A 58,672-nucleotide genomic window follows, 5' to 3' on the forward strand; every position below is an offset into this window, starting at 1 on the left:
ATGGACTCTGTACTGTAAGAGCAGTGAGACTATGGACTCTTTACTGTAAGAGCAGTGAGACTATGGACTCTATACTGTAAGAGCAGTGAGACTATGGACTCTTTACTGTAAGAGCAGTGAGACTATGGACTCTTTACTGTAAGAGCAGTGAGACTATGGACTCTATACTGTAAGAGCAGTGAGACTATGGACTCTTTACTGTAAGAGCAGTGAGACTATGGACTCTATACTGTAAGAGCAGTGAGACTATGGACTCTATACTGTAAGAGCAGTGACACTATGGACTCTATACTGTAAGAGCAGTGAGACTATGGACTCTTTACTGTAAGAGCAGTGAGGCTATGGACTCTTTACTGTAAGAGCAGTGAGACTATGGACTCTTTACTGTAAGAGCAGTGAGACTATGGACTCTGTACTGTAAGAGCAGTGAGACTATGGACTCTTTACTGTAAGAGCAGTGAGACTATGGACTCTATACTGTAAGAGCAGTGAGACTATGGACTCTTTACTGTAAGAGCAGTGACACTATGGACTCTATACTGTAAGAGCAGTGAGACTACGGACTCTTTACTGTAAGGGCACTGAGACTATGGACTCTTTACTGTAAGAGCGGTGAGACTATGGACTCTATACTGTAAGAGCGGTGAGACGATGGGCTCTATACTGTAAGAGCGGTGAGACTATGGACTCTATACTGTAAGAGCAGTGAGACTATGGACTCTATACGGTAAGAGCAGTGAGACTATGGACTCTTTACGGTAAGAGCAGTGAGACTATGGACTCTATACTGTAAGAGCAGTGAGACTATGGACTCTATACTGTAAGAGCAGTGAGACTATGGACTCTACTGTAAGAGCAGTGAGACTTGATTTCTTCTTCATTAGGTTTTTTTTCCTTCCTCTGGATCAACTTTGCAGGTAACAGGTTGAGCTGGATCTATGACTGTCCTTTTTGGCCTATGTTAGGCTATGTTTAATATGTACTTGGGGAATAGCGAGCTACACTACGCTTTTCATCCTGCAGAGTCCAGCAGGAAAAACTATGGGGCACATTTATTAAGACTGGTGTTTTAGACGCTGGTCTGAATAAAGCCTCTGCGCTGGCGGTGGATCCGCCGCAGTTATGTACAGGCGCCGGCCTCTCCATAACTTCAGCGCATCCATCGCCAGTTCTAAATGTAAGAAGCTTTCGAGTTGTCTTAAATTTAGACCATTTTCTATGCCTAAAATGATGAATGAAGCCGGCCCCTTCCCCGCCCCCACCATTACGCCTATATGTTAAAAAGATACTTTATTTTTATTTTTATCAATGGATCCTTATAGTGACGGATGCTGTTGTATCTGTCGGAGGCATCCGTTTAATGTGTATGTCGCATGTGGGACAAGACAACCCGATGATAAAAGATGGAGATTTGCTGCAAACTCTTGAAATTCGTCTTTATTTTAAGCCGTGCAGTTGATGCCTGGGTGTTATTGTCTCTATGAAAGAAAAATTCAGTGAAAACATTTTTATCTAGAACATATCTGGAGGTTTGCGTGGAGAATGTTGGAAGACGATGATAATCAATGTCTGGACTGTGCACAAGGAATGAATCCTGAAAAATCCAGCAACTTAGAAAGTTCCTTCATGTGCAGCAGACCCTACGTCAGGGGCGGATTGGCCATAGACCTTACAGGGAAATTTCCCGGGGGGCCGCCTGGGCCCTCCTCACGGCCGGCCAGTGGAAGTTTTTGGGGCAGTATTTTGTGATGGACTGTGGTATTTGTCTCTATTGGGGTGGTATAATGTGCCACAAAATGGTATTGCTGGCCCTGCCTTCCATCAATTTGGACCGACTGCAAGACGGGGCCACTTTAAGTTCCCAGTCCGCCCCTAACCTTCGTACATGAGGATCAGCAGACGAAAGGCCAAGAAGTGTGCTCCTCATAGGCCACGGAGATGAACCACTGAGTTCACGCCAACCCCAAGGAGCTCAGACAACGGCGGAGATTTGTTCTGACAAATCCAAATGCAAGATCTTTGGTTCTATCTTCTGTATCTTTGCGGGATGAGGAGATGATGCCCAGGATGTGGGGGTGATGGTTGGTGACGCTGTAGGTGATTTAGTATAACCGGAGGCACTTGCCTGGCATGACTGCCAAACACTTCGCCAACCATCCCACGTGGTTTCAGCTCGGTCAGTCTGTTTTCCAAGAGGACAATAACTCAAAATTAATGGAGAGTAACAGGCGGAACCTAAACCCCACCAAAAAGCAGCCAGAAAGTTCTCCTTGAATACAGGTGGCTCCTCGCCACGTTGTGGTATAGAGATCTCCAGGAGTGTAAAGGCACAGAGACAGCTACTGAATGACGGTGATTCTGATCCTGGACCCTTTGTGTGGTCTCGCTCGGAGCAGTTGGGGGGGGGGGGGATGACATCGGAAGACTGAGGTGTCTACACTGTAGCAGCCCCTTATCTCCCGTTATCTATAAAAGCTGCAGTTTTCACATGGACAATGTGACAACTAAGGTATAAAACACATCTGTCGGACCATGGGATATAAATATTAAGGCATTTTTATACTATTTCCAGCCTGGATCAGCAACAGTCTTCTCAGGCCGACATTGTGTAAGGGCTCAAGACCCAATTAATATTGCGCAAACTATAGGGCAATTTTCATTTTGTCAGGCACGGAGATGTGAATTGTCGTCCTATTGCCACCACTTTGACCGTAAAGTGTAGTCCTGGGTTGCAACCGAATCTGACTAGTACCCCAGAAAAGTCTCCTACCATCATGAAATGACGGTCCGGAGCAGATTGCAGGTGCCGAGTCCTTCAACATCTCCAATCATCATAAAGCTACAGTGCGCAGCAGATTGCGGGGGCCCGAGTCCTTCAACGTCTCCAATCATCATAAAGCTACAGTGCGCAGCAGATTGCGGGGGGCCAAGTCCTTCAACGTCTCCAATCATCATAAAGCTACAGTGCGCAGCAGATTGCGGGGGCCCGAGTCCTTCAACGTCTCCAATCATCATAAAGCTACAGTGCGCAGCAGATTGCGGGGGGCCGAGTCCTTCAACATCTCCAATCATCATAAAGCTACAGTGCGCAGCAGATTGCGGGGGGCCGAGTCCTTCAACATCTCCAATCATCATAAAGCTACAGTGCGCAGCAGATTGCGGGGGGCCGAGTCCTTCAACATCTCCAATCATCATAAAGCTACAGTGCGCAGCAGATTGCGGGGGGCCGAGTCCTTCACACCGGTGCACTCGGATGTCTCAGAGGTGGATCCACAACATGACCAGTGGGACTGGCCGGGATGACCTTTGTGCCCATGACCACAACCCTGAAAACCACCTGTAGGGGATGAGAAAGATAAGTGTGTAACATACAGTTTATAATGGATAGCCGTATGTTTAGAGAAAGTGAGGGCGCTTACCTGGCATTGAACCACCACATCCACAGCGGGCATCCTTCTGGCCACCACTGGAGCAGAATGTGCAGCAGTGATAGATCCCACTATGCTGGCGCGATGTCCCCCTCACGTTCACGGTAAAAGGGGAGCCCTGTGGAAAATAAATTGTCGGTACTATAGACCCTAACATCTCCAGGAGAATAAGTGGCAGCACTGCTCCTGGGTGGTGGCCTCTCCACCACTTACCCTGATGTGGCGTCCTTTCATACACACACTTATGGAAACCTGACCCGCCTCAGTTGGGGTGTAGGATATGTGGTATGTGCCATCTTGGTTATCCTGGATGGAGACTGGCACAGATCTGTGTGACATATAAACTGGTAAATATGAACCAACAATGTGAATAGTATAATAAAAAGAAAATGATATACTGCCTACAACCAAGAGTGGCCACTATCGGTACTGCAGCCACAAAGCCACCCTACAGTATGTATCAGACATCTGAAAGAAAGGAAACACAACCCATCACCCCAGCATCTTCGTATTTTTCGCCCTATAAGACGCACTTTCCCCCCCCCAAAAGTGGGGCAAATGTTGGCATTTAACACTGATACATCGCCGGCCATGATGCTGCACAATGCGGCCGGCAATGTATCAGCGGGGGAAGGGCTGGGGGCCGTTGCAATCACTGTATTCTATTACACCGGGCCCCGCTCACTGTAGTATTTATATCTAACGTGTAGGCATGGGCGCTTTGTTAAACTAGAGAAATCCACATAGTACTCACTTGAAACTCCTGTAGCGGGCCGGCCGGACGGCAGCGTAACGTCACTCACTATGTCACGCACCTGCTCCGCCTGCTTCATTCATAAAGTGCGAGGAGCAGGTGCGTGACATAGTGAGTGACGTTACGCTGCCGTCCGGCCGGCCCGCTACAGGAGTTTCAAGTGAGTACTATGTGGATTTCTCTAGTTTAACAAAGCGCCCATGCCTACACGTTAGATATAAATACTACAGTGAGCGGGGCCCGGTGTAATAGAATACAGTGACCGCACCGGGCCCCACTGCCATTCCAACACCAGTTGCCGGCCCCCACCCCCTGTATTGGGGGTCATTCACTATTTACACAGGGACACTTATAGGGGGGGATCTGTGGATGACACATATATAGCATAAGATGCTATATATGGGTCATCCACAGACACCCCCCTTCCCATAGCGGGGTCATCCACATATCCCCCCCATAACAGTGTCATCCACAGACCCCCCTCATAACAGTGTCATCCACAGACCCCCATAGCAGTGTCATCCACAGACCCCCCCATAACAGTGTCATCCACAGATCCCCCATAACAGTGTCATCCACAGATCCCCCATAACAGTGTCATCCACAGATCCCCCCCATAACAGTGTCATCCACAGATCCCCCCCATAACAGTGTCATCCACAGATCCCCCCCATAACAGTGTCATCCACAGATCCCCCCCATAACAGTGTCATCCACAGATCCCCCCATAACAGTGTCATCCACAGATCCCCCCCATAAGTGTCATCCACAGATCCCTCATAACAGTGTGTCATCCATAGATGCCGCCATAAAAGTGTCATCCACAGATCCCACATAACAATGCATAATCCACTGATCCCCCATAACAGTGTCATCCACAGATCCCCCATAACAGTGTCATCCACAGATCCCTTATAACAGTGTGTCATCCACAGATGCCGCCATAACAGTGTCATCCACAGATCCCACATAACAATGCATTATCCACAGATCCCCCATAACAGTGTCATCCACAGATCCCCATAGCAGTGTCATCCACAGATCCCCATAACAGTGTCATCCACAGATCCCCATAGTAGTGTCATCCACAGATCCCCATACCAGTGTCATCCACAGATGCCCCATAACAGTGTCATCCACAGATCCCGCATAACAGTGCATCATCCACATATCCCCTCCATCATAGTGTCTTCCACAGACCACCATTAGTTCAAAACCCACAAAAAGCATTAGTTCAAAAAAAACTTTTTCCTATTTTCCTCCTCAAAAACGTAGGTGTGTCTTATAGGGCGTAAAATACATTATTTTGGAGAGAGCAGACCCAACTTACCACCAGGCATCTATTCTGGAGAACGGAGACCCGACCTACCACCACGCATCTATTCTGGAGAACGGAGACCCAAACTACCACCAGGCATCCATTCTGGAGAATGGAGACCCAACCTACCACCAGGCATCTATTCTGGAGAAAGGAAAACCAACCTAACACCAAGCATCTATTCTGAAGAGAGCAAACCCAACCTACTACCAGGCATCTATTCTGGAGAAAGGAGACCCAACCTACCACCAGGCATGTATTCTGAAGAAATTAGACCCAACCTACCACCAGGTATCTATTATGGAGAAAGGAGACTCAACCTACCACCATGCATCTATACTGGAGAAAGGAGATCCAACCTACCACCAAACATCTATTCTGGAGAAATGAGACCCAACTACCATCAGGCATCTATTCTGAAGAGGGCAGATGCAACATACCACCATGCATCTATTCTGGAGAAAGGAGACTCAACCTACCACCAGGCATCTATACTGGAGAAAGATGATTCAACCAACCACCAAACATCTATTCTGAAGAGAGCAGAGCCACCCTTTCACCAGGTATGTATTCTGGAGAAAGGAGACCAAACCTACCATCAGGCATCTATTCTGAAGAAATAAGGGCCCACCCTACCACCAGGCATGTATTCTGGAGAAAGGAGACCCACCCTACCACCAGGCATGTATTCTGGAGAAAGGAGACACACCCTAACACCCTGAAATTTATTCTGGAGAGAGCAGAGCCAACCTACCACCAGGCATCTATACTGGAGAAAGGAGACCCAACCTACCACCCTGACATTTATTCTGGAGAGAACAGACTCAACCTACTGCCCTGATATCCATTCTGTAGAAAGAACATTTGTCTAGTTTGCAAAGAAAGGAATGGGGGTAAGTCAGCACATTCCAGTGCAAAATTATTTGTGCCTGTCCGCCAACGACAAGATGATCTCTTTAAGACAGGAACCTACACTAAATATTACCTCCACTAAATTCAGGGAACGCAGGTTCTACATGATAGTAGCCCCAGCATCTATTCTGGAGAAAGGAAACCTAACAAACCAAACCTGCATCTACTCTGGAGAGGAAACCCAACCTATAACTCCAGCATCTATCTTGGAGAGAGGAGACCCAACTTGCAACCATGTCATCTATTCTGTAGAGAGGAGACCCGACCTACCACCATAACATCTATTGTGGAGACAGGAGACCAAACCTACCACCCCAGCATCTAATCTACAGCCCCAGCATCCATGCTGAAGCAATGCACAACCTACCATCCTGACATCTGTTCTGAAGGGAGGAGACACAACCTACCACACTGGCATCTACTCTGGAAATAGGAGATCCAAACTACCACCCTAGCATCTGTTCTATAGAGAGGAGGCCCAAAATACCACCCCAACATGAGGAGACTTAACCCACCACCCTCAGCATCTATTCTTGAGACAGGAGAAACAGCCTACAGCCCCAGAATCTATTCTGGAGAAAGGAGACCCAACCCACCATCCCAGCATCAATTCTACCAATCTACCACCTGGCATATATTCTTAAAAAAGAAGACCTAACCTACCACTCCGACTTCTATTCTGTAGAGAGCAGACCCAATTACCATCTCAATATGAGTGGACTCAACATATCCCCCGACATCTATTTTGGAGAAAGGAGACCCAACCTACCACCCTGCATTCATTCTGGAGAAAGGATACATAACTTACCACCTACTACCACATACCACCCCAGCATCTATTCTGGAGAGAGGAGACCCAAACTAACACCCCGGCATCTCTTCTGGGGAGACCAGACCTAACCTACCACCCCAGCAACTAATCTGTAGAGAGGAAACACAATCTACCACCCCAGCATGAGGAGACTCAGCCTACCCCCCTGGCATCTATTCTGAGGAAAGGTGACCTAATCTACCACCCTGGCATCTGTTCTGGAGAGAGAATACCCAACCTACAACCCTGGTATCTGCTCTGGAAAGAAGAGACCCAGCATCTATTCTGAAGAGAGGAGACTTAACCTACCAACCAAGCATGAGGAGACCCAACCCACCACCCCCATCTATTCTACAGAAAGGTGACCCAGCTTACAAACCAGCATCTATTCTGGAGAAAGGATACCATACCCACCACTCCCACATCTATTCTTCAGAGAGAAGACCCAACCTACCACCCTGACATCTATTCTGGAGAAGACCCAACTACCACCACAGCATGAGGGGACCTAATCTACCAACCAGCAGCGAATTTGGAGAAAGGAGACCAAACCTACCATCCCTGCATCTATTCTGATGAAAGGAGACCCAAACCAACACCCCAGCATTTATTCTGGAGAGTAGAGAACTAACCCACCTTCCTATCATGTATTCTGGAGAGAGGGGACCCATCCTTCGACCAAGGCACCAATTCTGAAGAGAGTAAACACAATCAAATGCCAGCTATGTAGTAAGAAGACCCAGCTTTCAACCAAGGCATCTATTATGGGAAAGGGAGACCCTATCAACCACACAGGCATCTATTCAGGAAAGAGAAGACCCAATCCACCACCGTGGCATTTATACTTTAAAGTGAATTGGAGACCCAAATGGAGTCTCAATCCACCACCAGATCATCTGTTCTGGAGAAAAGAGACCAAACGTACAACCTAGGAGACACAGCCCATGACTACATGATTTATTCTAGAGGGAGCAGCCCCAGCCCACCACCCAGGCATCTTTTTTGAAGAAAGGAGAACCAAAACACCTTCCACCAAACAGTCATCTGTGTCATTATGGGAGACAGTAACAGAATTCATGAACCAAGTTTGAGAAGATGTTATGCTCTGAATGTATAGACACTGAGGAGACTGACCTGCCCGATTCCGTATGCAGAATGATGACCCTAGGTGGTGCCCCTTTATGTTCCAGCTGATCTCCAGAGTTAGTGTTACAGGTGAGGGTAAAGCTGGAGAGATTTCCCTGCTGCACAGTCTGGAGACCTGAGTACATTTTTGGAGGACACAGGAGATCAGGAAACCTCATCTATGTCATTATATCCAATATCATAAAGGTAATAAGGAAGCTTATAAACAGATTACCTTGTCCTCTGACCTGGCACCTCTCGGGATCCACACCACCTCTTTGCACCATGCCATACATCTGATAGCCTTGGCATAGTGCTGCTTTCTCGGTGGCATTGAAGATAATCCTGTCGGCCTCTGTTTGTTCCATATGGCTATGGTCTCCTTGGTTTAGTTCATTCAAGCGACCAATTACCAAGGCCTTGGCTCGGACAATATGAAGGTCGGGTCCATGGTCTAGCAGGTCTCGAGTGAATGTGGTGGCAGTTCGAACGTCCGCCAGCTGCTGATGTATCCGAGCTCTTTGTAGGCTCAAGGCTTGGTCTTTCCGGCGTACTTCCTCCTCTATGTCTTGGAGGAGCCTCACTTTGTGATCCTGAATTGCGCGTATATAGCCCTCCGTGAAAGCCTCCACCTCCTTCCGCAGAAGGTTCGCACTACTCTTTAAATCTTCTCCTACTTCCTGCACGGTACGAAGTGCATTTTCCAGGGCCTCCAGCTGAGGTCCAGACTTTACTAAAGCACCATGCAACTGAGCTCGATGCCTCCCTGCAACGTCCACGACCGGACGGATCTCATGTCCCAAGTGCTTGACCAGAGCACAGTCCCGACAGGACGGAAGAGCACAGGACTCGCAGAACAGGCACAGCTCCTCTAGAGGATGGAGGGTGCAGACTGGAGCTGGAGACAGAGAGGAGCCTGGAGGAAGGTCCTGCAGGGGCAGCAGGGAGTGACCGGCCGTTCGCTTCTGTCGTCTGCACAGGATAATAAGATGAATATGTTAATTATCTGCTCATTTCACCTCCCAGGATCACAGCTCTACACTCCTGACATTATATCAGTGATGTCATCAGCAGGGGGCGGGGCTGTGACTACCTCTCAGACAGGATATACAGGCAGGTTGTCAGCAGTAATAGATGTTCCTGTAGTATAAGGTGTGTGGATCTCATGTCTGATCACATGACATTATATCAGTGATGTCATCAGCAGGGGGCGGGGTTGTGACAACCTCTCAGACAGGATATACAGGCAGGTTGTCAGCAGTAATAGATGTTCCTGTAGTATAAGGTGTGTGATCTCATGTCTGATCACATGTCATTATATCAGTGATGTCATCAGCAGGGGGCGGGGCTGTGACAACCTCTCAGACAGGATATACAGGCAGGATGTCAGCAGTAATAGATGTTCCTGTAGTATAAGGTGTGTGATCTCATGTCTGATCACATATCATTATATCAGTGATGTCATCAGCAGGGGGCGGGGCTGTGACTACCTCTCAGACAGGATATACAGGCAGGTTGTCAGCAGTAATAGATGTTCCTGTAGTATAAGGTGTGTGATCTCATGTCTGATCACATATCATTATATCAGTGATGTCATCAGCAGGGGGCGGGGCTGTGACAACCTCTCAGACAGGATATACAGGCAGGTTGTCAGCAGTAATAGATGTTCCTGTAGTATAAGGTGTGTGATCTCATGTCTGATCACATGTCATTATATCAGTGATGTCATCAGCAGGGGGCGGGGCTGTGACTACCTCCCAGACAGGATGTACAGGCAGGTTGTCAGCAGTAATAGATGTTCCTGTAGTATAAGGTGTGTGATCTCATGTCTGATCACATGTCATTATATCAGTGATGTCATCAGCAGGGGGCGGGGCTGTGACTACCTCTCAGACAGGATATACAGGCAGGTTGTCAGCAGTAATAGATGTTCCTGTAGTATAAGGTGTGGATCACATGTCTGATCACATGTCATTATATCAGTGATGTCATCAGCAGGGGGCGGGGCTGTGACTACCTCTCAGACAGGATATACAGGCAGGTTGTCAGCAGTAATAGATGTTCCTGTAGTATAAGGTGTGTGACCTCATGTCTGATCACATGTCATTATATCAGTGATGTCATCAGCAGGGGGCGGGGCTGTGACTACCTCTCAGACAGGATATACAGGCAGGTTGTCAGCAGTAATAGATGTTCCTGTAGTATAAGGTGTGTGATCTCATGTCTGATCACATGTCATTATATCAGTGATGTCATCAGCAGGGGGCGGGGCTGTGACAACCTCTCAGACAGGATACACAGGCAGGTTGTCAGCAGTAATAGATGTTCCTGTAGTATAAGGTGTGTGATCTCATGTCTGATCACAGGTCATTATATCAGTGATGTCATCAGCAGGGGGCGGGGCTCTGACAACCTCTCAGACAGGATATACAGGCAGGTTGTCAGCAGTAATAGATGTTCCTGTAGTATAAGGTGTGGATCTCATGTCTGATCACATGTCATTATATCAGTGATGTCATCAGCAGGGGGCGGGGCTGTGACAACCTCTCAGACAGGATATACAGGCAGGTTGTCAGCAGTAATAGATGTTCCTGTAGTATAAGGTGTGGATCTCATGTCTGATCACATGTCATTATATCAGTGATGTCATCAGCAGGGGGCGGGGCTGTGACTACCTCTCAGACAGGATATACAGGCAGGTTGTCAGCAGTAATAGATGTTCTTGTAGTATAAGGTGTGTGATCTCATGTCTGATCACATGTCATTATATCAGTGATGTCATCAGCAGGGGGCGGGGCTGTGACTACCCCTCAGACAGGATGTACAGGCAGGTTGTCAGCAGTAATAGATGTTCCTGTAGTATAAGGTGTGTGATCTCATGTCTGATCACATGTCATTATATCAGTGATGTCATCAGCAGGGGGCGGGGCTGTGACTACCTCTCAGACAGGATATACAGACAGGTTGTCAGCAGTAATAGATGTTCCTGTAGTATAAGGGGTGTGATCTCATGTCTGATCACATGTCATTATATCAGTGATGTCATCAGCAGGGGGCGGGGCTGTGACTACCTCTCAGACAGGATATACAGGCAGGTTGTCAGCAGTAATAGATGTTCCTGTAGTATAAGGTGTGTGATCTCATGTCTGATCACATGTCATTATATCAGTGATGTCATCAGCAGGGGGCGGGCTGGGACTACCTCTTAGACAGGATATACAGGCAGGTTGTCAGCAGTAATAGATGTTCCTGTAGTATAAGGTGTGTGATCTCATGTCTGATCACATGTCAGTATATCAGTGATGTCATCAGCAGGGGGCGGGGCTGTGACTACCTCTCAGACAGGATATACAGGCAGGTTGTCAGCAGTAATAGATGTTCCTGTAGTATAAGGTGTGTGATCTCATGTCTGATCACATGTCATTATATCAGTGATGTCATCAGCAGGGGGCGGGGCTGTGAATACCTCTCAGACAGGATATACAGGCAGGTTGTCAGCAGTAATAGATGTTCCTGTAGTATAAGGTGTGTGATCTCATGTCTGATCACATGTCATTATATCAGTGATGTCATCAGCAGGGGGCGGGGCTGTGACTACCTCTCAGACAGGATATACAGGCAGGTTGTCAGCAGTAATAGATGTTCCTGTAGTATAAGGTGTGTGATCTCATGTCTGATCACAGGTCATTATATCAGTGATGTCATCAGCAGGGGGCGGGGCTGTGACTACCTCTCAGACAGGATATACAGGCAGGTTGTCAGCAGTAATAGATGTTCCTGTAGTATAAGGTGTGTGATCTCATGTCTGATCACATGTCATTATATCAGTGATGTCATCAGCAGGGGGCGGGGCTGTGACTACCTCTTAGACAGGATATACAGGCAGGTTGTCAGCAGTAATAGATGTTCCTGTAGTATAAGGTGTGTGATCTCATGTCTGATCACATGTCATTATATCAGTGATGTCATCAGCAGGGGGCGGGGCTGTGAATACCTCTCAGACAGGATATACAGGCAGGTTGTCAGCAGTAATAGATGTTCCTGTAGTATAAGGTGTGTGATCTCATGTCTGATCACATGTCATTATATCAGTGATGTCATCAGCAGGGGGCGGGGCTGTGACAACCTCTCAGACAGGATATACAGGCAGGTTGTCAGCAGTAATAGATGTTCCTGTAGTATAAGGTGTGTGATCTCATGTCTGATCACATGTCATTATATCAGTGATGTCATCAGCAGGGGGCGGGGCTGTGACAACCTCTCACACATGATATACAGGCAGGATGTCAGCAGTAATAGATGTTCCTGTAGTATAAGGTGTGTGGATCTCATGTCTGATCACATGTCATTATATCAGTGATGTCATCAGCAGGGGGCGGGGCTGTGACTACCTCTCAGACAGGATATACAGGCCGGTTGTCAGCAGTAATAGATGTTCCTGTAGTATAAGGTGTGTGATTTCATGTCTGATCACATGTCATTATATCAGTGATGTCATCAGCAGGGGGCGGGGCTGTGACTACCTCTCAGACAGGATATACAGGCAGGTTGTCAGCAGTAATAGATGTTCCTGTAGTATAAGGTGTGTGATCTCATGTCTGATCACAGGTCATTATATCAGTGATGTCATCAGCAGGGGGCGGGGCTCTGACAACCTCTCAGACAGGATATACAGGCAGGTTGTCAGCAGTAATAGATGGTCCTGTAGTATAAGGTGTGTGATCTCATGTCTGATCACAGGTCATTATATCAGTGATGTCATCAGCAGGGGGCGGGGCTGTGACTACCTCTCAGACAGGATATACAGGCAGGTTGTCAGCAGTAATAGATGTTCCTGTAGTATAAGGTGTGTGATCTCATGTCTGATCACATGTCATTATATCAGTGATGTCATCAGCAGGAGGCGGGGCTGTGACTACCTCTCAGACAGGATATACAGGCAGGTTGTCAGCAGTAATAGATGTTCCTGTAGTCAGGGCCGGTACAAGGCAGGGGCCGAAGGAGCGGGTGCCCTGGGCGCTACCATTTGCGGACAGGAGGGGGGCGCAGCAGGGCCAGACTGGCCTGCCGGGATACCGGGAAATTTCCCGGTGGGCCGGCAAGCCTGAGTGCCGCAAGGCCGCGGCCCTGGTGACAAGTGGGGGCGGCCGCGGCCGGCGGCAGGGCAGAGCAGGAGATGAGCGCTTCCATTGCGGAAGCGCTCATCTCCATAGTCATCTGTATTGCCGTCCTCAGGACGGCAGAGGAGGGAGAGGTGTGTCCCCTCCTGTTCCTCTGATAGGCTGCCGGCCTAGTGCTGGCAGCCTATCAGAGGCCGGTGCAGGCGGCGCGATGACGTCATCGCGTCGCCTGACTGCCGTATAGCGAGGGACACAGACGGAAGAGGCGGCCTGCATCGCATCACATTGCTGGAGGTAAGTATAAGTTTTTTTTATTATTTTTTTTATTTATATAGGTACAATACTGGGCTGGGCTGGCACATAAGGGGGGACTACTGGGCTGGCACATGATAAGGGGGGACTACTGGGCTGGCACATGATAAGGGGGGACTACTGGGCTGGGCTGGCACATAAGGGGGGCTACTGGGCTGGCACATGATAAGGGGGGACTACTGGGCTGGCACATGATAAGGGGGGCTACTGGCACATGATAAGGGGGGCTACTGGCACATGATAAGGGGGGCTACTGGCACATGATAAGGGGGGCTACTGGCACATGATAAGGGGGGCTACTGGCCCATAAGGGGGCTACTGGCACATAAGGGGGGCTATTGGCACATAAGGGGGGCTACTGGCCCATAAGGGGGCTATTGGCAATAAGGGGGGCTACTGGCACATGATATGGGGGGCTACTGGCACATGATATGGGGGCACTCTGGCTACTGGCACATGATATGGGGGCACTCTGGCTACTGGCACATGATATGGGGGCACTCTGGCTACTGGCACATGATATGGGGGCACTCTGGCTACTGGCACATGATATGGGGGGGGGGGCTCTGGCTACTGGCACATGTTATGGGGGCACTCTGGCTACTGGCACATGATATGGGGGCACTCTGGCTACTGGCACATGATATGGGGGGGGCTCTGGCTACTGGCACATGATATGGGGGCATCTATGGGGGCACATCTTACTGCAGATTATTTAGGGGCATCTACTGAGGCTAAAAAGAAGATATTTTATATGGGGGGCTCTGTATAGGGGCATTTTATACTGGGACACATTATGGTGGGTACTATGGGGAAGGGGGGAGCACTATGGGGGTCATCTACGGGGGCACTGAGAAGGGGTATTTTATGTTGGCACATTATGGGAACATTAGCTCAACTGGGGGCATTACAAAGGGGTATGTTTTGCATATTATAAGGAGAATTATTACTACTGGGGGGGGCATTATGGTGGGCTTTATTACTCCCCCATGGTATGTCCCCCTAGTAGCAGCACCAGCCTCTCCCTGCTCTGCTATTCCTCTGCCCCTTCTCCAAATCCTTATTATGAAATCTTTCTCATTAGGATAAAGCACAACATCAGCTCCGCCGAGCCCCCGGCCAAGTGTTGAAGTGGCGTCCGAGATCCCCAAGGGCCAAGTAACTGTAAGTTTTTATGGGGGTTCTACAAAAGAGCTATCGTGGGGCAAAGTTCATATTCGTGTTTACACACGTGTTTTAAAATGAATACTTTCAAAGTCCCACAGTCCTTTGTTCTATTGCTTTAAGTATATTCTTGTTTTGAAACAACATTGATTCTTTCTTAAAAACGGGGGGGGGGGGGGGGGGGGGGCGCAGTTTGCCATCTTCGCCCTGGGCACCAAATGGCCTTGTCCCAGCCCTGCCTGTAGTATAAGGTGTAAGGATCTCATGTCTGATCACATGTCATTATATCAGTGATGTCATCAGCAGGGGGCGGGGCTGTGACTACCTCTCAGACAGGATATACAGACAGGTTGTCAGCAGTAATAGATGTTCCTGTAGTATAAGGTGTGTGATCTCATGTCTGATCACATGTCATTATATCAGTGATGTCATCAGCAGGGGGCGGGGCTGTGACTACCTCTCAGACAGGATATACAGGCAGGTTGTCAGCAGTAATAGATGTTCCTGTAGTATAAGGTGTGTGATCTCATGTCTGATCACATGTCATTATATCAGTGATGTCATCAGCAGGGGGCGGGGCTGTGACTACCTCTCAGACAGGATATACAGGCAGGTTGTCAGCAGTAATAGATGTTCCTGTAGTATAAGGTGTGCGATCTCATGTCTGATCACATGTCAGTATATCAGTGATGTCATCAGCAGGGGGCGGGGCTGTGACTACCTCTCAGACAGGATATACAGGCAGGTTGTCAGCAGTAATAGATGTTCCTGTAGTATAAGGTGTGTGATCTCATGTCTGATCACATGTCATTATATCAGTGATGTCATCAGCAGGGGGTGGGGCTGTGACAACCTCTCAGACAGGATATACAGGCAGGTTGTCAGCAGTAATAGATGTTCCTGTAGTATAAGGTGTGTGATCTCATGTCTGATCACATGTCATTATATCAGTGATGTCATCAGCAGGGGGCGGGGCTGTGACTACCTCTCAGACAGGATATACAGGCAGGTTGTCAGCAGTAATAGATGTTCCTGTAGTATAAGGTGTGTGATCTCATGTCTGATCACATGTCATTATATCAGTGATGTCATCAGCAGGGGGCGGGGCTGTGACTACCTCTCAGACAGGATATACAGGCAGGTTGTCAGCAGTAATAGATGTTCCTGTAGTATAAGGTGTGTGATCTCATGTCTGATCACATGTCATTATATCAGTGATGTCATCAGCAGGGGGCGGGGCTGTGACAACCTCTCAGACAGGATATACAGGCAGGTTGTCAGCAGTAATAGATGTTCCTGTAGTATAAGGTGTGTGATCTCATGTCTGATCACATGTCATTATATCAGTGATGTCATCAGCAGGGGGCGGGGCTCTGACAACCTCTCAGACAGGATATACAGGCAGGTTGTCAGCAGTAATAGATGTTCCTGTAGTATAAGGTGTGTGATCTCATGTCTGATCACATGTCATTATATCAGTGATGTCATCAGCAGGGGGCGGGGCTGTGACTACCTCTCAGACAGGATATACAGGCAGGTTGTCAGCAGTAATAGATGTTCCTGTAGTATAAGGGGTGTGATCTCATGTCTGATCACATGTCATTATATCAGTGATGTCATCAGCAGGGGGCGGGGCTGTGACTACCTCTCAGACAGGATATACAGGCAGGTTGTCAGCAGTAATAGATGTTCCTGTAGTATAAGGTGTGTGATCTCATGTCTGATCACATGTCATTATATCAGTGATGTCATCAGCAGGGGGCGGGGCTGTGACTACCTCTCAGACAGGATATACAGGCAGGTTGTCAGCAGTAATAGATGTTCCTGTAGTATAAGGTGTGTGATCTCATGTCTGATCACATGTCATTATATCAGTGATGTCATCAGCAGGGGGCGGGGCTGTGACTACCTCTCAGACAGGATATACAGGCAGGTTGTCAGCAGTAATAGATGTTCCTGTAGTATAAGGTGTGTGATCTCATGTCTGATCACATGTCATTATATCAGTGATGTCATCAGCAGGGGGCGGGGCTGTGACTACCTCTCAGACAGGATATACAGGCAGGTTGTCAGCAGTAATAGATGTTCCTGTAGTATAAGGTGTGTGATCTCATGTCTGATCACATGTCATTATATCAGTGATGTCATCAGCAGGGGGCGGGGCTGTGACAACCCCTCAGACAGGATATACAGGCAGGTTGTCAGCAGTAATAGATGTTCCTGTAGTATAAGGTGTGTGATCTCATGTCTGATCACATGTCATTATATCAGTGATGTCATCAGCAGGGGGCGGGGCTGTGACTACCTCTCAGACAGGATATACAGGCAGGTTGTCAGCAGTAATAGATGTTCCTGTAGTATAAGGTGTGTGATCTCATGTCTGATCACATGTCAGTATATCAGTGATGTCATCAGCAGGGGGCGGGGCTGTGACTACCTCTCACACAGGATATACAGGCAGGTTGTCAGCAGTAATAGATGTTCCTGTAGTATAAGGTGTGTGATCTCATGTCTGATCACATGTCATTATATCAGTGATGTCATCAGCAGGGGGCGGGGCTGTGACAACCTCTCACACATGATATACAGGCAGGATGTCAGCAGTAATAGATGTTCCTGTAGTATAAGGTGTGTGATCTCATGTCTGATCACATGTCATTATATCAGTGATGTCATCAGCAGGGGGCGGGGCTGTGACTACCTCTCAGACAGGATATACAGGCAGGTTGTCAGCAGTAATAGATGTTCCTGTAGTATAAGGTGTGTGATCTCATGTCTGATCACATGTCATTATATCAGTGATGTCATCAGCAGGGGGCGGGGCTGTGACTACCTCTCAGACAGGATATACAGGCAGGTTGTCAGCAGTAATAGATGTTCCTGTAGTATAAGGTGTGTGATTTCATGTCTGATCACATGTCATTATATCAGTGATGTCATCAGCAGGGGGCGGGGCTGTGACTATCTCTCAGACAGGATATACAGGCAGGTTGTCAGCAGTAATAGATGTTCCTGTAGTATAAGGTGTGTGATCTCATGTCTGATCACATGTCAGTATATCAGTGATGTCATCAGCAGGGGGCGGGGCTGTGACAACCTCTCAGACAGGATATACAGGCAGGTTGTCAGCAGTAATAGATGTTCCTGTAGTATAAGGTGTGAGGATCTCATGTCTGATCACATGTCAGTATATCAGTGATGTCATCAGCAGGGGGCGGGGCTGTGACTACCTCTCAGACAGGATATACAGGCAGGTTGTCAGCAGTAATAGATGTTCCTGTAGTATAAGGTGTGTGATCTCATGTCTGATCACATGTCATTATATCAGTGATGTCATCAGCAGGGGGCGTGGCTGTGACTACCTCTCAGACAGGATATACAGGCAGGTTGTCAGCAGTAATAGATGTTCCTGTAGTATAAGGTGTGTGATCTCATGTCTGATCACATGTCATTATATCAGTGATGTCATCAGCAGGGGGCGGGGCTGTGACTACCTCTCAGACAGGATATACAGGCAGGTTGTCAGCAGTAATAGATGTTCCTGTAGTATAAGGTGTGTGATCTCATGTCTGATCACATGTCATTATATCAGTGATGTCATCAGCAGGGGGCGGGGCTGTGACTACCTCTCAGACAGGATATACAGGCAGGTTGTCAGCAGTAATAGATGTTCCTGTAGTATAAGGTGTGTGATCTCATGTCTGATCACATGTCATTATATCAGTGATGTCATCAGCAGGGGGCGGGGCTGTGACTACCTCTCAGACAGGATATACAGGCAGGTTGTCAGCAGTAATAGATGTTCCTGTAGTATAAGGTGTGTGATCTCATGTCTGATCACATGTCATTATATCAGTGATGTCATCAGCAGGAGGCGGGGCTGTGACTACCCCTCAGACAGGATATACAGGCAGGTTGTCAGCAGTAATAGATGTTCCTGTAGTATAAGGTGTGTGATCTCATGTCTGATCACATGTCATTATATCAGTGATGTCATCAGCAGGGGGCGGGGCTGTGACTACCTCTCAGACAGGATATACAGACAGGTTGTCAGCAGTAATAGATGTTCCTGTAGTATAAGGTGTGTGATCTCATGTCTGATTACATGTCATTATATCAGTGATGTCATCAGCAGGGGGCGGGGCTGTGACTACCTCTCAGACAGGATATACAGACAGGTTGTCAGCAGTAATAGATGTTCCTGTAGTATAAGGTGTGTGGAATCTCATGTCTGATTACATGTCATTATATCAGTGATGTCATCAGCAGGGGGCGGGGCTGTGACTACCTCTCAGACAGGATATACAGGCAGGTTGTCAGCAGTAATAGATGTTCCTGTAGTATCAGGTGTGTGGCATTATATTACAGGGGGCTCTGGTTTCAGGGGGACATCTATCTCTATTTTGGGGGGTAATCTCATGATTGAGCTTTATAGGGTCGTCTGCTGACATAACACTTCTATTTCCCTGCTGTCCGTGTCCCTTCCCCTATAGATGGGGTCTTTTATGGCGTCCCTATACTCTATTCTTGAATCTGATGGGGGTAGTAGTTGTCTTCTGCAGATACTGGGGGTGATCCTGGTAAGTGCTGAGACTTTCCAATGATCTCCTGGTGATGCCTCCTGCATGTACTGATAACGTTCCCCACAGGCCGCCGCCGCCGGCTGTGACAGATAAGGAGACACCCGGCTCCAGCAGCGCAGCCCGCTTCAGGGTAAGGCCACGTTCACACAGTCCCTATTTGTCAGCCAGAACCAGGAGGACAACCTGTGCTTTGGACCCACTCTGAAGCAGCGCTGGGATCCGAGCTCACAGACCCCACTCATGAAACGGGCCAGAGAAAAAAGCAGAAATGAAACCAGTGAAGGAAAGTATCGGGAAGTTTGAGCAATGTGGTGTATAATGAGGAGGGGAAACGTGTTGCTTCATGGGTGTTGTTGTACCATTATATCCTATAATAATAGAAATACTAATAATAAGGGCAGAAATCCCCGAGTCCAGAACCTCCCACAGAGATCCCTGCTGGACACCACCCAGACCCATAGAGAAGACAGAGGAGCCCCACCACTAATACAGCTCACTGCCAACCAGTGGTCACATGACAGATCACATGATCTCTGGGATTATGGAGAGCGGCTGCTTTACCCCCTGCTGTGACAGTTAATATGTCCTCATCTCCTACTCCTCTAAACCTCGCCCCTCTCCACACCCTGCGCTCCTCTTCCATCCTCTGTTCTTTCCTCTCTTCACCCTCTGCTTCTGAATCTCTACAGTCTATGCTTCTCTCATTATATGCTCCTCCCTCTAACATTGGCTCCTCCCTTAACTCTGTACTCTGCTCCTCATCCTGTGCTCCTCCCATCACTCAGAACTCTGCTCCTCATCCTGTGCTCCTCCCATCACTGTACTCTGCTCCTCATCCTGTGCTCCTCCCATCACTCTGTACTCTGCTCCTCATCCTGTGCTCCTCCCATCACTCTGTACTCTGCTCCTCATCCTGTGCTCCTCCCATCACTCTGTACTCTGCTCCTCATCCTGTGCTCCTCCCATCACTCTGTACTCTGCTCCTCATCCTGTGCTCCTCCCATCACTGTACTCTGCTCCTCATCCTGTGCTCCTCCCATCACTCTGTACTCTGCTCCTCATCCTGTGCTCCTCCCATCACTCTGTACTCTGCTCCTCATCATGTGCTCCTCCCTTCACTCTGTACTCTGCTCCTCATCCTGTGCTCCTCCCTTCACTCTGTACTCTGCTCCTCATCCTGTGCTCCTCCCATCACTCTGTACTCTGCTCCTCATCCTGTGCTCCTCCCATCACTCTGTACTCTGCTCCTCATCATGTGCTCCTCCCTTCACTCTGTACTCTGCTCCTCATCCTGTGCTCCTCCCTTCACTCTGTACTCTGCTCCTCTTCCTGTGCTCCTCCCATCACTCAGTACTCTGCTTCTCATCCTGTGCTCCTCCCATCACTCTGTACTCTGCTCCTCATCCTGTGCTCCTCCTATCACTCAGTACTCTGCTCCTCATCCTGTGCTCCTCCCATCACTCTGTACTCTGCTCCTCATCCTGTGCTCCTCCCATCACTCTGTACTCTGCTCCTCATCCTGTGCTCCTCCCATCACTCTGTACTCTGCTCCTCATCATGTGCTCCTCCCTTCACTCTGTACTCTGCTCCTCATCCTGTGCTCCTCCCTTCACTCTGTACTCTGCTCCTCTTCCTGTGCTCCTCCCATCACTCAGTACTCTGCTTCTCATCCTGTGCTCCTCCCATCACTCTGTACTCTGCTCCTCATCCTGTGCTCCTCCTATCACTCAGTACTCTGCTCCTCATCCTGTGCTCCTCCCATCACTCTGTACTCTGCTCCTCATCCTGTGCTCCTCCCATCACTCTGTACTCTGCTCCTCATCCTGTGCTCCTCCCATCACTCTGTACTCTGCTCCGCATCCTGTGCTCCTCCCATCACTCTGTACTCTGCTCCTCATCCTGTGCTCCTCCCATCACTCTGTACTCTGCTCCTCATCCTGTGTTCCTCCCATCACTCTGTACTCTGCTCCCCATCCTGTGTTCCTCCCATCACTCTGTACTCTGCTCCTCATCCTGTGCTCCTCCCATCACTCTGTACTCTGCTCCTCATCCTGTGCTCCTCCCATCACTCTGTACTCTGCTCCTCATCCTGTGCTCCTCCCTTCACTCTGTACTCTGCTCCTCATCCTGTGCTCCTCCCTTCACTCTGTACTCTGCTCCTCTTCCTGTGCTCCTCCCATCACTCAGTACTCTGCTTCTCATCCTGTGCTCCTCCCATCACTCTGTACTCTGCTCCTCATCCTGTGCTCCTCCTATCACTCAGTACTCTGCTCCTCATCCTGTGCTCCTCCCATCACTCTGTACTCTGCTCCTCATCCTGTGCTCCTCCCATCACTCTGTACTCTGCTCCTCATCCTGTGCTCCTCCCATCACTCTGTACTCTGCTCCGCATCCTGTGCTCCTCCCATCACTCTGTACTCTGCTCCTCATCCTGTGCTCCTCCCATCACTCTGTACTCTGCTCCTCATCCTGTGCTCCTCCCATCACTCTGTACTCTGCTCCTCATCCTGTGCTCCTCCCATCACTCTGTACTCTGCTCCTCATCCTGTGCTCCTCCCATCACTCTGTAATCTGCTCCTCATCCTGTGCTCCTCCCATCACTCTGTACTCTGCTCCTCATCCTGTGCTCCTCCCATCACTCTGTACTCTGCTCCTCATCCTGTGCTCCTCCCATCACTATTTACTCTGCTCCTCATCCTGTGCTCCTCCCATGACTCTGTACTCTGCTCCTCATCTTGTGCTCCTCCCATGACTCTGTACTCTGCTCCTCATCCTGTGCTCCTCCCATCACTCTGTACTCTGCTCCTCATCCTGTGCTCCTCCCATCACTCTGTACTCTGCTCCTCATAGAAACATAGAAACATAGAATGTGTCGGCAGATAAGAACCATTTGGCCCATCTAGTCTGCCCAATATATCTGAATCCTATGAATAGTCCCTGGCCCTATCTTATATGAAGGATAGCCTTATGCCTATCCCATGCATGCTTAAACTCCTTCACTGTATTTGCAGCTACCACTTCTGCAGGAAGGCTATTCCATGCATCCACTACTCTCTCAGTAAAGTAATACTTCCTTATATTACTTTTAAACCTTTGCCCCTCTAATTTAAAACTGTGTCCTCTTGTGGTAGTTTTTCTTCTTTTAAAAAGTTAATATGTGACATCTTGTGCTCCTCCCATCACTCTGTACTCTGCTCCTCATCCTGTGCTCCTCCCATCACTGTACTCTGCTCCTCATCCTGTGCTCCTCCCATCACTCAGTACTCTGCTCCTCATCCTGTGCTCCTCCCATCACTCTGTACTCTGCTCCTCATCCTGTGTTCCTCCCATCACTCTGTACTCTGCTCCTCATCCTGTGCTCCTCCCATCACTGTACTCTGCTCCTCATCCTGTGCTCCTCCCATCACTCTGTACTCTGCTCCCCATCCTGTGTTCCTCCCATCACTCTGTACTCTGCTCCTCATCCTGTGCTCCTCCCATCACTGTACTCTGCTCCTCATCCTGTGCTCCTCCCATCACTCTGTACTCTGCTCCTCATCCTGTGCTCCTCCCATCACTCTGTACTCTGCTCCTCATCCTGTGCTCCTCCCATCACTCAGTACTCTGCTCCTCATCCTGTGCTCCTCCCTTCACTCTGTACTCTGCTCCTCATACTGTGCTCCCCATCCTGTGCTCCTCCCATCACTCTGTACTCTGTTCCTCATCCTGTGCTCCTCCCATCACTCTGTACTCTGCTCCTCATCCTGTGCTCCTCCCATCACTCTGTACTCTGCTCCTCATCCTGTGCTCCTCCCATCACTCAGTACTCTGATCCTCATCCTGTGCTCCTCCCTTCACTCTGTACTCTGCTCCTCATACTGTGCTCCCCATCCTGTGCTCCTCCCATCACTCTGTACTCTGCTCCTCATCCTGTGCTCCTCCCATCACTCTGTACTCTGCTCCTCATCCTGTGCTCCTCCCTTCACTCTATACTCTACTCCTCATCCTGTGCTCCTCCCATCACTCTGTACTCTGCTCAACATCCTGTGCTCCTCCCTTCACTCAGTACTCTGCTCCTCATCTTGTGCTCCTCCCATCACTCTGTACTCTGCTCCTCATCATGTGCTCCTCCCATCACTCTGTACTCTGCTCCTTATCCTGTGCTCCTCCGATCACTCAGTACTCTGCTCCTCATCCTGTGCTCCTCCCATCACTCTGTACTCTGCTCCCCATCCTGTGCTCCTCCCATCACTCTGTACTCTGCTCCTCATCCTGTGCTCCTCCCTTCACTCTGTACTCTGCTCCTCATCCTGTGCTCCTCCCTTCACTCTGTACTCTGCTCCTCATCCTGTGCTCCTCCCATCACTCTGTACTCTGCTCCTCATCCTGTGCTCCTCCCATCACTCTGTACTCTGCTCCTCATCCTGTGCTCCTCCCATCACTCTGTACTCTGCTCAACATCCTGTGCTCCTCCCATCACTCTGTACTCTGCTCCTCATTCTGTGCTCCCCATCTTGTGCTCCTCCCATCACTCTGTACTCTGCTCCCCATCCTGTGCTCCTCCCATCACTCAGTACTCTGCTCCTCATCCTGTGCTTCTCCCATCACTCAGTACTCTGCTCCTCACATCACTCTGTACTCTGCTCCTCATCCTGTGCTCCTCCCATCACTCTGTACTCTGCTCCGCATCCTGTTCTCCTCCCTTCACTCTGTACTCTGCTCCTCATCCTGTGCTCCTCCCATCACTCTGTACTCTGCTCCTCATCCTGTGCTCCTCCCATCACTCAGTACTCTGCTCCTCATCCTGTGCTCCTCCCTTCACTCTGTACTCTGCTCCTCATCCTGTGCTCCCCATCATGTGCTCCTCCCATCACTCTGTACTCTGCTCCTCATCCTGTGCTCCTCCCATCACTCTGTACTCTGCTCCTCATCCTGTGCTCCTCCCATCACTCTGTACTCTGCTCCTCATCCTGTGCTCCTCCCATCACTCTGTACTCTGCTCCTCATCTTGTGCTCCTCCCATCACTCTGTACTCTGCTCCTCATCCTGTGCTCCTCCCATCACTCTGTACTCTGCTCCGCATCCTGTGCTCCTCCCATCACTCTGTACTCTGCTCCTCATCCTGTGCTCCTCCCATCACTCTGTACTCTGCTCATCATCCTGTGCTCCTCCCATCACTCTGTACTCAGCTCCGCATCCTGTGCTCCTCCCTTCACTCTATACTCTGCTCCTCATCCTGTGCTCCTCCCATCACTCTGTACTCTGCTCCTCATCCTGTGCTCCTCCCATCACTATGTACTCTGCTCCTCATCCTGTGCTCCTCCCTTCACTCTGTACTCTGCTCCTCATCCTGTGCTCCTCATCCTGTGCTCCTCCCATCACTCTGTACTCTGCTCCTCATCCTGTGCTCCTCCCTTCACTCTGTACTTTGCTCCTCATCCTGTGCTCCTCCCATCACTCTGTACTCTGCTCCTCATCCTGTGCTCCTCCCATCACTCTGTACTCTGCTCCCCATCCTGTGCTCCTTCCTTCACTCTGTACTATGCTCCCCATCCTGTGCTCCTCCCATCACTCTGTACTCTGCTCCTCATCCTGTGCTCCTCCCATCACTCTGTACTCTCCTCCCCATCCTGTGCTCTTCCCATCACTCTGTACTCTGCTTCTTATCCTGTGCTCCTCCCATCACTCTGTACTCTGCTCCCCATCCTGTGCTCCTTCCTTCACTCTGTACTATGCTCCCCATCCTGTGCTCCTCCCATCACTCTGTACTCTGCTCCTCATCCTGTGCTCCTCCCATCACTCTGTACTCTCCTCCCCATCCTGTGCTCTTCCCATCACTCTGTACTCTGCTTCTCATCCTGTGCTCCTCCCATCACTCTGTACTCTCCTCCCCATCCTGTGCTCTTCCCATCACTCTGTACTCTGCTTCTCATCCTGTGCTCCTCCCATCACTCTGTACTCTGCTTCTCAACCTGTGCTCCTCCCATCACTCTGTACTCTGCTCCTCATCCTGTGCTCCTCCCATCACTCTGTACTATGCTCCTCATCCTGTGCTCCTCCCATCACTCAGTAATAATAATACAATTTATTTATATAGCGCCACAATATTCCGCAGCGCTTTACAAGTTCATAGGGTTCATATACAAAACAGAAATAACTGGATAATATGCAGCTGAAACACTAGGAGTCAGGGCCCTGCTCGCAAGAGCTTACAATCTATGAGGAACTGGGGTGACACATAAGGTAGTTGATTGTGATAAGTAGGATTTGAGCCATTATTGAAATGACAGGAGTGGTGCCGGCCGATCTGCTTCGAGTTGGGGGGGGTTAGTTGGGGAATAGTCAGTTTAGGATGTGTTTTTAAGGCACCTTTGAAGGTGAAGTTGTGGATTGACCTAGTATTCCGGGTCAGAGTATTCCAGAGAGTAGGTGCAGCTACAGAAAAGTCCTGAAGACGGGAGTGAGAGGTACGAATTATGGAGGATATTAATCTTAGGTCGCTAACAGAGCGGAGAGCACGAGTAGGGTGGTAGATGGAGATGAGGGGGGAGATGTATGGAGGTGCTGTATTAGTAACAGGAGTCGTCCCGGAAGATTGGAAATTGGCAAATGTCGTGCCCATTCACAAGAAAGGTAGTAGGGAGGAATCGAGCAACTATAGACCAGTGAGTCTGACATCAATAGTAGGCAAATTAATGGAAACCCTATTAAAGGATAGGATTGTGGAACATCTAAAATCCCATGGATTGCAAGATGAAAAACAACATGGGTTTTCTACAGGGAGATCATGTCAAACAAATCTTATAGATTTTTTTTGACTGGGTGACTAAAATAATAGACGGTGGAGGTGCAGTAGACATCGCATATCTAGATTTTAGTAAGGCTTTTGACACTGTCCCACATAGAAGACTTATCAATAAACTGCAGTCATTGAGCATGGACTCCCATATTGTTGAGTGGATTAGGCAGTGGCTGAGTGACAGACAGCAGAGGGTTGTAGTCAATGGAGAACATTCAAAACAAGGTCATGTTACCAGTGGGGTTCCACAGGGATCTGTACTGGGACCAATTTTGTTTAATATCTTCATAAGTGATATTGCAAAAGGCCTCGCTGGTAAGGTTTGTCTTTTTGCTGATGACACAAAGATATGTAACAGGGTTGATGTTCCTGGAGGGAAACGCCAAATGGAAAAGGATTTAGGAAAACTAGAAGAATGGTCAGAACTCTGGAAACTGAAATTTAATGTGGATAAGTGCAAGATAATGCACCTGGGGCGTAAAAACCCAAGGGCAGAATATAGAATATTTGACACAGTCCTGACCTCAGTATCTGAAGAAAGGGATTTAGGAGTAATTATTTCAGAAGACTTAAAGGTGGGAAGACAATGTAATAGAGCAGCACGAAATGCCAGCAGAATGCTTGGATGTATAGGGAGAGGTATAAGCAGTAGAAAGAGTGAAGTGCTTATGCCGCTGTACAGAACACTGGTGAGACCTCACTTGGAGTATTGTGCGCAGTACTGGAGGCCATATCTCCAGAAGGATATAGATACTCTAGAGAGAGTTCAGAGAAGAGCTACTAAACTAGTCCATGGATTGCAGGATAAAACTTACCAGGAAAGGTTAAAGGACCTTAACATGTATAGCTTGGAAGAAAGAAGAGACAGAGGGGAGATGAGAGAAACTGCTAAATACATAAAGGGAATCAACTCGGTAAAGGAGGAGAGCATATTTAAAAGAAGAAAAACTACCACAAGAGGACACAGTTTTAAATTAGAGGGGCAAAGGTTTAAAAGTAATATAAGGAAGTATTACTTTACTGAGAGAGTAGTGGATGCATGGAATAGCCTTCCTGCAGAAGTGGTAGCTGCAAATACAGTGAAGGGGTTTAAGCATGCATGGGATAGGCATAAGGCCATCCTTCATATAAGATAGGGCCGGGGGCTATCCATAGTATTCAGTATATTGGGCAGACTAGATGGGCCAAATGGTTCTTATCTGCCGACACATTCTATGTTTCTATGTTTCTATGCAGCAATGTGGAGAGCACAGGTAGGATGGTAGACAGAGATGAGGAGGAGATGTAGGAGTGCAGCACTGTGGAGAGTACAGGTAGGATGGTAGACAGAGATGAGGAGGAGATGTAGGGGGTGCAGCACTGTGGAGAGTACAGGTAGGATGGTAGACAGAGATGAGGAGGAGATGTAGGAGGTGCAGCACTGTGGAGAGCACAGGTAGGATGGTAGACAGAGATGAGGAGGAGATGTAGGAGGTGCAGCACTGTGGAGAGTACAGGTAGGATGGTAGACAGAGATGAGGAGGAGATGTAGGGGGTGCAGCACTGTGGAGAGCACAGGTAGGATGGTAGACAGAGATGAGGAGGAGATGTAGGAGGTGCAGCACTGTGGAGAGCACAGGTAGGATGGTAGACAGAGATGAGGAGGAGATGTAGGAGGTGCAGCACTGTGGAGAGTACAGGTAGGATGGTAGACAGAGATGAGGAGGAGATGTAGGGGGTGCAGCACTGTGGAGAGCACGGGTAGGATGGTAGACAGAGATGAGGAGGAGATGTAGGGGGTGCAGCACTGTGGAGAACACAGGTAGGATGGTAGACAGAGATGAGGAGGAGATGTAGGAGGTGCAGCACTGTGGAGAGTACAGGTAGGATGGTAGACAGAGATGAGGAGGAGATGTAGAGGTGCAGCACTGTGGAGAGTACAGGTAGGATGGTAGACAGAGATGAGGAGGAGATGTAGGAGGTGCAGCACTGTGGAGAGCACAGGTAGGATGGTAGACAGAGATGAGGAGGAGATGTAGGGGGTGCAGCACTGTGGAGAGTACAGGTAGGATGGTAGACAGAGATAAGGAGATGTAGGAGAAGCAGCACTGTGGAGAGCACGGGTAGGATGGTAGACAGAGATGAGGAGGAGATGTAGGAGGTGCAGCACTGTGGAGAGTACAGGTAGGATGGTAGACAGAGATGAGGAGGAGATGTAGGGGGTGCAGCACTGTGGAGAGCATAGGTAGGATGGTAGACAGAGATGAGGAGGAGATGTAGGAGGTGCAGCACTGTGAAGAGCACGAGTATGGTGGTAGACAAAGATGAGGAGGAGATGTAGGGGTGCAGCACTGTGGAGAGTACAGGTAGGATGGTAGACAGAGATGAGGGAGGAGATGTAGGGGGTGCAGCACTGTGGAGAGTACAGGTAGGATGGTAGATGGAGATGAGGGAGGAGATGTATGGAGGTGCAGCACTGTGGAGAGCACAAGTAGGGTGGTAGACAGAGATGAGGAGGAGATGTAGGGGGTGCAGCACTGTGGAGAGCACAGGTAGGATGGTAGACAGAGATGAGGAGGAGATGTAGGGGGTGCAGCACTGTGGAGAGTACAGGTAGGATGGTAGACAGAGATGAGGAGGAGATGTAGGGGGTGCAGCACTGTGAAGAGCACGAGTATGGTGGTAGACAAAGATGAGGGAGGAGATGTAGGGGGTGCAGCACTGTGGAGAGTACAGGTAGGATGGTAGACAGAGATGAGGGAGGAGATGTAGGGGGTGCAGCACTGTGGAGAGTACAGGTAGGATGGTAGATGGAGATGAGGGAGGAGATGTATGGAGGTGCAGCACTGTGGAGAGCACAAGTAGGGTGGTAAACAGAGATGAGGAGGAGATGTAGGGGTGCAGCACTGTGGAGAGACCAGGTAGGATGGTAGACAGAGATGAGGAGGAGATGTAGGGGATGCAGCACTGTGGAGAGCACAGGTAGGATGGTAGACAGAGATGAGGAGGAGATATAGGAGGTGCAGCACTGTGGAGAGCACATGTAGGATGGTAGATGGAGATGAGGGAGGAGATGTATGGAGGTGCAGCACTGTGGAGAGCACAGGTAGGATGGTAGACAGAGATGAGGAAAAGATGTAGGGGGTGCAGCACTGTGGAGAGCACAGGTAGGATGGTAGACAGAGATGAGGAGGAGATGTAGGGGGTGCAGCACTGTGGAGAGCACGAGTAGGGTGGTAGACAGAGATGAGGAGGAGATGTAGGGGGTGCAGCACTGTGGAGAGACCAGGTAGGATGGTAGACAGAGATGAGGAGGAGATGTAGGGGATGCAGCACTGTGGAGAGCACAGGTAGGATGGTAGACAGAGATGAGGAGGAGATGTAGGAGGTGCAGCACTGTGGAGAGTACAGGTAGGATGGTAGACAGAGATGAGGAGGAGATGTAGGGGGTGCAGCACTGTGGAGAGTACAGGTAGGATGGTAGACAGAGATGAGGAGGAGATGTAGGGGGTGCAGCACTGTGGAGAGTACAGGTAGGATGGTAGACAGAGATGAGGAGGAGATGTAGGGGTGCAGCACTGTGGAGAGCACAGGTAGATGGATGGTAGACAGAGATGAGGAGGAGATGTAGGAGGTGCAGCACTGTGGAGAGTACAGGTAGGATGGTAGACAGAGATGAGGAGGAGATGTAGGGGGTGCAGCACTGTGGAGAGTACAGGTAGGATGGTAGACAGAGATGAGGAGGAGATGTAGGGGGTGCAGCACTGTGGAGAGTACAGGTAGGATGGTAGACAGAGATGAGGAGGAGATGTAGGGGTGCAGCACTGTGGAGAGCACAGGTAGGATGGTAGACAGAGATGAGGAGGAGATGTAGGGGTGCAGAACTGTGGAGAGCACAAGTAGGATGGTAGACAGAGATGAGGAAGAGATGTAGGGGGTGCAGCACTGTGGAGAGCACAGGTAGGATGGTAGACAGAGATGAGGAGGAGATGTAGGAGGTGCAGCACTGTGGAGAGCACAGGTAGGATGGTAGACAGAGATGAGGAAGAGATGTAGGGGGTGCAGCACTGTGGAGAGCACAGGTAGGATGGTAGACAGAGATGAGGAAGAGATGTAGGGGGTGCAGCACTGTGGAGAGTACAGGTAGGATGGTAGACAGAGATGAGGAGGAGATGTAGGGGGTGCAGCACTGTGGAGAGCACGAGTAGGGTGGTAGATGGAGATGAGGGAGGAGATGTATGGAGGTGCAGCACTGTGGAGAGCACGAGTAGGGTGGTAGATGGAGATGAGGGAGGAGATGTATGGAGGTGCAGCACTGTGGAGAGCACAAGTAGGATGGTAGACAGAGATGAGGAGGAGATGTAGGGGGTGCAGCACTGTGGAGAGCACAAGTAGGATGGTAGACAGAGATGAGGAGGAGATGTAGGAGGTGCAGCACTGTGGAGAGCATGGGTAGGGTGGTAGACAGAGATGAGGGAGGAGATGTATGGAGTTGCAGCACTGTGGAGAGCACGAGTATGGTGGCAGATGCAGATGAGGAGGAGATGTAGGGGGTGCAACACAGTGGAGAGCACGAGTATGGTGGTAGATGCAGATGAGGAGGAGATGTATGGAGGTGCAGCACTGTGGAGAGCACGAGTAGGGTGGTAGATGCAGATGAGGAGGAGATGTAGGGGGTGCAGCACTGTGGAGAGCACGAGTAGGGTGGTAGACAGAGATGAGGGAGGAGATATATGGAGGTGTAGCACTGTGGAGAGCTTTGTGGGTGAGAAGTTTGAACTGTATTCTATGGTGGATGGGCAACCAGTGAAGTGACTGGCACAGACTAGTAGCATCAATGTAGCCGGTGGATGGATAGATGAGCCTGGCTACACCATTTAGGACAGACTGAAGGGGGGAGAGTTTAGTGAGAGGGAGACCGGTTAGTAATGCGTTGCAGTAAATATATTAAAGAATTACATATATTAAAGTGTCCGTATACGTGAGTTTTTGACCTGGAGTGGACCCTTTTAAAAAAATCGCTTTTATTAGTTTAATTTAAAAAAGCATAAATATAGACACCCTATGATAACCGGATATCCAAAACAAATACTAGGACAAGATGTTGCCCAGCTACCAGCGTGAATTGGTGAAACAAAAAAGATAAATAGACAGATATGCAAAGATTTCCCGTGGCATTATTGACTTATTGGGCTTGGGGTCGGGTGGAGAATAGGGCACATTGGTGTGGGTATTCGGGATAAATCTTTCCCTATACCCGCCCTACAGTAATCCTCTGCCCAGGGATGAACCCTGATGGTGGGATCACCCTGTCCCCGTGCCTACCCTGTCTAACCCTGTACAACCCTGTACAGTGGGAATTTATTACAGATGATGTCCGATAATTATGTATTTTTTACCCTGACGCGTTTCCCCACTTCTGGTTCGTCAGGGGGTCGGTTATAGGATACGAATTATAATAGTTAACATCATGCAGGATGAAATACAATAGATAGTTAGATATAATTATTGTTACTGTGTCCTGATCGATGCCATGATAAGGCAGTCCGTTATGGAGGAACTGTGGATTCCCCAGCTGAGGAAAAATCACCTAGGAAAAAATATTATACAAGAGCCTGCTGTCAATATTATGGCTGCACAGAAATATTCATTATAACTTCCACTTACTGGTGACTTACATATAGATGTCCCCCCTGCTGTTCTGACTGCCGCCTGCCGTGTCTGATGGGGCAGTAAGGCATCCTTGTGCTGGTGCTGTATATAGGGGACTGATTAGAAGGCGCCTTTTTCGGACAGGAGCCGCGTATCCGGTGAGTGGAACGCACGCTCCACTACTTCCGGTATCCTGGAACGCACGCTCCGCTACTTCCGGTGTCTTGGAACGCAGGCATCGCTTCCGGTCTGCTGAGACGCAGACGTCATTTCCGGAATAGCGATGCCAGCGGAATAGCGATGCTCCAGTGTGATACCTGTGTGGTTTAGGATAAACCCGTCTATGGCACCTGATTATTCCCCAGTGATTCTTTTGATTATACACTACTGGGCATCTTAGAGGGGCTAAGATATATATGATTATTTATAAATATGGTTATTTATTGGGGTACGATTCCTCTGCTTTTTCTCTATAGGCAGGTTTGATATGCCATATACAAGAAATTGGGTGAAGCAAATTTGATAAGGCAAATCTGGTATGCCAGGTGAGGCAAACCTCTGGGGTCGTTTGTACATAGTCCCCAATAAAGGGCCCTCTAAATTAATATAAACAGCAACACAGTAGCAGGACCAAGTTCATTTTCTGGGTTATAGCTGTTCTGATCAGTAGAAACGTGTGTAAAGTCAGCGTGATTACCCGATCAGACTATATAAAAATTGGTTAGTAGATAATTTAGCTGGGTGGGGCATGATATAGCACAGACCCTTCTGATATCATATATTGGGTACTTCGTGTACCCATGACCAGTTTGAGACCATTATTTATTTATGAGGAATAGAGGTAGGTATCAGAGGGAAGAGATTCCCGAACTCTTCTAACTACGTTCACAGATTCATGAGGTATGAGGAAACTCTACAAAAAGCAATTAAACGTCAAACGTTCATTAAGGCCAACAGGTGCTTGTGAGTGGCATCTGTAGATCCATTCTGCTTCTCTGCACAGAACCTTGTTATCCCAGTCCCCCTTTCTCGGGGACATGGGCACAAGTTCCAATGCAGAGAAGCTGAGTGAGCGAGGGTCTCCTGAGTGGCATTCATGTACATGACTTGCCACCGGTGTGATTCTGTTGTTTCTAATGTCACCTATATGCTCGCCCACTCTTTTCCTTAATTCCCTCAGGGTCTTTCCAATATAGTCCTTGGGACAGGGGCAACGACAAATATAAATTACCCCTTTGCTTTTACAATTAATAAAATCCTGGATTGTAAATACCTTTTGGGTGGCCGAACATGTGATCGATTTACCTGTGTTAATAAAGGGACAGATTTTACATGTCCCACATTTGAACATGCCGATAGGACGGCGATCAAGCCACATTCCCGGTGGAGAAGGGGGAATATAATAGCTGTGGACCAATCTGTCTCTAAGACTCTGACCCCTGCGGTATGTTATGCTTGGGTGGGATGAGATATTCTTAGCGACACTTGTGTCCATTTGTAAAATTGGCCAGTATTTATTGAGAATGGTCCTTATCTCAGTATTGGCCATGTCAAAAGTGGAAATAAGACGCGTTTCGCCCCTGGCCCCATCCCCACGTATTTTTGGAATGAGTAAGGTCTCTCTGTCTGTTGCTAGGGCTTGCTGAAAAGCATCTCTTAAAGTATTTTTTGGATACCCTCTGTCTTTAAGTCTTTTGTAGAGTTTCTTAGATTCGCAGTGAAAATCGTGTATACCTGAACAATTTCTGCGAATCCTAAGGTATTGTCCTCTGGGGATACCTCTTTTCTGTAGAATGGAATTTGTTGCCGTAGTTTTTCTGAAAATTGTGCTGACCAATTTATCGCCTTGTTTGTGTATTGTCACATCTAGGAAGTTGATACTTTCTTCATGTACCTCAGATGTGAACTTAAGGCCTATGTCATTGATGTTTAAGACATTGATGAAATCATCAAATTCCCTCCTACTCCCATTCCAAAGCAAAAAGATGTCGTCAATATATCTCGTCCAGAAGGCCACCTTCTCATTCCACCAAGTGTGGTGACCTGGAAAGACGATGTTGTCTTCCCACCAGCCCAGGAAGAGGTTGGCATATGTGGGGGCACATGGGCATCCCATGGCCGCCCCCTGAGCTGGTGGTAGAACCGCCCGCTGAACAAGAAAAAATTGTGCCTCAGAATGAAATTAAGTAGGGTTAGGATAAAATGATTATGTTCCTGGAAATGATTACCTCTTGTGCCAAGATAGTGGGTGACTGCCAACAGTCCCTTGTCGTGGGGGATGCTACTATATAGGGACTCGACGTCAATGCTGGCTAATAAGCAAGAGGGTTCGATCCCCAGGGTTTTTTTCAGAAAATCCATGGTGTCCCTTGTGTATGACGCAAGGGACACCACAAAATCTTTCAATACCTGGTCAAGATAGAGACCACAGTTTTGTGTGATTGAATTAACACCAGATACTATTGGTCGAGCCTTTAAGGGGGTCGTCCCCTTATGGACTTTGGGGAGTCCATAAAGGGTTGCAATCTGTGGATGACTTGATAATAAAAAGTGATACTCTGATTTACCAATGACTCTCTGCTCCAGTCCTGTATCAAGGATTTGTTGGAGTTCTGTAAGATACGTATCTGTCGGGTCACTAGGTAAAATTTGGTAACCACTTTTATCCCTCAAGAGATCCATACACATCTTTGTATACATGACATGGTTCATTATCACCAGGTTTCCCCCTTTATCCGAGGGCTTGATGACAATGGAATTGTCTTTCTCCAGTGTCCTCAAGGCCTCGAATTCATCTCTAGTCAGATTCCTGCCGTGTGAACGGGGCATTTTTACTGTTTTTAATTCCCTGGTGACCAATTGTTGAAAGATATCGATATGTTCGTAGTTAAGTGGTGGGGCGAACATATAGGTGACATTAGAAACAACAGAATCACACCGGTGGCAAGTCATGTACATGAATGCCACTCAGGAGACCCTCGCTCACTCAGCTTCTCTGCATTGGAACTTGTGCCCATGTCCCCGAGAAAGGGGGACTGGGATAACAAGGTTCTGTGCAGAGAAGCAGAATGGATCTACAGATGCCACTCACAAGCACCTGTTGGCCTTAATGAACGTTTGACGTTTAATTGCTTTTTGTAGAGTTTCCTCATACCTCATGAATCTGTGAACGTAGTTAGAAGAGTTCGGGAATCTCTTCCCTCTGATACCTACCTCTATTCCTCATAAATAAATAATGGTCTCAAACTGGTCATGGGTACACGAAGTACCCAATATATGATATCAGAAGGGTCTGTGCTATATCATGCCCCACCCAGCTAAATTATCTACTAACCAATTTTTATATAGTCTGATCGGGTAATCACGCTGACTTTACACACGTTTCTACTGATCAGAACAGCTATAACCCAGAAAATGAACTTGGTCCTGCTACTGTGTTGCTGTTTATATTAATTTAGAGGGCCCTTTATTGGGGACTATGTACAAACGACCCCAGAGGTTTGCCTCACCTGGCATACCAGATTTGCCTTATCAAATTTGCTTCACCCAATTTCTTGTATATGGCATATCAAACCTGCCTATAGAGAAAAAGCAGAGGAATCGTACCCCAATAAATAACCATATTTATAAATAATCATATATATCTTAGCCCCTCTAAGATGCCCAGTAGTGTATAATCAAAAGAATCACTGGGGAATAATCAGGTGCCATAGACGGGTTTATCCTAAACCACACAGGTATCACACTGGAGCATCGCTATTCCGCTGGCATCGCTATTCCGGAAATGACGTCTGCGTCTCAGCAGACCGGAAGCGATGCCTGCGTTCCAAGACACCGGAAGTAGCGGAGCGTGCGTTCCAGGATACCGGAAGTAGTGGAGTGTGCGTTCCACTCACCGGATACGCGGCTCCTGTCCGAAAAAGGCGCCTTCTAATCAGTCCCCTATATACAGCACCAGCACAAGGATGCCTTACTGCCCCATCAGACACGGCAGGCGGCAGTCAGAACAGCAGGGGGGACATCTATATGTAAGTCACCAGTAAGTGGAAGTTATAATGAATATTTCTGTGCAGCCATAATATTGACAGCAGGCTCTTGTATAATATTTTTTCCTAGGTGATTTTTCCTCAGCTGGGGAATCCACAGTTCCTCCATAACGGACTGCCTTATCATGGCATCGATCAGGACACAGTAACAATAATTATATCTAACTATCTATTGTATTTCATCCTGCATGATGTTAACTATTATAATTCGTATCCTATAACCCCTGACGAACCAGAAGTGGGGAAACGCGTCGGGGTAAAAAAATACATAATTATCGGACATCATCTGTAATAAATTCCCACTGTACAGGGTTGTACAGGGTTAGACAGGGTAGGCACGGGGACAGGGTGATCCCACCATCAGGGTTCATCCCTGGGCAGAGGATTACTGTAGGGCGGGTATAGGGAAAGATTTATCCCGAATACCCACACCAATGTGCCCTATTCTCCACCCGACCCCAAGCCCAATAAGTCAATAATGCCACGGGAAATCTTTGCATATCTGTCTATTTATCTTTTTTGTTTCACCAATTCACGGTGGTAGCTGGGCAACATCTTGTCCTAGTATTTGTTTTGGATATCCGGTTATCATAGGGTGTCTATATTTATGCTTTTTTAAATTCAACTAATAAAAGCGATTTTTTTAAAAGGGTCCACTCCAGGTCAAAAAAATTATGTGTTGCAGTAGTCAAGACGAGAATGAATCAAGGCAACAAGAGTTTTTGCTGTTTCCACCGTAAGAAAAGGGCAGATTCTGGCGATATTCTTGAGGTGCAGACGACAAGAGCGTGTAAGTGATTTAATATGGGGAACAAAGGAGAGATCGGAGTCAAGTGTGGCCCCAAGACAGCGGGCATGTTGCACAGGAGTTATGATAGTGCTGCAGACCGAAGTTGAAATATCAAGTTTAGGTGGGTTAGTAGATGGGGAAAGACAAGAAGTTCAGTTTTTGAGAGGTTCAGTTTTAGATACAGAGAGGACATGTCAGAGACAGCTGCCAGACAATTACTGGTGTTTTGGAGTAAAGCAGGGGTGATGTCAGGGGATGAAGTGTATAGTTGGGTGTCGTGAGCATAGAGATGGTATCGAAAGCCAAATCTACTAATAGTCTGTCCGATGGGGGCTGTATAGAGGGAGAAGAGTAGAGGACCTAGGACTGAGCCCTGAGGAACGCCGACATCAAGTGGAAGAGGAGAAGAAGAAGAGCTGTACTCTGCTCCTGCCCCTTCCAGCCCATCTTCTCCACTGACAGGGCCAAGTGACATGACTATGCAGGAACCTGACCCTATCTATAAAAGGAGAGAAAGAGAAATGAAGGGGAAGGAGCGAGGATGCACAGAGTGGCTTGGACCTTCCCTCGGTGCACTTGCTCACTGGCAGATGGATTAACAGGACTTGTTATCCATAATGAAGCAATAGATGGTTCCGCTGAGCTAGCCCTACGGGCACGGTGCTGGGTGTAACAGGGAATTTCCTGCTGACAGACTCTGTTAATATTCAAGTCACAGGAGAAGAGGAAATGCAATTTTAAAGGTGTTGTGTCATCTCAGTCTGTGATGGCTTAATATTACTATAGCACCATATAGGTCCAGGAGGAGGAGGGTAGAGTAATATACTAGATGTAGGACAGCTCCAGAAGGAGGAGGACAGAGTAATGGAAAAGGTGAAGAACAGGTCCAAGAGGAAGAGGGCAGAGTAATGTAATAGGTGAAGGAAAGGTCTAGGGGGAGGAGGACAGAGTAGTGTAGAAGGCAGAGGACATGTCTAGAAGTACAGAGTAATGTAGAAGGCAGAGTACAGGTCCAGGAGGAGGAGGACAGAGTAATGTAGAAGGCAGAGGACACGTCTAGAAGGAGAGGACAGAGTAATGTAGAAGGCAGAGGACAAGTCTAGAAGGAGAGGACAGAGTAATGTAGAAGGCAGAGTACAGGTCCAGAAGGAGAAGGACAGAGTAATGTAGAAGGCAGAGGACAAGTCTAGAAGGAGAGGACAGAGTAATGTAGAAGGCAGAGGACAGGTCTAGAAGGAGGAGGACAGAGTAATGTAGAAGGCAGAGGAAAGGTCTAGAACAGGGTTTCTCAACTCCAGTCCACAGGACCCACTTACCGGTCAGGATTTGATAATATCCCACTGAATAAATACCTGTGGTAAGTCCTGATGCATGGACACTAATTATATCACCTGCTCAATGCTAAGGAAATCCTGAAAACATGACTGGTAGGTGGGTTCTGAGGACTAGAGTTGAGAAACCCTGGTCTAGAAGGACAGAGTAATGTAGAAGGTAGAAGACAGGTCTAGAAGGAGGACAGAGTAATGTAGAAGGCAGAGGACAGATGTAGGAGCACATAATAATGTAGAAGGCAGAGGACAGATGTAGGAGGACAGAGTAATGTAGAAGGCAGAGGACAGATGTAGGAGCACATAGTAATGTAGAAGGCAGAGGACAGATGTAGGAGCACATAATAATGTAGAAGGCAGAGGACAGATGTAGGAGCACATAATAATGTAGAAGGCAGAGGACAGATGTAGGAGGACAGAGTAATGTAGAAGGCAGAGGACAGATGTAGGAGCACATAGTAATGTAGAAGGCAGAGGACAGATGTAGGAGCACATAGTAATGTAGAAGGCAGAGGACAGATGTAGGAGGACATAATAATGTAGAAGGCAGAGGACAGATGTAGGAGGACATAGTAATGTAGAAGGCAGAGGACAGATGTAGGAGCACATAATAATGTAGAAGGCAGAGGACAGATGTAGGAGGACAGAGTAATGTAGAAGGCAGAGGACAGATGTAGGAGCACATAGTAATGTAGAAGGCAGAGGACAGATGTAGGAGCACATAATAATGTAGAAGGCAGAGGACAGATGTAGGAGCACATAGTAATGTAGAAGGCAGAGGACAGATGTAGGAGGACAGAGTAATGTAGAAGGCAGAGGACAGATGTAGGAGCACATAGTAATGTAGAAGGCAGAGGACAGATGTAGGAGCACATAATAATGTAGAAGGCAGAGGACAGATGTAGGAGCACATAATAATGTAGAAGGCAGAGGACAGGTCTAGAAGGAGGCCAGAGTAATGTAGAAGGCAGAGGACAGATGTAGGAGGACAGAGTAATGTAGAAGGCAGAGGACAGATGTAGGAGGACAGAGTAATGTAGAAGGCAGAGGACAGATGTAGGAGGACAGAGTAATGTAGAAGGCAGAGGACAGATGTAGGAGGACATAGTAATGTAGAAGGCAGAGGACAGATGTAGGAGCACATAATAATGTAGAAGGCAGAGGACAGATGTAGGAGGACAGAGTAATGTAGAAGGCAGAGGACAGATGTAGGAGCACATAGTAATGTAGAAGGCAGAGGACAGATGTAGGAGGACATAGTAATGTAGAAGGCAGAGGACAGATGTAGGAGCACATAGTAATGTAGAAGGCAGAGGACAGATGTAGGAGCACATAGTAATGTAGAAGGCAGAGGACAGATGTAGGAGCACATAGTAATGTAGAAGGCAGAGGACAGATGTAGGAGCACATAGTAATGTAGAAGGCAGAGGACAGATGTAGGAGCACATAGTAATGTAGAAGGCAGAGGACAGATGTAGGAGGACAGAGTAATGTAGAAGGCAGAGGACAGATGTAGGAGCACATAATAATGTAGAAGGCAGAGGACAGATGTAGGAGGACAGAGTAATGTAGAAGGCAGAGGACAGATGTAGGAGCACATAGTAATGTAGAAGGCAGAGGACAGATGTAGGAGCACATAATAATGTAGAAGGCAGAGGACAGATGTAGGAGGACAGAGTAATGTAGAAGGCAGAGGACAGATGTAGGAGGACAGAGTAATGTAGAAGGCAGAGGACAGATGTAGGAGCACATAGTAATGTAGAAGGCAGAGGACAGATGTAGGAGCACATAATAATGTAGAAGGCAGAGGACAGATGTAGGAGCACATAGTAATGTAGAAGGCAGAGGACAGATGTAGGAGCACATAGTAATGTAGAAGGCAGAGGACAGATGTAGGAGGACAGAGTAATGTAGAAGGCAGAGGACAGATGTAGGAGCACATAATAATGTAGAAGGCAGAGGACAGATGTAGGAGGACAGAGTAATGTAGAAGGCAGAGGACAGATGTAGGAGCACATAGTAATGTAGAAGGCAGAGGACAGATGTAGGAGCACATAGTAATGTAGAAGGCAGAGGACAGATGTAGGAGCACATAATAATGTAGAAGGCAGAGGACAGATGTAGGAGGACAGAGTAATGTAGAAGGCAGAGGACAGATGTAGGAGCACATAGTAATGTAGAAGGCAGAGGACAGATGTAGGAGCACATAGTAATGTAGAAGGCAGAGGACAGATGTAGGAGGACATAGTAATGTAGAAGGCAGAGGACAGATGTAGGAGGACATAGTAATGTAGAAGGCAGAGGACAGATGTAGGAGGACAGAGTAATGTAGAAGGCAGAGGACAGATGTAGGAGCACATAGTAATGTAGAAGGCAGAGGACAGATGTAGGAGCACATAGTAATGTAGAAGGCAGAGGACAGATGTAGGAGGACATAGTAATGTAGAAGGCAGAGGACAGATGTAGGAGCACATAGTAATGTAGAAGGCAGAGGACAGATGTAGGAGCACATAGTAATGTAATGTAGAATGTAATGTCAGATAGGTGCGGGTCTCATGACTATCTTCAGAACAGGACCCCAAAAGTGATGGAGAGTGTCACCATGCATGCGCAGTGTGCTCTCCATTCAGTGTCATGGGAGTTCGGAAAATAGCTGAATGAGTGCACAAGTTATTTTCAGGGGTCCCATAGAAATGAGAAGACAGCGCACTGTGCAAGTGTGGCCATCACTCCATTAACTTCAATGGGACTGCCGGAGAGCGCTGAGCCAGCGGTAGTGTCATGTACTAGTGATATATGGCTTCCAACCCCAACATTCAACTAAAACTGCTACTACCAAAGTCGCCAACGACCTGATAACTGCAAAAAGCCAAATGACATTACTCTGTCCTCTTTCTCCTGGAACTTTCCTCTGCCTTCTACATTACTCTGTCCGCCTCCTTCTAGACCTGTCCTCTGCCTTCTCCATTACTCTGTGCTCCTCCTTCTGGACCTGTCCTCTGCCTTCTACATTACTCTGTCCCCCTCCTTCTAGACCTGTTCTCTGCCTTCTACATTACTCTGTCCTCCTCCTTCTGGACCTGTCCTCTGCCTTCTACATTACTCTGTCCCCTTCCTTCTAGACCTGTCCTCTGCCTTCTACATTACTCTGTCCTCCTCCTTCTGGACCTGTCCTCTGCCTTCTACATTACTCTGTCCTCCTCCTTCTGGACCTGTCCTCTGCCTTCTACATTACTCTGTCCTCCTCTTTCTGGACCTGTCCTCTGCCTTCTACATTACTCTGTCCCCCTCCTTCTGGACCTGTCCTCTGCCTTCTACATTACTCTGTCCCCTTCCTTCTAGACCTGTTCTCTGCCTTCTACATTACTCTGTCCTCCTCCTTCTGGACCTGTCCTCTGCCTTCTACATTACTCTGTCCTCCTCTTTCTGGACCTGTCCTCTGCCTTCTATATTACTCTGTCCCCCTCCTTCTGGACCTGTTCTCTGCCTTCTACATTACTCTGTCCTCCTCCTTCTGGACCTGTCCTCTGCCTTCTACATTACTCTGTCCCCTTCCTTCTAGACCTGTCCTCTGCCTTCTACATTACTCTGTCCCCTTCCTTCTAGACCTGTCCTCTGCCTTCTACATTACTCTGTCCTCCTCTTTCTGGACCTGTCCTCTGCCTTCTACATTACTCTGTCCCCCTCCTTCTGGACCTGTCCTCTGCCTTCTACATTACTCTGTCCCCTTCCTTCTAGACCTGTTCTCTGCCTTCTACATTACTCTGTCCTCCTCCTTCTGGACCTGTCCTCTGCCTTCTACATTACTCTGTCCTCCTCTTTCTGGACCTGTCCTCTGCCTTCTATATTACTCTGTCCCCCTCCTTCTGGACCTGTTCTCTGCCTTCTACATTACTCTGTCCTCCTCCTTCTGGACCTGTCCTCTGCCTTCTACATTACTCTGTCCCCTTCCTTCTAGACCTGTCCTCTGCCTTCTACATTACTCTGTCCCCTTCCTTCTAGACCTGTCCTCTGCCTTCTACATTACTCTGTCCTCCTCCTTCTGGACCTGTCCTCTGCCTTCTACATTACTCTGTCCTCCTCCTTCTGGACCTGTCCTCTGCCTTCTACATTACTCTGTCCTCCTCTTTCTGGACCTGTCCTCTGCCTTCTACATTACTCTGTCCCCCTCCTTCTGGACCTGTCCTCTGCCTTCTACATTACTCTGTCCCCTTCCTTCTAGACCTGTTCTCTGCCTCTCTGCCTTCTACATTACTCTGTCCTCCTCCTTCTGGACCTGTCCTCTGCCTTCTACATTACTCTGTCCTCCTCCTTCTGGACCTGTCCTCTGCCTTCTACATTACTCTGTCCTCCTCTTTCTGGACCTGTCCTCTGCCTTCTATATTACTCTGTCCCCCTCCTTCTGGACCTGTTCTCTGCCTTCTACATTACTCTGTCCTCCTCCTTCTGGACTTGTCCTCTGCCTTCTACATTACTCTGTCCTCCTCTTTCTGGACCTGTCCTCTGCCTTCTATATTACTCTGTCCCCCTCCTTCTGGACCTGTTCTCTGCCTTCTACATTACTCTGTGCTCCTCCTTCTGGACCTGTCCTCTGCCTTCTACATTACTCTGTCCGCCTCCTTCTAGACCTGTCCTCTGCCTTCTCCATTACTCTGTGCTCCTCCTTCTGGACCTGTCCTCTGCCTTCTACATTACTCTGTCCCCCTCCTTCTAGACCCGTTCTCTGCCTTCTACATTACTCTGTCCTCCTCTTTCTGGACCTGTCCTCTGCCTTCTATATTACTCTGTCCCCCTCCTTCTGGACCTGTTCTCTGCCTTCTACATTACTCTGTCCTCCTCCTTCTGGACCTGTCCTCTGCCTTCTACATTACTCTGTCCTCCTCTTTCTGGACCTGTCCTCTGCCTTCTATATTACTCTGTCCCCCTCCTTCTGGACCTGTTCTCTGCCTTCTACATTACTCTGTCCTCATCCTTCTGGACCTGTCCTCTGCCTTCTACATTACTCTGTCCTCCTCTTTCTGGACCTGTCCTCTGCCTTCTACATTACTCTGTCCTCCTCCTTCTAGACCTGTTCTCTGCCTTCTACATTACTCTGTCCTCCTCCTTCTGGACCTGTCCTTTGCCTTCTACATTACTCTGTCCCCCTCCTTCTAGACCCGTTCTCTGCCTTCTACATTACTCTGTCCTCCTCTTTCTGGACCTGTCCTCTGCCTTCTATATTACTCTGTCCCCCTCCTTCTGGACCTGTCCTCTGCCTTCTACATTACTCTGTCCTCCTCTTTCTGGACCTGTCCTCTGCCTTCTACATTACTCTGTCCCCCTCCTTCTAGACCCGTTCTCTGCCTTCTACATTACTCTGTCCTCCTCTTTCTGGACCTGTCCTCTGCCTTCTATATTACTCTGTCCCCCTCCTTCTGGACCTGTTCTCTGCCTTCTACATTACTCTGTCCTCCTCCTTCTGGACCTGTCCTCGGCCTTCTACATTACTCTGTCCTCCTCTTTCTGGACCTGTCCTCTGCCTTCTATATTACTCTGTCCCCCTCCTTCTGGACCTGTTCTGTGCCTTCTACATTACTCTGTCCTCCTCCTTCTGGACCTGTCCTCTGCCTTCTACATTACTCTGTCCCCCTCCTTCTGGACCTGTTCTCTGCCTTCTACATTACTCTGTCCTCCTCCTTCTGGACCTGTCCTCTGCCTTCTACATTACTCTGTCCTCCTCTTTCTGGACCTGTCCTCTGCCTACTACATTACTCTGTCCTCCTCCTTCTAGACCTGTTCTCTGCCTTCTACATTACTCTGTCCTCCTCCTTCTGGACCTGTCCTCTGCCTTCTACATTACTCTGTCCCCCTCCTTCTGGACCTGTTCTCTGCCTTCTACATTACTCTGTCCCCCTCCTTCTGGACCTGTTCTCTGCTTTCCACATTACTCTGTCCTCCTCATTCTGGACCTGTCCTCTGCCTTCTACATTACTCTGTCCTCCTCCTGTCCTCTGCTTTCCACATTACTCTGTCCTCCTCGCCTGGACCTGTCCTTTGTCTATTATTTTACTCTGCCCTCTTCCTCCTATGGATATTAATGGAGTCTGTCTTCAGGAGATTCCCGGTTACACCCAGCACCGTGCCCGTAGGGCTAGCTCAGCGGAACCCTCTATTGCTTCATTCTGGATAACAAGTCCTGTTAATCCATCTGCCAGTGACCAGTAAGTGAAATGAGGGCGGCCTGCACTGTGTGGCTGGTCTCCACTCACTTCGGGGTTCCCGTTCTGGAGATAGGTGGTGGACCCAGAGGTGGTACCCTCAATATCTGACACTGGTGGCCTATCCTGGCGATATGCCACCAAAGGCTAAGATGAGACAACCCCTTTAATTCATGGCGAGGATTCAACACAGAAATCGTGGCAGATGGCCGACTGGACGAGCTCAAATCCAAGTTCTGATCCATGGCATGTCAAAGTGAAAATCTGCGGCAGAGATCTGAAGGTCAGCTTCAGGTTATTGCCGACGGAAGAAGTGGTAGACTGCTCTCGCGGTATTCCTCCCGTCATCCCTAGCACCCCCGGGTCTCACCTGTGTGCCAGGCAGCAGAACTCGCACATGGTCACCCTGCAGTCCAGGCATCGCCTCTCTCCCTTTCCGTCTCCGCACAGATCACATGGCATCTCATCCCCACCGCGCCGCAGACGCTCAAGCAGCACTTCTGTTTGTGCCAGTAGGTCCGGTATTAAATCTCGGATTCCTCCGGGCGGTAGCGATACTTCGGAGTCGCACACTGGGCAAAGGACGCTTTGCTGGGTCGCCGGCTTCTGCCCTCTTTCCAGCATGCTGAAGGGCTCCAGGCTCTGGAGGCAGCTCATACACAGAGTGTGTAGACAGGGCAGGACTCGGGGGTCCGAGAACAACTCCTGGCATTGTGGACAGCGAGACCTGCACATGATGGCCGCAGTATCCCCCACAGGTCCGGTCTGCGCCATGAATACCAACAACAGCTCCTGAAATGTCTGCGGTTCTAGACACTCCTAGATCCAGAACACAGTTCTAGACTGCAGTGGGATCAGAGCCATGAGCAGACACAGGATCACAGGCCCGTCCCGGCCGGAGTGGGAGCAGTGTCCCGGGCCTCAGTCACTCGGAGCCTCCTCCTCTCCCAGGAAGTGTAAGGAATGTGCAGGGAGGCTGGCTCAGGACAAGGCTGCACACACTCCTCTGACCGGTGCCCGCATGGCGGCCAAGTCCTGTGCACATTCCCAGAATTCCAGAATGTACTCACCCTGCCCCCACCCTGAGCTGGAGGTCACCCAACTGCACAAGTACCTGCACCAGAGCAAGTATACAGAAGTCATGTGACCAGTGAACCCAGAACCGTATACACCATGTATAGATCTATATACACATCATATATACACAGCGTATACAGATCTATATACACAGTGTATACAGATCTATATACACATCATATATACACAGCGTATACAGATCTATATACACATCATATATACACAGTGTATACAGATCTATATACACGTCATATATACACAGCGTATACAGATCTATATACACATCATATATACACAGCGTATACAGATCTATATACACATCATATATACACAGCGTATACAGAGCTATATACACGTCATATATACACAGCGTATACAGATCTATGTACATATATATACACAGCGTATACAGATCTATATACATATATATACACAGCGTATACAGATCTATATACACATCATATAGACACAGCGTATACAGATCTATATACACAGCGTATACAGATCTATATACACATCATATAGACACAGCGTATACAGATCTATATACACATCATATAGACACAGCGTATACAGATCTATATACACATCATATATACACAGCGTATACAGATCTTTATACACATCATATATACACAGCGTATACAGATCTATGTACACATCATATATACACAGCGTATACAGATCTATATACACATCATATATACACAGCGTATACAGATCTATGTACATATATAGACACAGCGTATACAGATCTATATACACATCATATATACACAGCGTATACAGATCTATATACACATCAGATATACACAGCGTATACAGATCTATATACACATCATATAGACACAGCGTATACAGATCTATATACACATCATATAGACACAGCGTATACAGATCTATATACACATCATATATACACAGCGTATACAGATCTATGTACACATCATATAGACACAGCGTATACAGATCTATATACACATCATATATACACAGCGTATACAGATCTATATACACATCATATAGACACAGCGTATACAGATCTATATACACATCATATATACACAGCGTATACAGATCTATATACACATCATATAGACACAGCGTATACAGATCTATATACACATCAGATATACACAGCGTATACAGATCTATATACACATCATATATACACAGCGTATACAGATCTATATACACATCATATAGACACAGCGTATACAGATCTATATACACATCATATATACACAGCGTATACAGATCTATATACACATCATATATACACAGCGTATACAGATCTATATACACATCATATATACACAGCGTATACAGATCTATATACACATCATATATACACAGCGTATACAGATCTATATACACATCATATATACACAGTGTATACAGATCTATATACACATCATATAGACAGAGCGTATACAGATCTATATACACATCATATATACACAGCGTATACAGATCTATATACACATCATATATACACAGCGTATACAGATCTATATACACATCATATATACACAGCGTATACAGATCTATATACACATCATATATACACAGCGTATACAGATCTATATACACATCATATATACACAGCGTATACAGATCTATATACACATCAGATATACACAGCGTATACAGATCTATATACACATCATATATACACAGCGTATACAGATCTATATACACATCATATATACACAGCGTATACAGATCTATATACACATCATATAGACACCGCGTATACAGATCTATATACACATCATATATACACAGCGTATACAGATCTATATACACATCATATATACACAGCGTATACAGATCTATATACACATCATATAGACACAGCGTATACAGATCTATATACACAGCGTATACAGATCTATATACACATCATATATACACAGCGTATACAGATCTATATACACATCATATAGACACCGCGTATACAGATCTATATACACATCATATATACACAGCGTATACAGATCTATATACACATCATATATACACAGCGTATACAGATCTATATACACATCATATATACACAGCGTATACAGATCTATATACACATCATATAGACACCGCGTATACAGATCTATATACACATCATATATACACAGCGTATACAGATCTATATACACATCATATATACACAGCGTATACAGATCTATATACACATCATATAGACACAGCGTATACAGATCTATATACACATCCTATATACACATCATATATACACAGCGTATACAGATCTATATACACATCATATAGACACAGCGTATACAGATCTATATACACATCATATATACACAGCGTATACAGATCTATATACACATCATATATACACAGCGTATACAGATCTATATACACATCATATAGACACAGCATATACAGATCTATATACACATATCATATTTCCCATTTCGTCCTACGGCAGCACAGAATGGGTTAACTTTGTTCTCATCCGATCCTAGGACCGCCCACCTAGATAATAGGTACAGATTAAAATAATTAACTCATTAGTAGTGACCTATAAAGGCTGCTCCCTCCAGAACCTCCATTGGTTTGGCTGTTAAGCGCTGTGCCGCTCAGGTATGCCGGCTATCTTCTACTTCCGGTTTCGCATGTGGAACGCATCGTGGAACGCAGTCGCGGCGGCGTCTGACGTCATAGGCGCACACCCATTCCTTTGGGCGCCAAATTCAAATTTCAGGTATAAAAAGCGGGACTATGCAGAGCTCAGATGCCCTGGTGCCTAGGCAGCTGAGCTCTAGCGGTTTGAAGGTATTTGCCTGTCCTATTGTCAGGCAGTTAACCCCTCATTGCCCTGCTGTTATTTTGAATGATTTATACCTTCATTTTTTATTACAGATGTCCTCCACATCCAGCAAGAGGGCTCGCAAAAGCAGACACAGATTGTGTCAGGGTTGTGACCAACCCCTTCCTGATGATTTCCTGCAGGATCTCTGCCTCAGGTGTTTCCAGGACGCACAGGGAACTACACCTGCTAAGAAGAAACAGAGAGCTGAACCTGCGCTCTGCATCTCCTGTCTGCAGCCCTTACTGGAAGACCATACCTCTAACATCTGTGAGCAGTGTTCCCATCCAGATGAAACATCAGATGACGACACCACCAAGATGATGTCTCTGTTCAAGGCTTTCCTCAAACAAACTAAGCCTAAAAAGTCATCAAAAAAGAGAAGACGTCGGTCTCCATCTTCCTCTTCTGGGGATTCACGGTCAGAAGGCGAAGTCTCCTCTAGTTCGGAGTCGCCGGTTCTAGAAGATAACTTTCTATTCAATAAATCTGACACGAATCATCTTATTAAGGAGGTAAAGAGTATCATGGAAACCAGTAAGGAAAAGGCCAGTAGCCATGACAAGGATAATCTCTTCTACTTTCCGAAGAAGAAGGCGTCAGTGTTTCCAGGTCACCCTGTTCTTGATGCAGTTATGCATAAGGAGTGGGGACATCCAGTGGCAAGGCTGAACTTAGGCTCCAGATTCAGAGCAGTTTATAAAACAGATCCAGCGGAATCCTCGAGCTGGGAAGGCCCTGCTAGGGTAGACCCAGCAGTGACGAGATTAGCCAGAAAATCATTCTTTCCATCAGATGACTCGGCTTTATTGAAGGACCCTATGGAGAGGAAGGCGGATGGCCTCCTTAAGAGGTCTCACACCTATCTAGCGTCTCTTAATAAAGCGGCCATGGCGTCAGTCCCAGTGGCGCGAGCTCTTAGAGTATGGTTAAGCCATCTTGGCAGGGACATTGAAGACGGTGTCCCCAGAGAAGACCTCCTGAAGCAAATACCTAACCTGAAGCTGGCGGCGGAATTCCTCTGTGATTTCCCAGTAGACACGATAAGGTTTACGGCGAAGAACATGGCTCTCACCAACTCCATACGAAGATCACTCTGGTTGAAGCTCTGGTCTGGGGATCCATCGTCTAAGAACAATTTATGTTCCCTCCCTTTTGAGCCAGGAGAATTGTTCGGGTCTCACCTGGATAAACTCTTGAAGGCGAATATGGAGGATAAAGTACTAAGTTTTCCTCAAGCCAAGCGGAAGGAGAAACCCAGGAGTTTTCGTTCCTTCAGACAGGATCCCAGAAGATCAGGCTATAGAGGTCGCTCAAGCCGAGGAAGAACTGACCGTAGAACTTGGGGTTCGTCGGAGAAACCTAAAAGGAAAACGGAAGAGAATAGGCCTCAGAAGCAGGAATTCTGACGCCAGAATTGTAAGGGTAGGAGGTCGATTATCCCTTTTTCACCGGAGCTGGCTTCAAATTACATCAGACAGCTGGGCTCTGGACATCATACAAAATGGCTACAATCTGGAGTTCAGTCGCGCACCGAGAGACAGGTTTACTGTGAACAAACCAAGAGATCCACAGATCTTTCTTCTGTTAAGGGAGTTCATAGAAAAGGGAGCTTTGGAACCAGTTCCAAACGATTCAAAGAACTCCGGAATCTACTCCAGAATTTTCTGCGTACCCAAAGGGAATGGGAAGAGCCGGCTGATCATAGACTTGCGCTACTTAAACCATCATCTAAAGAAGATCCATTTCAAAATGGAGACGATGAGATCCATTGCTGCTGTCCTCAGAAAGAACCTGTTCATGGCTTCTTTAGATCTCAAAGACGCCTATCTGCATATTCCTATAAATCCAGGGTTAAGAAGATTCCTGAGAGTTGCCATCAAAAGAGGAAGAGAAATTTTGCATTACCAGTTCAGAGCTCTTCCCTTCGGGTTATGTTCAGCCCCGAGGATCTTCACAAAGATAGCAGTACTTATTGCAGTAGAACTTCGCCTGAGGGGGATCCAGATTTTCCCATACCTAGACGACTGGTTGCTGGTAGCCAGTACGGAGAAACTCCTGCATCAACATCTGGAACAAACAGTGAACCTCTTACAGTCTATGGGTTTCCTAATAAATTGGGAAAAATCTGACACGGTCCCAGCAACGTCCAAGATCTTCCTAGGGTTCCTAGTGAATACTGTCGCCATGAAGCTCTATCTTCCTATGCCAAAGGTGGAAGCACTGAAGAAGGAAATGAAAACTTTGATGTCCCTCCACTCTCCTTCAGTACGAAGGGTTATGAAGACTCTGGGTCATATGACGTCAGTTTCAGAAGCTGTCCCTTGGGCAAATATCCACAGCAGGGATCTTCAGATGAACATGCTGCGAGCTTGGCGACGCTCCAGACTCAGTTTGGACGCGAGAATAAGGCTGAATCCAGCGACAATTCGGTCCCTCAGATGGTGGTTATGCACAGAAAATTTAGTCAAAGGGAAGAGCTTCCAGTTCCTGTCTCCAGTGATCATAACTACGGATGCCTCCGGCCAAGGATGGGGAGCCCTTCTTCTGAACAAGTGGGTGCAAGGCCTCTGGACACACGAGGACAGGATGAAATCCTCGAACTACAAAGAGCTGAAGGCGGTTCTGTTGGCTCTTCGCCACTTCAAGTCCGATATAGTAGGGAGATCCGTTCTGATCCGTTCGGACAACTTGACTACCGTATTCTACCTGAACAAACAGGGAGGTACGAGAAGCGGACTTCTTCTGGAGCTGTGCAAAACTATTTTCAGCTGGGCGGAATCACACCTGCTGGAACTAAAAGCAGCGCATATCAGGGGCTGCTGCAATACGCAAGCGGATCATCTGAGCAGGAAGACGGTGAACCAAGCCGAATGGGAGCTCAATCAGTCCGTTTTTCACCAAATTACAGAGAAGTGGGGCTCTCCTGCATGGGATCTGATGGCGACAGCAGAGAACAGAAAACTGAGCAGGTTTTGTTCGCTGAACAGCTTCGACAGTCCAACAATGGTGGACGCCTTCTCCATGAGCTGGGAACGCCTATTCGTCTATATATTTCCCCCGGTACCTCTCATCCCGAGAGTTCTTCGGAAGATAGCAGAGGAGAAGCCTCAGGCCATTATGATCACGCCATTTTGGCCGAGAAGGTCGTGGTTTCCCCTTCTATTTCACTTGTCGAGGGGGAACTTCTGGAAACTCCCCATGCGGCCAGATCTCCTGTTGCAGAAGGACCTGTATCATCAGAATATACAACGTCTACACCTTACGGCCTGGAGGCTGAGAGAAGTAGACTAGAGAGAAGGGGCTTGTCACAATCAGTAATCAACACCCTACTGGCGTCTAGGAAAGACTCTACCAACAGAAGATATGCTAAAGTCTGGCAAAAATTTCTATCCTGGATGTCACAGACCAGCCATGAAACCATCAATATTTCTTCCATCCTGCAGTTCCTACAAGATGGGTTCCAGAAAGGGCTCAAGCCAAATACGCTAAGATCCCACATGACGGCAATAAACTCTGTAACAGAGAATGAATTCCTTCATCATCCTTTGATATTCCGGTTTTTCAAGGCGATCAAGAGGCTCAAACCTATTCATAGAGACCCAGTGCCCATCTGGGATCTTTCTCTGGTACTAAAAAGGCTTGCAGCTCCCCCATTTGAGCCATTACAAGAAGTAGACTACAAATGGCTCTCCTGCAAGACTCTATTCCTCACAACAATTACGTCTGCCAAAAGACTGGGGGAACTTCAGGCATTGTCTTCAAAATTCCCGTACTTACGTTTTCTGCCAGATGGGGTTCTACTTCGTACTATGCCAGCCTTTTTGCCTAAAATCCCTTCAACAGCAAACAAAAATAGAGAGTCGTTCCTCCAAGTATTTTTTCCTGAGCCTCTGAACGAGAACCAGAAACTCTTACATACATTAGATGTTAAAAGAGCTCTACTTATCTATTTGCAAAGAACAGGAGAATTCAGAGCAGTAGAAAACCTTTTTGTCCTCTTCTCTGGGCCAAGAAAGGGTTCTTCTCCTTCTAAGGATACTTTGGCAAGATGGATCAAAGCCACAATAATGGAAACCTATTCTCTGGAAGAGATACCACCTCCATTTCCAGTGAGAGCACATTCCACCAGGGCCACGGCTACTTCTTGGGCAGAAGTCGCACAGGTCTCGATTGAAGAAATCTGCAATGCAGCATCCTGGTCTTCATCCCTGACCTTCGTCAAGCATTATCGTTTGGATGTTAACGCTAGGAGCTCAGCCTTTGGTACCGGGGTTCTGTCTGCAGCTCTGAGTGAGGATACCCCCCCCTTGTGATCTATGAAAATCCCATTCTGTGCTGCCGTAGGACGAAATGGGAAAGGAAAAATTCTTACCTGGGATTTTACTTTCCTTGAGTCCGTAGGCAGCACAAGTATACCCTCCCTAATAAATTTCTTATATTGTTTTTTGGCATAATTCTTGGTCTGAGTCTATTTGTATTAACACAAGGAGGTTCTGGAGGAGGCAACCTTTATAGGTCACTACTAATGAGTTAATTATTTTAATCTGTACCTATTATCTAGGTGGGCGGTCCTAGGATCGGATGAGAACAAAGTTAACCCATTCTGTGCTGCCTACGGACTCAAGGAAAGTAAAATCCCAGGTAAGAATTTTTCCTATACACAGCGTATACAGATCTATATACACATATCATATAGACACAGCGTATACAGATCTATATACACATCATAAAGACACAGCGTATACAGATCTATATACACATCATATAGACACAGCGTATACAGATCTATATACACATCATATATACACAGCGTATACAGATCTATATACACATCATATAGACACAGCGTATACAGATCTATATACACATCATATAGACACCGCGTATACAGATCTATATACACATCATATATACACAGCGTATACAGATCTATATACACATCATATAGACACAGCGTATACAGATCTATATACACATCATATATACACAGCGTATACAGATCTATATACACATCATATAGACACAGCGTATACAGATCTATATACACATCATATATACACAGCGTATACAGATCTATATACACATCATATAGACACAGCGTATACAGATCTATATACACATCATATAGACACAGCATATACAGATCTATATACACATCATATATACACAGCGTATACAGATCTATATACACATCATATATACACATCAGATATACAGTCGTGGCCAAACGTTTTGAGAATGACACAAATATTAGTTTTCACAAAGTTTGCTGCTAAACTGCTTTTAGATCTTTGTTTCAGTTGTTTCTGTGATGTAGTGAAATATAATTACAGGCACTTCATACGTTTCAAAGGCTTTTATCGACAATTACATGACATTGATGCAAAGAGTCAGTATTTGCAGTGTTGGCCCTTCTTTTTCAGGACCTCTGCAATCCGACTGGGCATGCTCTCAATCATCTTCTGGGCCAATTCCTGACTGATAGCAACCCATTCTTTCATCATCACTTCTTGGAGTTTGTCAGAATTAGTGGGTTTTTGTTTGTCCACCCGCCTCTTGAGGATTGACCACAAGTTCTCAATGGGATTAAAATCTGGGGAGTTTCCAGGCCATGGACCCAAAATGTCAACGTTTTGGTCCCCGAGCCACTTAGTTATCACTTTTGCCTTATGGCACGATGCTCCATCGTGCTGGAAAATGCATTGTTCTTCACCAAACTGTTGTTGGATTGTTGGAAGAAGTTGCTGTTGGAGGGTGTTTTGGTGCTATTCTTTATTCATGGCTGTGTTTTTGGGCAGAATTGTGAGTGAGCCCACTCCCTTGGATGAGACGCAACCCCACACATGAATGGTCTCAGGATGCTTTACTGTTGGCATGACACAGGACTGATGGTAGCGCTCACCTTTTCTTCTCCGGACAAGCCTTTTTCCAGATGCCCCAAACAATCGGAAAGAGGCTTCATCGGAGAATATGACTTTGCCCCAGTCCTCAGCAGTCCATTCACCATACTTTCTGCAGAAGATCAATCTGTCCCTGATGTTTTTTTTGGAGAGAAGTGGCTTCTTTGCTGCCCTTCTTGACACCAGGCCATCTTCCAAAAGTCTTGGCCTCACTGTGCGTGCAGATGCGCTCACACCTGCCTGCTGCCATTCCTGAGCAAGCTCTGCACTGGTGGCACTCCGATCCCGCAGCTGAATCCTCTTTAGGAGACGATCCTGGCGCTTGCTGGACTTTCTTGGACGCCCTGAAGCCTTCTTAACAAGAATTGAACCTCTTTCCTTGAAGTTCTTGATGATCCTATAAATTGTTGATTGAGGTGCAATCTTAGTAGCCACAATATCCTTGCCTGTGAAGCCATTTTTATGCAACGCAATGATGGCTGCACGCGTTTCTTTGCAGGTCACCATGGTTAACAATGGAAGAACAATGATTTCAAGCATCACCCTCCTTTTAACATGTCAAGTCTGCCATTTTAACCCAATCAGCCTGACATAATGATCTCCAGCCTTGTGCTCATCAACATTCTCACCTGAGTTAACAAGACGATTACTGAAATGATCTCAGCAGGTCCTTTAATGACAGCAATGAAATGCAGTGGAAAGGTTTTTTGGGGATTAAGTTAATTTTCATGGCAAAGAAGGACTATGCAATTCATCCGATCACTCTTCATAACATTCTGGAGTAGATGCAAATTGCTATTATAAAAACTTAAGCAGCAACTTTTCCAATTTCCAATATTTATGTAATTCTCAAAACTTTTGCCACGACTGTACACAGCGTATACAGATCTATATACACATCATATATACACAGCATATACATATCTATATACACATCAGATATACACAGCGTATACATATCTATATACACATCAGATATACACAGCGTATACATATCTTTGTGGTTACGGCTTACCTGTGTAACGTAGGCAACTAGGGACATGACCATCAACCTGCCTAACTAACTAGACCTAAGCGGCTTGAATTGTGCCATAACCGCTGCATAGGAGGGATGCCTAAAAGAGGGCAAAACACCACAACTCAATGATTAGCAATCTTTATTACAAACACTACATGACCAACTTCTAAAACGTGAGCAACATCTCTCGATTAGGCTGAGGTATATACCTATTAAAACATGAAGAGCGCCAACGACCTAGTTTGCGGATAATATGGGCCGGCACTCTGTTCCTGGAGGCAGCACCTATCTTGAAGGAATGACCCGACACAGTAGCCGGGTTCAACCCTAAATTGGACACCAGCATACAGACATGATACACAAACTAAGAGGTGGTGAGTGGTAACAGAGGACTGTCTGGGTCTCAGTCTGCTAAGGCTGTCAGTAACTGCTGAAAGACCTGAACCGCGCACCATGAATGCGACGTTGGAAAGAAAGTGACCTGAGTGGGGGGGTCCTGTCTGAGACGTCTTGGTGACTGGTAAGGACAGCGTGTAACCGTCGGGGCTCCGGCTCAACTGGTTGAGGCTGACAAACCTGCTATTGGTGGAAGTGACCGTTAACTCCTCCGGCCTCATGAACCCATAGAATGCTAAGTAGATGGCGGCTTTAAGCACTAGACTGGGGAGTACACGAAGGGGGGCTCTATCCAGCATGTCAGACAAGTCTTGAAAGATTTTGCCAGTGATGGGCTGTCTGCGAGGCTGGCCTCCCGTACTACATTTACCCAAACCCTGCAATGTTGCCTTAAAGAGGACCTTTCACAACTGTACAAAATAAAAACTAACTAGATCAGTGGGCAGAGCGGCGCCCAGGGGTCCCCCTGCACTTACTAGTATGTCTGGGCGCCGCTCCGTTCGCCTGGTATAGGCTCCGGTGTCTGCGCTCCCTCTGACTGATTTCTTGTATGAGGCGTGTCTTGCTGCAGCGCTGGCCAATCGCAGCGCACAGCTCATAGCCTGGCTATGAGCTGTGCGCTGCGATTGGCCAGCGCTGCAGCAAGGGACACGCCTCATACAAGAAATCAGTCAGAGGGAGCGCAGACACCGGAGCCTATACCGGGCGAACGGAGCGGCGCCCAGACATACTAGTAAGTGCAGGGGGACCCCTGGGCGCCGCTCTGCCCACTGATCTAGTTAGTTTTTATTTTGTACAGTTGTGAAAGGTCCTCTTTAATAACGTGAGCAGAAAATAGGGACCCCCGCTCAGGATGACTTATGGCGGAAGAATGTTGTACCGAACAGTGTTGTGAGACGGCCTTAATTCTGAGTGACAGTAACCTATGAACGCCATGATATAATCTATAAAGCTAGTATTCTCCTGGGGGTATTTTTTCTGAAACCTGCCGAACGTGTTACGACCTATTTTGTAACTCCTGGCCGTGTTAGATGACAGTGACCTGGCTACCAGGCTGTGTGCGGTAACCTGATGGTTAGTCCAGAATTAACACTGAGAAAGGAGGAATCGAGGCCCTATGTCGTCCGCTTCTGGCATGACCTGTGATCAGTGGCCACGTTCTGTGTACCTCGGACATGGGAACAACAGTAGTGAAAGTTGTATTGTAACGAGAGCTGAACTAGACGTCTCGCGAAAGACATAACATGTGGGGATTTAGATCTACCTTTCATTAAAATGTCCACTGTAGCCGAATCATCTGAAATGAACACAACTGTGGAACTGGCCCATGAGCTACCCCAACCATATGCGGCAGCCACTATGGGGTACAGTTCAAACAATGCTGAAGTCTGTAGAAAACCCGGGTTCTGTCTAACGTCTTCGGCCATGTCCCAGCCATCCAGTGGGTGCCAAAAATGGCAACAAAACCAATGCCAGCGGAAGCATCAGAAAAGACCATGGGAGACTAACTAGAAGCCGCGGCGATGAAAAAAGAAATCCCGTTCAGAAACTGGTCCCACATGACTAGATCTGCTACTGCCTGGCCATCAAGCTGCATTTGTACGTAACCTCTGGCAGAGCGACCAGTCCTGTATGGAACCCTACCATGAACCCCGTGACCAAGAAATTGACGAACTTAGGAACATGATGACCTTGCAGCCATAACTGTAAATAATCAGTGTTTATGACACTCATGTAGGCTTTATCTGATTTTAATGTACACGCTATCTTAGGGTGAGCTCTGAAACAATTGGTGCAGACATGAAGCAAACGACACTGGCTGTAATTACAAGCTGAGAAATTAAAGTTGTTGCAAATCTGAGATTTCCCTAAATGTTTGATAGGGCGACCTAACTTCTCCACCACGCCGATACCTCCGACGGACCAGCTGAAGAGACTTTGAAACTTGGCTCCGAGCCGGCAGATGTACTATGACACCATTCGGCAGTGTGAAATATAGACTGACAAAGTGAGCACGATGGGCCTTTAAGCCTAGAAAAGTGTCTGCAGAAGATCTCAGTGTCTATGTTGGCCCAATTAGTGGTAAACTGAAACTGACTGAGTGCTGCTGGTGCTTTCGCAGAAAAAGAATAGTGGTAGTCGTAAAATGCCACACCGCCATACTTATGTCCCAAATCAGTGACTCTATAAAGGTAGAGCTCCAACTCCTCTCTCCTGTCTGGACGGACAGAGCAGATGACATCCCTGTGCGAGCTGAATGCCAGAACGAATTCGGGAATTGATCGCTTCCAATTGAGCCTATGATCGCGGCTCTTAAGAACAACCGAAACGTCACCACAGGCAATAACTTTGTTGTCGGAGAGATCTCGAGTTGCAATCAGTAAGGAAGCTAGATTCACGTCTCTACCCTCAAGTATGTCCTTCTTGATATTTGCCGGAATGAAATGAGCAGGTGTGATGCTGGGCACAAGGGACACTGTACCTGAGCAACGCGCGGCAGATGTGGAGGAGACGAGCACATCTCGAGGTGGATGAGAGACAACTGCCACTGAGACTCCACTGTCTCCAACCTCGCCTGAATATTGGCGATTGAAGACGTCAAGTTATTATTCATGACATGCAACTGCGTAAGAGAAGTCTGTACTGTGGCCATGGACACCTCTTCTTGGCGAGGACCGGCTGTACCCGCCACAAGTAAGCGGTACAGCTCCGACTTCCTTGCAGTGGCCGAGAACGGGATACCCCTTTTCAACAACTCTGACGTGAGCTTGGTAATGGTCCAGCTTCGGAGCGACGTAACACTGCCACCCTCCAACATCCCGGTGACGTTCTCATCCACGGAAAATTCCACTATGTCAGACGCATGCAACATTTGTAACAACTCGAGTATGCGTGACTAACGAACTCCAACCAGTGCCACCTATCACCAAGAAGGCTGACCAACGGAAAGCGGAGGGAATGCCTTGAGATAACACGATCCCGACTACAGCGGGCACCCGTGACCGTCACTCACTAGTTCGGTTTCAGCGTGAGACATGCATTAACACTAAAGAACATGGTAAAGTGTAGTGACGACCCCGACTGACGCCCTGTCTACCACTGAGCGTCCTCTTAATACTACCTTTTTTCATTTAAAATTCCATTTTTT

The 58,672-nt window shown here is 47.5% G+C and overlaps 1 protein-coding gene and 1 long non-coding RNA gene across 2 annotated transcripts; both read right to left on the reverse strand.

The window, feature by feature from the left end:
* Positions 1-2,675: 2,675 nt before the first annotated feature.
* On the reverse strand, positions 2,676-45,329 carry TRIM45 (tripartite motif containing 45). Its single transcript, XM_040422782.1, has 7 exons — positions 44,668-45,329; positions 8,584-9,320; positions 8,358-8,484; positions 3,642-3,756; positions 3,420-3,546; positions 3,183-3,337; positions 2,676-2,822 (listed from the first exon to the last, which is right to left on the reverse strand). Exons 1-6 carry the CDS (start codon positions 45,069-45,071, stop codon positions 3,192-3,194), a joined length of 1,656 nt encoding a protein of 551 aa, XP_040278716.1. The 5' UTR covers positions 45,072-45,329; the 3' UTR covers positions 2,676-2,822; positions 3,183-3,191.
* LOC120994315 lies at positions 22,225-22,744 on the reverse strand. Its single transcript, XR_005777387.1, has 3 exons — positions 22,690-22,744; positions 22,619-22,628; positions 22,225-22,370 (listed from the first exon to the last, which is right to left on the reverse strand). It is a non-coding gene; the product is annotated as an uncharacterized LOC120994315 (long non-coding RNA).
* Positions 45,330-58,672: the final 13,343 nt, after the last annotated feature.

Source organism: Bufo bufo, chromosome 3 (genome assembly GCF_905171765.1).
Source record: "Bufo bufo chromosome 3, aBufBuf1.1, whole genome shotgun sequence".
Lineage (NCBI taxonomy): Eukaryota > Metazoa > Chordata > Amphibia > Anura > Bufonidae > Bufo > Bufo bufo.

What these genes read in the sequence shown, in the direction of transcription:
- TRIM45 (XM_040422782.1), bottom strand. Translation starts at nt 45,071, where the DNA reads ATGGCGCAGACCGGACCTGTGGGGGATACTGCGGCCATCATGTGCAGG. An exon ending in TTCTGCTGCCTGGCACACAG is followed by an intron (nt 9,321 to 44,667) that starts GTGAGACCCGGG and finishes TATCCTGTGCAG; the next exon opens with ACGACAGAAGCGAACGGCCG. An exon ending in TGAAAGGACGCCACATCAGG is followed by an intron (nt 3,547 to 3,641) that starts GTAAGTGGTGGA and finishes TATTTTCCACAG; the next exon opens with GGCTCCCCTTTTACCGTGAA.